Below are 60,216 nucleotides of genomic sequence, written 5' to 3'. Positions count from 1 at the left end.
GAGTTTCTGCCACCCCCGGGGGGGTGGGGTGCAGTGTGTAGCTGACAGAGCCTGGTGGTGCCCGGGCTCAGTGGGTTACTCTCTGTTTAGCCGCAGGTTCTTCTTCTACAAACTGGCGGGGGAAAGCATCCACCTGCCACAGCTGCTGTCGTGATAAGTGAATTGATGTGCACACAGGCGCTGGCACGCAGACGGCACTCACGAAAGGCGGCTTCCCCTCCCTCTGCACTTCTAGGGGCTGGCCTGGCGTGGAGACTGAGCCCGCCACTGCCTCACTGTGGCAGAGCTGGAAGAGAACGTATCCAGCTCCAATCACCTTGCCTGAGACCGAAGTGATACGCAAATGAAATGGAATAAACTCGAATACATAAAGCCGAGTACCATTTTCTGATCTGCGCTCTCCCTCAAAGGATCCTGCTGAAATACTGAAAAAAAAAAGGTCATTCTTGTGGCGTACCTAATCTGATGGGGAGAGGCTGTCAGGACCGGGATCTGGGGTCATTCTTCTCAGATTCCGAGCAGATTGGATGGGTTGCAGATAAGCCTCCACACTGAGCCAAGCCCCGGAACCTTCTAAGACTCATCCCCAACCCTTTGCTATAAAAACTCAAAATCACTCTTTATGTCTGTTCACCTGACATACCTCCCAGGCTCCCCAAATCCCCCTATTAAGCCTTGTGAAATCAGCCAAACCACCCGCTCGGGGCATGGAAATGAGATATGACAAAACGTTGCCACACAAGGTCATTATTTCTGGAGGACAAAGGGGGAGAACCAAGCTTTTGATAAAGGCTTTTGGAGCCGCTGCTGCAGCACAATGACCGAGCGCCCCAAGCCAGCCAAGGGCGGCTCCCTTCCTGCTCCCCTTCCTCTGCCTGTGACCACAAAGGCAGCCTCCCCACGGCTTTGATATGCATCTTACGGGGTGGGAGCCGGCTAATACTGTATTCCTCTCCCACAGCCGCTGCCCGCTGCGTCACCCTGCAGTTGGGATTGTCAGACGGTTCTGAGCTCATTGAAGCTTTGTCTCCACAGCCAAAGTAAAAAGCCAAGAATTGTGGGAACTACCCAAGTGATCTGCTGAGGGGGAAGGAAACCACTTTGTTTTGAAAAAGACAGCTTTGGAGGGCCGGTCTAAATACCTCCACCTTCTCAGCTGTCCAGAGAGGTAAAAATGTGTATGATGATTTGTCCCCTCCCCCCAACAGGAAAACGCATCCTGAGCGGCCCCCTGGGGGAAGAAGCCGAGCATCCAGCCTCTCCGGAACAAGAGCGGTCCAGAGCCTCCTCCAGAGACAGCGAAGGGCACATCCCCCCTCAGCTCTGGAAATGTCACCCGGGAGAAACTCCAGGGACCTCAGGTGGGAGTTACATACTGCCATTTAGAGCTCTCTAACACGGCGCAGCAGAAATCCCAGATTTAAATCGTGCTCACCCAGGCATGATGAATGGTCTCAGACGGTCTTGAGTTGGTTCTAAGTCCCCTCGCTGGCGGCCAGGTCCTTCTGTGACTCCACACCCTCACTACCTCAGGATGAGGCATGCTTGCAGCTGGGGGTCCACAGATAGAAAAGCAAACCACCAAGCTCCCGTTGGAGTCCCCTCCCCTCTAGTGAATTAACAGGTAAAAATAACACAGTCAAGCAACACTCAGCAAGAACAAAGAGTCCGTTCAGTGTCCTTGGAAAACTCTGGCCTTAAGGTCATCGGGGTCTGAGCTGGGATCTTTCAAGGTGTGAGACCTTGAGGAAGTTACCCTCTAGGGGATGTATATTACATTTTCTGTTATTCTCACTATTACCCCCCTTACAACACCTCAGGAATCCGAGGCACAGAGAAGTAATTTGCTTGGTGGTCTCCAAAGAAAGGTAGAAAAGGGAACATCTACTGCTCATTCCATGAAGGGTTGCTAAGTGGATGCGGTGTGCAAGGCTACTTTATTTGACCCTTAAAACAATTCTGGAAGGGGGGCTGGAGACCTGTCTTTCTCCCCATTGGTGCTGGCTTGTCCAAGATCACCTTGCTAGTTAGTCGTGGAACCAGCACGACACTGCGACTGTCTTGGCTCCGAGCTGGGCGCTTTTTCAACCCTCCCACACCCTCCTCTGAGAACGGCGGGGTGGGAGCTGGTCTAACACTGCTCCGATGAACAGGGTTCTGCCTCCGTGGGACCAACCCAAAGGTCGCTTGTTTGGAGGCGGACCCCATCATCCAGATGTCACCTCTCCGACCTTAGGGGAGATCGAGGGAAGCTACTCGCCCCACTCCCCCACTCCCACAGATCAGATCAGCTTCTCTCGAAGTCCCCGAGGAAGGCTGCAAGCAGAACAGAAGGGAGGGCTTGTCCCCGAGTGACTCAGGGGCTGACTTAGGGTGTCAGTTTTCACACCATGTTTCATGGAAGCCTAGGTCCACAGGGGTGTTTTGGGGGCTGCAGGGGATGGTGTGAGGGGTGGGTACAGGTACCTTGGGTCCCCCATTCAACCAGAGCAACTCCAGCTATCGCCTACAGGGCTAACTGGTGTGAGACCTGGCTTGTTTACAGTGGGCTTCTGTTTAAGATTTAATTTGAAGCAAAGATTTGCTGCTTTTTTTAAAAAAAAGAAGAGAAAGAAGAAGAAGAAAAGAGAAGCTTGAGATCCACCTTTCTGGGAGCTTCTGAGAACAGAACCCAGAATTTATCCTTGTGGATATTAGGGGCAGAGGTAGGCAGCCCTGTTCTGGGCCAGAGCGAGTGGTCTCACACCTGGTGCACACCTTCAGGCACACGCTGGGTACCTGCTGTGTGCAGACCCCGGGACCAGGTGGTGGGTGGGTGACAGTGAAATACACATGATGGCTCTTGTCCTTTGAGACTTGGAAGAAGCAGAACAAACACCCCAAAGGCAGAAGAAGGGGCCAACAAGTGCTAATTAATGCAGCTATACTATCTTGGAATTTCCCCCCTCTTATTTACAGGCTCTATTTTCCCCAATCAGACTACCATTTCCCAGGGGGCCAAGAAACACTGCTCACTCAGCAAATGTTTCTTAAACACTTCTCATATATGTCAGGTATGGGAAAGGCTCACAATCTCATGGAAGAGAGACCAGTAATTCCAGCATGGGGTAATTAACTTTCTTTGGGTAGTAGGGGCCACGGAAAGTGCCAAAAGGAGGTGAAATTTGCATCTTGCATGAAGAAAGCAGCTCTCCGTAGACCTCCTTTCCTGGGGTCCAGGGCTGCATCCCGCAAGACACCCGTCAGTGATGCCAACGATGTGAGCTTTGGGAGGGGATGAAGTAAAGGCACGCTGGACATCCAGGTGCTGGTCTCTGAGAGCCTCCTAGAGGGAAGAGTTTGGAGCTGGATTTTAAAGCAGGAGGAGCCCGGGTTGGCTCTGGAGAAGGGAGCGTGTCCAGGCTGGGATCGTGCCAGCAGCAGAGGCAATTAAGTGAAGCCAGCAGGGCCTGAGGCAGAGTCTGGCAATAAAGGGAGGAGGTGAGGGAAAGCTAGTTAAGCTCGAGTAGAGTGAGAGGGGAAAAGAAATAAAGGTATTGAAGAGGGAGCCGGGAGAGAGAGGGAACGAGCTGGGGGTGGAGGCGCTTGAATCCAGTACAAGTGGGGTGTTCCTGACTGGCAGACATGGACCATCCGAAGTGTAATGGGGGAGGAGCGTCGCAGCTTCCACCACAGTTTCCCCGTCCGTCCATAAAACAGGGATGAGGTGTTCTTCCCGAAGGGCCGCTGGCTGACACCTCCCTTCGGCCTCAACTGTAAAGTCTGGGTCCTCCAGCCCCTGCTGGCGGATCTGCAGGAGCTGGTGGCCCGGAGCCACCTAGGTGGGGGGAGGGAAGTGGCTGGGGCCTGGCCTGTCTCCCAGCTGTGACCCACATCTGGGGCTTCTGGAAATCTGACCTGAACACTCCCACTCCCACACTCACGCCTATTCATTCGTCACCAGGTAAAGGCGCGGATAGGGCACGGGGAAGGAGGGACACACACACGCACACCACATATTAAAGAGCCCCCAGGGCCATGTAAGGAAGGCGGGGTGTCCTGGGCTGGGAAAGCGGGGAGGCTGGCCACGCCGTTTCCCCTCGATCCCCCTGGGGAACCCGTGCCCCGGCTCCCTTCGCTCTGATAATGTGAACGAACCGGAGAGGAGAGCGGAGCGCGCGCGAGCGCGGGCAGCGGAGAGGCGCGGAGGGAGAGAAAATCCGGGCCGGGCGAGAGGGAAGAGCGGCGAGCGCACACCCGGCGGGGGCCGAGGCTCGAGGGGCGGCGCCGAGAGGAGCGGGGCGCGGCGGCGGCGGCGGCGACGCGGAGGGCGCGGGGCGGAGGCGCGGGCCGAGCGGGGAGGGCGGGCCGAGAGGGAGGAGCCCCGGTCGCCGCCGCCTGCCGCCCGGCGGCCCGCGCAGCCCGCACTCGCCGCCGCGCCTCGGAGTTTGAGCCCCGGCGCGGCGCCGCCCCCCGGCCCTCGGCCCCCCCCGGCCCCGGCGCCCCCGGAGCGGCGCGCGGAGGGAGGAGGGCGGGCGGGCGCGGCGGGCCGGGCCGGCGGGCGGCGGACTATGAGGCGCCCACCATGGTGCGATGCGACCGCGGGCTGCAGATGCTGCTGACCACGGCCGGAGCCTTCGCCGCCTTCTCGCTCATGGCCATCGCCATCGGCACCGACTACTGGCTCTACTCCAGCGCGTACATCTGCAACGGCACCAACCTGACCATGGACGACGGGCCCCCGCCCCGCCGCACCCGCGGCGACCTCACCCACTCGGGGCTGTGGCGGGTATGCTGCATCGAAGGTACGGCCGGCCCCGGCACCCCTCGCCACGCGCGCGCGCCCAGGCGCACGCACACACACACACGCGCGCGCGCGCGCACACGCACACGCCCTGCTCGGGGCGCCGGCCGGGAAGGGGTGGGCGCGGCCCTGGCTCCGCGCGAGACACAAAGGAGCCGGGGCGAGCGGGCGGGTCCCCTCGCGGCCAGCTGTGCAGCACCTCGCGGTCCCTCCCAACTGGGGACGCCCCCCCCAACACACCGGCCCTACAAACTCTCCGCTGGCACACGCACACTCCCTCGCACACAGACACAATGAAACACACCGAAACTCACGCGCGCGCGCGCAGCCCGAGACCAGAGCGATCCCGAGGGGCCGCGCCAGCGCCCCCGGGGGAGGCGGAGGCTGGCGAGGGGGCGGGAGGAAGCTAGGGTGGGGGGGAGCGGACGGCCGAGGAGGGAGGGAGCAGGGGGAGAGGTTGCTTGGCAACCGGTGTCTGCGCGATTGCTATGGGAACTGGCCATCCTGGGGCGGGGCCGGCCGGGGGCGGGGAGCGCCGGGGCCGCTCCGCGCTCGCTCGAAGCCTGGCCGAGGGGTGGGAGGGGGCGCTGGGCTCCGAGCGGGTCTGGGGACCCGGGTCGCCCGAGCCTGGCGCCTGCCGAGACCTTGCTCCGCCACGTACTCCTCCAGGGGGCCACCGGCCCACTCCTCCCCGCTCGGTGGGGAGGGGAGGGGAGCGTCACCAAGTCTCCCCCCCACCCACCCCGAGTAGGGCAGCGAGCCCGCCGCCGTCGTCCCAAGGCCGGGAATGTGCAGTAGAACTGGGGCGCGCAGGGGCGACCCGCGGACCGCGAACTGCCTGGGAGGGGCGTGGCCGCCGGGTCCCGGCAGGAGGGACGCGGCGTTGCGCCCTCCAGGTGCGCGGCCGGGCCCTGTAGTAGGTGGTGTACGGATGCAGTGCCTCTGGGGGCCGGGACTGGGTGTCCCCGGACTGCGGGGACCGCTCCCTCCGGGGGAGGGACCCGGACTCCTCCAGCGGCGACGTGCGCCAGACTTCAGCGCCTCCCGCCCGCCCCGCTGCGGAACTTGAACTAACAGGTGGCTTTGTCCGGGCGGTCTGTTCCCCTCCAGGTTGTGCACGGGTTCGCCGCTTGGTCTTGGCTTTCAGATTGGAAAAGGGGTGGGGGACGTTGGTGGAGGGTTCCTCTCAAAAATCCTTGGACAGAGTTTCCTCCTCCTTTTTCTGTAACCTTTCCGCGTGTGTCAACTCCGCGTTCCGTGGTCGGGGAGGTTCTCCCGCACCCCCAGCCTTCCTTCCTGCAGTTCCAGCCCCTGCGAAGAGTTCGGCGGGGTGGCGTCTTCCTGGAGGTTGGTAGGGAGCTCTGGAAGAGATGGCCCTTCTTCTGGCCGTATTTGGGGTCGGGTAAAAGGAGGCTTTGTAAAGCAGGGTCGCCAGGTGAGGTGGCGCTTGCTCCCTTTCTCCCCACCCCCGTGATGCCTATTCTCATCCGGAATCCTGCCCACCCCTGCCCCCCACTTTCTCTCCCAAACGGAGGTGCTTTGACCTTTGAATTTGGAGCTTATTGCCCGGGCTGAGTGCAGTCTTCCAGGAGCAGGCATGTGCAATCAGTAGTTTGGGAAACACAGCCACACAAAGGGCCGGCGGGCCCACCATCACACCCCCCTCTTTTCTTTGGGAAAAACATCATTTTTGGTTGCAGATGCTCAGATCACGAACACCTACTCCTCTCCTCTGGAGGATGTGCCCACGTCACTGCCTGCCAGGGCACCTGAGTTAGACACAGAGCAAGGGCGGCTGGGCCCCCGTGTTCTACCTCGCAGGCCCCACTGGGTGCTGCGTATGTGGTCCAGTAAGTCGAGCCCCTGTCATGACCCAAGCCCACGCATGTGGGCCCCAGGCCTTCCAGGTTCCCGGTCGAAATTGGAAGTCACTCCTCCATGCCGGCGAGCCTGGCCTCTGCAGAGTGGCTCGAATGCCTCCTTTATTAATTTCTCATCCTAATTAGGATTGATGCCGCACTTAGCATCTTGCCAGCTGCCTTGAGCCGTTTGCACTCGATGTTCATCAAGAGAGCCCCAAGCTGATCTGGGCAGCTGGCTCTGCTGGCGGAGGGAGGGTGGGGAGCTGCCATCTGGGGACTTCACCCAAAGAACTGGGCCGCCTCTGTCATCCCCCAGGAGCTCAGGGGTTCTGGGGGCCAAACCAGGCCACTTCCAAGGGCCAGGACATCCTTGGACCAAGCCAGGGCTGGGAGAGCTGGCTCCGGATCCCTCGGGGTGCGCTAGAATCATCCTGGCAGTCCTTCAGCCTCGGTGGAAACTGCCAGCTTATCTCACAAAAGCACATCGCAGAGTCCGACGGCCGTCTGCCATCTATGACGTCTCCACCTGCCAGCGAGGGTCCAGGCTGAGACCCGGACGACACATTAACCCCGGGCCGCTCCCTGGGGACATGGTCACCTCAGTATTGGCTTCTGTGTGTACAATGCATTATTTCCACCTGCTCTCTAGCAAAGTACCCCAAAGCATTTCATGGGAAAAAATGAAAAGCTCAAACCTCTAAGCTGAAACTGAAGAAACACTGCAGCGGGCAGCTAATAAAACACCAGTTGTGACAGTGGGACTCTGAAGGGTTTGCTGGCATCTCACAAACAGCAGATTCAGTTCCCTGGCTGTTTCACAGGAATGATGTTGTGAGGTCAGGAGAGCCCAGCCCTCTGTGTACTTAAGGTGTCCGTGCAGGCTGGCAGGGCTGCGTGCAGAAGACTGCCGCTCCCAGACTCACCACGGCTGACATCACCCTTTTCCGCCCCCAAACCCGGGTCTCCCCGCTGCCCCTCTATAGGACAAGTGTCAAAATCCTCCAGCGCACAGAGCCTTGTACACGTTACCTCATGGCACGCTCACAACAGCCCTGAGAGGGTGCCCTCTTCACCTCCACCTGCAGCGTGGGGAACAGAGGCTCAGAGAGGGCAAGGCACTTGCCCAGAGGCACCCAGGTAGGAGGCTGCAGGGCCAGCATCGAGCCTTTGTCTCACTACAAAGCTCTCCCCACTGTGTTGTCCTGCCCTTTCCCAAACATCTTCTGGGTTACCATTAAAAATAGAACCAAGTACTTGACTATCCAGTGGAGGAGCCCGGCTCTGAGGCTGGCTTGCGGCAGCGTGAAGGCATTTGGAAGTGAGAATGTACAACTGATACACAAATTGCATAACACACACTCTCTTCTCGCTTCTCTCTGTTTCTGTCTTTGTCTCTGTGTGTCTGTCTCTGTCTCTCTTCCTACCACGTTCTGGACTAGCCTGTTCCCACCACAAACAGCCATCTGCTTACTCCGTCCCCTAGACCCCCACCTCCTTCTTTCTTTGCATCTTTGGTGACATTCAGCCCAAGGCTGGGGACACAGGAAAGGAGTAACAAATCTTTGTGGACTTCTCCACCAAAGCTACCACCCACCAACATTTGTTCAGTCTCTAACGCATTCTGGAATCAGGCAAGGTGTAGAAGGTAAACAGGCATTCCGGAGCATGCACTATGTGCCAGGGACCGGAGACCTCGTGTAGACACGGGGAGGGAAGGGGAGACTCTGGGCCCCAAGGGCAGCAGCTTATGCGGCAAAGCCCCCGTGCCCACTGGGAGCTCGAGATGTTCACGGGGGCTGCCAGACACCAGGGTCCCCGAGCGAGCCGGTCACTGTGCTGTCATCGGGAGAGCTCTGGGCCCAGAATACAGGGTCCTGGCAAAGTTCAGCCTCAGCAGTACCACCCGCCCAGGTCCCCCATAGACGGAGCTGCCGTCAGCACACTCGCAGCTCGGTCAGAGCCTTGAGATGGCAGTCTCAGTGCCAGGGGTGGCCCCGGGCCTGCTGCTTTGTGTCAGCTCTGTCCTGGGCACCTACTGGGGAGGGGGTAGGGAGACCCTGGCCCCTGCGAGTGAGAGGCTCCTTTGCCCCATCATGCTCACTCCACCCCCGCCCCCCCCACGGGCAGCATCTCTCACCAATGAGAGTACCCAAACTTCATTCACACCACGGCCCCCAGAGGAAGAGAAGGTATTTGCACTGCACCCCGGGGGCGGGGGAGGAGAGGACAGCCATCGGTGACTACCCCGGGGCACCAGCCACCCCAGGCCCTGCCCAGTTCCTGGGGGGCACACTTTTCTGGCACATCTGGAACCCTTTCACGGCCGGTCAGCTGGGAAGCTCTGCCTTATACCACATTCCGGACACAGGCCCGTTCAGGGAGGTTTGGATCTGAATACCGTCCTTTCCCCTCCTGCCCCAGGCCAGGCACTGGGCTGGGCGCTCTTCCTGTCTTTCATTTTCTCTTGCAGTAACTCACAGGCAGCCTGTCCAGTCAGGCCCGGGGGGTGTGCGAGCAGGGAGCAGGCTCCCCTCCCGCAGCACCCAGCCCATCAGCTGGTCCCCTCGTCCGCAGGCCCTCCTTTGCCCTTCAGGGTTGCTCGTAACGGCCATCACATCAACCTCCGTGCAGGATTTAACATTAGTTCGTATAATTGCCAGCAACTCTGCAAGGTAAATCTTAATTATCTGCCTTTTATAGGTGGAGAAAATGAAGCTTAAGATAGCCACGGCTCCTGGGTGTCAGGGATGCCTGCCTCTGTCTGGATCATGGTTGAGGCTGAGCAGATGAGCCCAGCTTTCCCGCAGCCAGGGGATGCCCTTTGTTTGAACCACACAGATTTGGGAAGGGACAGGTAAGGGGGCTGCCTTAGTCAGCTCGGCTGCCATAACAAAATGTGAAAGACTCAATGGCTTAAACCACAGACATTATTTCTTACAGTTCTGGAGGCTGGAAGTCCAAGATCAAGGTGCTGGGCAATTCGGTTGGTTCCTGGTGAGAGCTGCTTCCTGGCAAACGGCCACCTTATCCCTGTGTCCTCATGTGACGGAGAGAGCTCTCTGTTCTCTCCTTGTAAGGGCACTAATCCCATCATGAGGACCCCACCCTCATGACCTCATCTCTCTAGTCACCTCCCAAAGCCCCACCTCTGAATACCGTTGGGGGTTAGAGCTTCAACATATGGATTTGGGGAGGACGCAAACATTCAGTCTGTGACAGGCCTGCTCTTCCTCTGTCCCTGCTTTGTAGCTGGTGCCCAGTCTCTCGTCATTCAGGAAGGGGCCCTGGCAGTCCCTTCTCATGTCTACCTTCCCTTAATGTCCTGCTCTGTCTCTTCACCCTCCTCTGTTCTTCACTCTTTTCTCTCTTCTGACAAGAAAAACCCAGCTGGAGCTAGCTGACATAGTGAAGAGAAGCTGGGGATCTTGGTGGACCCCAGCCTGACTTAATGGTCTCGCAGCAGAGCCGGCTTTGGAGGAGCCCCGTGTCCGGGGCTTCAGAAAGGCTCAGTAGGAAACCAGCAGCTCTTTAAAGTAAATCTCCTGGTGTCAGTCTGCTCAGACGACCAAGACTCTGGGGATATCTAGGACGTAGTAACAGACGCAGAGAGTAGGAAGGGGCCTCAGGTCATCAGATCCAGGGTGTCAGAGAGCCTGGTGGGCCCCTGTCTCCTCATCTGAAAGTGGGGCCTGGCTGATCTGGAACATTCCTCCCACCTTTGTCTTTCAGCCACACAAGCCCCAGAGAGCCCTGCCCACAGCCTCCAGGTAGAACCAGGTTCACCGTGGCCTTGATGTGGCCCACAGGAAGCCAGGTTCTCCAGCTGGAAGAGCCTTTGAGATTAGTTCAGTGCCTCTCAACCTTATTTCTGCTAAGACACACGTGTAAAGGATATGTCACCTGCCTGCTGGGCATGCCTCATCCATCCATCCATCCACCCCTTCATTTATTCATGCTCACGGAGCACTGCTCTGTGTCAGACGTGTGGGGCTCTGAGTCACAGGGGGGGACAGGACAGACGTGGCCCCTGCTCTCTTGGAGCCGAACTTCTAATGGGGTCGCTGACGCTTCCAGGTACTGATGAGTGTTTTGACGAAAACAGAGCCGGGTCGGGGGCGCTGGGAGAGGCCGGGGAGGGTGGCCATTGGTCAGAGGGACATGAAGGAACTGTCAGAGAGGGATTGGAGGGAGCACTTCCAGGAAGAGGAAGAAGCAGGCAAGGCCCCGAGGCAGGAAAGAACCTGGTGCGGGTGGCGGAGCGCGAGGAGGGGGGCGGGGGCGGACGGGGCTCCATCCCTGCGGAGGGGCTGGGAGAGGCCTCGAGGTCAGGGTCAGCACCCTGCTTTATCTGCTTTTTATGACAAGGGATCTGTGCTTGGGGTGGGGAGGGGATGGCGTTGGGATCTGATTTACGTTTTCAGAAAGTCCGCTGGCTACCTGTGGAGAACAGAGATTCTAGGAGGCAGGGAGGCCGCCAGGAGGCCAGTGTGGGCGTTGCTGCAGGTGCCCGGACTGGAAGCCTGGGGCCAAGTGGCAGCAGCAGAGATGGGGGACGTGGGGGGATGGCTGGGGCGGGGGCAGGGATCAAGCACAGCTGCCTGGACGGGGGGCTCGGTAGCTGGCGAGCAGCGGTGCTCTGTCCACATGGGGAAGATGGAAGAAGGAGCGCGGCTGGGAGAGGAAATCAAGTGTGAGCCCGCGGGGGTCCCAGGTTTTCACACTACTGCCCAGCCCCCCACAGCCAAAAGCGTGCCGGAAAGTTCCGTAGAGCACAGCTCAGGGGAGCCACAGTAGCTCGTACCCGTCCAGGTGTTGTGGGTTCACCACCGCTGCCCTCACGACAGGGCGGGATTTCTCACCCTCGGTACCTTGGAAATTTTGAAAGGGATGGTTTTTTCTGCGGGGCTGCCCTGTGTGTTGTAGAAGGTTAGCAGCGTCCCTGGCCTCTACCCACTAGATGCCAGCTACAGCCCCGCCTCACCAAGTTGTGACAACCACAGACGTCTCCAGACTTTGCCAAAAGTCTCCTGGATGGTGGAGGGGGCCCAGGCAAGATTGCCCCCCCATGGAGAACCGCTGCTCTAAGGGAAGTGTCATTTCGGTTGAGGGCAAGGGCTGATCTGATTCCCGGCAACTAAAAGGAACTCCACTTATTTCTCTTTCCTTCGAGAAAACACACAGAACCTTGGGGGGTGGGGGGAAGGGGGTGTCGAGGAGCATCTCTATTAAGGGGATGACCTGGCATCTGCTTTAGGTGACCGCAGATGTAACTGGTACCCGGCTCCATTCCTTTCTTAAGAGTCGTGAATTGCAGGTGACCCAGCTCACCCTGCCTGTCACGCCCCAGCAGGTGTCTACACGGGTGGGCACTGCAGATGTGGCTGGATCCTTCCACTCTGCAAGCAAAGGAAACCAAGGCTGGAGAGGCAGAGGGACTTTCTCAAGGTCACACAGCTGGTTAGTACAGAGCCGGGGGCAGAAGGAGGTTTGGGGTCGTCTGGTTAGGGCTCTGTCGGCCCAGCCTCCCTGTGGGCCGGCACCTGGGTGAAGACCAGGCAACTAGCAACCACCGTAGCACGAGGTGAGCAGCAAGAAATACAGAAGGACGAAGGGGACTCCCTCCGCCTGGGCCTTTCTCTGCCATCCTTGCCCCATGGCATCTCGAGGGCTCCCTGAGCATCGGGACGGGGCTGGGGTCCAGACAACCCTCCAAATGAAGCTCCAGGGTCTTTGCAAAGCAGACGGCACCTCCCCTGAGACCCACGGCTCCCTGCTGGCCCGAGGATGTGGGGTGTGACCTCACACTTAGCCATGCCTGGCCTTGGCATCAGGCCACCTCCTCCGCCCCTCCCCCTTCCCCGGAGCCAGGATGGAGGCAGGGGAGCCGCCCTGTTGGGATGCTGGAACCAGAGCTGTGCTTGGGTCAGAAGAACCCTCTGACTGTTTCTGCTCCCCAGAACATCAGGACCTCTCCATCACCCCCACGTCTACCCACCCCAAACTTCTATCTGTCCTTCAAGTCAGCGTCCTCCGTAAAGTTAACCCCAGCTCTTTCTTCGGGCCCCTTGAGCATTCTGTCCCCCAGCTGCAAAGGGCCTCACTGCCCACGGGCTTGAAAGGGCTTTGGATTCTAACTGGAGCTGCTCTCGCCCCTCCCCCGCTCGTCACTCCCCTCCCCCACCTCCGCGATTGCAGACCTAACGCAGGGTCCCCACTGTCACAGCATCCAGCCCTCTGTGCCTCGTACCTCACCAAGCCCACGGAGGCAGAGGTGCCCAGCAAGTGCCGTTTATGTGTCCTCCCCCCACCCCACTATAACCCCCTGCCCCGCCATTGCCCCATTTACAAAAGAGTGTGCAGAGGCCCAGGGGAGTTTCTGGACTCAAGCCCAGCTCCAGAGCCTGGAAGGAAAACAAATGATTAAAAATTGTTCACCTCCCTAGCTCCCCCGCCATCAGCCTGTCACCTCCTGGCCCTGGGGAGACAGACAGGGGCTGCGCGCTTGTCTCAGCTCACTTTCCCCCACCTGCGTTGGTCCACGTGGAAGTGGCAGTGTCAGGTGGCTCGCACTGAAGTCGCATGGGCCTCGGTTTGAGTCCAGGCTCTGCCATTAGTCAGCTGTGTGTCTTCAGATAAATTAGCTAACCTCTCTGAACTGCGGTTCCTTCACTGTAAAATAGAGGCATCATTGAATCAACCCCTGGGATTGTTGTAAAGATTTTATGGGAAAATGCATGCAAAATAACCCTCATGGTGCCTGGCATCTTGTAGATATTCAAGGTGTGATTGCCTTCCCCTTATTTCCATATTTCCTGAAACTTGGAAGTTTTTCCAGAAAAAATAAGTCACCCAACCTTTGCAGCTCAGCTGAGTGGGGCCCCAGGTCAGCTCACGGGCCTCCAGGGTCTGGGAATGGAGGAAGCTGAGTGTCCCCAGGGATGTTCAGGCCACGGTAGAACATGGTGTTCTTTCATCACCTCTCAGAGGCAAAACCACGCTGAATGGCTTCTGTGAGCCACAAAATCAGAACCAGAGGGCTCTCAATTAACAGTTGAAATAGGGTCTAGCACCAAGGCAGCGCCCAGAGCGCTGATGGCGGCCACCCAGACCGCGCTTCCCCCATCCCACTTCCTGGCAGGCACCGGGGCTACAGCTGTGACCTCCAGTGTTGCGGGATCAGGGCTGTGATAAAGGAGGAGAGGGTGCCGGGTGTGGAAACATTGGGGCAGGAGTCAGGAGACCTATGCCTGGTTCTGGTTCTGTCACTAACATCCGGACAGTCTTCTGGGTATCCCTTAACCTCCTAGAGCCTCTGATTGCTTGGCTGTCAAATGGGCAAATGACACCTGTCTTTCCCTTCATCCGTCTCTCATCCCTCCCTCCATCCTCCGTTCTCCTTCCATCCTTCCCTCCATCCTCCCTCCTCTCTACCTCTGTCTCCCTCTTTCCCCCTCTTCCCTCCGTCCTCCTGTCTCCTTGCATCTTTTCCCCCCTCTTCCCTCTGTCCTCCTCTCTCCTTGCATCTGTTCTTCCCCCTCTTCCCTCCATCCTCCCGTGCCCTCCCAGGGTTGTGCGAATACCCAATGAGAGGGTACTTGGGAAAGTGTCGTGAAAAGCACGGTGGCTGGGCTCCCACAGAGGCGCTGCAGAGGGTACGGGATTTCGGGCTCATTTTCTTGGAAACACTCGGCTTGGCCTCTTTTCACCCTGACACCTCAGTGAGGACCCGCATGCTGGTGGCAGCCTCACCCATCGGATGCACTGCTGCTGACTACTTTGTTCTCACCTCCAGAGAGTCAGCCGTTCCCCTCTCCCACCCACTTGATCATTCGTGCTCAGGACACACTGATGACCTGCTTTGTGCTCAGCCCAGAGCTGGCCACCGCAGAGATGAGAAAAAAACCCTTTCCTGCGACATCCCCTTGGGACTCCTTATAGACCGCCCAGACCCACCCACAGCTTTCCCTCTACCTGGCTCCCAGCTGCTGTCATGTCTTGCCTGGATGCCCCAAGGAGTGTCCTGACCCGTCTTCCAGCCCCTCCCTCCCACCCGCCCCCATGCTAGCCCTTCTTCACACACAGCCAGAAAGAGCTTGGAAAAATGGAAATCAGATCATGTCATTCCCTAGCTCGATGGCCGTCAATGGGGCCACATCCCACTTGGGATAAAGTCAGGCTCCTTCCCTGATCTGCGAAGCTCCGCAGATCTAGCCCCACACACCTCTGACACCTCCCACCAGGGGCTTCACTGTACTGAAGAGTCAGGTCAGGTGATCTCTGAACCAAGTCTGCGGGATGGTTAATGGGACAGGGGCTGGGTGTGTGGCAGGGGAGTCACCGAGACCTGCGTTTGAATCCTGCTCTGCCCTGTGTTAGCTCTGTGACCTTGGGCAGATTCCTTGGCTTCTCTGAGCCTCTGTTTTCTCATCTGTAAAACGGAGATACAGCGGTAGACACCCCCAGCCGATGGAGCCACTCCCCAAGACACAACCAAAGAGGAGTGCCCTGAGAGACTCCTCGGCTTCAGATGGGCTGAGGGCCCCCCCCTCTGCAGGGTGGAGGCGGGGCTGGCCTGGACACCGGGACATGGCAGTCACCTGCTTGATGGATGGAAACAGCTCCCCTTGTGACGGGATGTCAGGCTGTGCCTGTTGACCCCAGTGTCTCGGTTCCCTGATGGGACCAATGGCACTGGGGCCTTTGTATTGTCTGAACCAAAGTTCTAGACAAAAGAGCAGAGGACAAATTCTCTCATGTTGTTGTATATGGTGTAGGAAGTGTTACTGAGATCCTGAAATGTTGGCATTCTTAGATTTGGTGGGGAGATGGTGGCGTAGAAGGGAAAACGATCCAGAAAATTTTAAATCAAGACTGCCCTAGAGAAACCCAGACCCTAGGACGGGAATAAAGATGCAGACGTAGAGAATGGACTTGAGGACACAGGGAGGGGGAAGGGGAAGCTGGGACGAAGTGAGAGAGTGGCATGGACATACATACACTACCAAATGTAAAATAGCTAGCTAGTGGGAAGCAGCCACATAGCACAGGGAGATCAGCTCGGTGCTTTGTGACCACCTAGAGGGGTGGGATGGGGAGGGTGGGAGGGAGACGCAAGAGGGAAGAGATATGGGGATGTATGTATACGTACAGCTGATTCACTTTGTTATAAAGCAGAAACTAACACACCATTGTAAAGCAATTATACTCCAATAAAGATGTTAAAAAACAAGCAAACAAACAAAAAAACCCAGACCCTAATAATGGGTCACGTGCAAAGGATATAGAATGATTGGTGTCACCAGGGCTGTATTCATGCACCCTTGCGTCATTCCACGCTCTGCTGTCGCCATCTTGAAATTCTTAATGATTTTTGAATGAGAGGACCCCCATTTTCATTTTGCACTGGACCCCCCCCAAAATTCCATAGCCAGGCCTGGGTGTCCTGTTCTGTCCCCAGAGAAGACTTTGATTGGAGGAAGGGTGGGCCGGGTAAGCTGGGACTGGAGGGGGTGATGCTGGAGGGTCCTGAGTTTGCACGGAAGTTGGCGGCTGGGGGGGTGGGGGAGCAGGGGTTGTTACTGGAACCACCTCTCTCTTGTTTCCTCCAAGGGCCCCCGCAAACAGCACGCAGGGCCGGGGCTGCCTTGGAGATTGGATAGCGCCTTGTTAGCGTTTATGGGGCACCTGCTGAGTGCCTGGCCTCGTGCTGGACCCTGTGGGTACAGAAAGGCCTTGGGGAGCTTACTGTCCGGTGCTGGGGAAGCCACGGGAGAAGAGGTGGCAAAGTGAGGACAGAGCCTCAGAACACATCCGGATGTCAGGGCCTCCTCCCAGGGGTTCCGCTAAGGCCTGTCTCTTAGGGTCGCCTGGAGGATCAAGTGGAAAACACTCACGGCGCTCTGCGTACACCTGCTTCGCCGTAGGCGCGAAATACACAGCAGCGCTTATGAGTGGTGTCTTGGAGGACGTCTGGTGGACGTGGGGCGGAGGGCCCGGAGCCCGGGTGCGTCGGGCTTTGAGTCCAGGCTCTACCTCCCAATGGCCTCCGACCGGCCGTTGCACCGTCTCTGAGCCTCAGTTGCTTTCTCGGCAAAATGGGTACGTGAGCAACACCTCCTGTGCAGATTTGCTGGGGGGACCGAGGTGAGCTGTCGGCGGTCGGCCTGGGGCTGGAACACAAGCCCGACGCCCCGGAGGCTGCCCTGTGCCTGGGGCTACGGGAGGGCCCACCGTGAGGGTGGGGCTCGAGGGGCGCGTCCAGCCCATCCGCAGCGCGCAGACCACACTGCGAGCTGGGAGGGGAACGGGACTCCCCGAGGACATCTCAGGACACCCAGGCTTCCTTCCAGGGGCGGGACAGTCCAGCCAAGGCCGTGTCACCAGCTCGTCCGGCCGCGCAGTGGGGGGAGGGTGCCCCAGGCTTGCTTCCGCCGATAACAAGCGCACATTGACGCCGGCTCCCCGGGGCCAGCGTGCCGTTCCGGCTCGCATCTGAGCCCTCGCCCGAGACATTTGCTCGCTTCAGAAGTTTGGCATGTCATACAAAGGGGCTCTGATTTCCCCTGATGTCCAACTCCTCTTGCATGAAAAATAGCTTTTGTTATCTTTCTGCCCACGGATTCCTGCGTGTGAGTCAAGGCCAGACGCCTGGGGGGTGGAGAGGCCGCACCGGCTTAACCACTGGGAGGGTCTTCCTTCTCCCGCCAGGCCGCCCCTGTGGCCGGTGGCCGCGGCCCTGGCGATCCGGCTCCCGGGGCGTTGCCTGCGGGCCCCTGGCCTGTCCCCCACCTTCACGCTGGTCAGCTCCTCTTCCCACTCAGCGGCTGTTTGTGATGTGTCCCCAGGGTCCTTGTTTGGGTTGCCTCCATCCCCACTGTCCCCACCATCACCCCCTCCTCCGAAACCCAGCTCCTTTGTTCCCGCCCATCCCCCAGTTCTCCCCGCCCCGCCTTCTGTTTCTTTCTCTCTAACTTGTGTTTCTGATTATTTCTTCCCCTTTTCCTTTCGAGTCTGCCATACTTAAAGCACAGACGCCGTCTCCTCCTTCCTGTTCAAGGCAGTTTTTTGAAAGTTCTTGAGACATTTACTAGATAAAAATGTATTCTTTTAACTCTGCGATGATTAGGAGGGTTATTAAACATGAGGAGAATTCTATTAAATAGCAAATTGAGTGAGTCAGACACCCACAGATGTGAAACCTCTAAAGGTTATCTGGTACAAAATAGATGTGAATATGGCTATGGCTGTTCTCCGAGGCCTGAAAAAAATATTGGGAAAAAATTCACCAAAATGGTTTTTCTTAATGATGGTCATGGGAACTCTGAGTGATTTATCTTATCTCCTTCTGTCTTTTTCTCATTTTCTACCCTGTTTGGGGGGGGAGGGCAATACATGAACCTGATATTTAATTTTAAAAAGCACCAGGGCCAGTCTCCAGCCCGCAGACAGGTGAATGGCTCAGTATGTTCATTCAGCATCCATGGTGTCTGCTCCCTCTCTCCTTAACCGCATCCAGGAACATGCCCCAGGCATCACGCCCAGTCACCTTTTGTCAGTGTTTTATTTCGGGTTGCCCCTGACTTATAACCAAATTGATTGCTGGATGAAAGCCTTTTCGAGCCATCCACCATCAAATCTTTATTTCCTGTAAGCACAATTTACACATTGGGTTTCCATTCTTAGACATCCATCTCACGTAATAAAAGTGCCCAAAGTGACTGCAACAGTAAGTGAAAAGCAAATAAAACCCAGATATATGCTCTCACAAACTTTTATCACATATGTAAAACCAAGTACTTAATATAAAAGCCTGGCCATGAAATCTTCCTTTGGGGGAATTTTTCTGCCTGAGCCAGACTGGCCAAGGTTTCTTAAAATACGAATCCAATGGAGTTTGAACAGAAGATGCTTGCTTTTTTTTTTTTTCCCTGAAAAATCACCCTGTGGCAAATTTAAGCACGCTCCGTTGCACCAAAAAATCCTCAAATGCTTTAAAATAAAGGATTCTTCTGTCTCAAAATTTTTCCATTGCCAATTCCATTTGTGTAAATTCTTTAGAAAAGGTCTTTGCCTGGTGGATATTGGAGGAAAGGCAGTTTCCACTGTGACCTGTACCGCCGCTGCTGTAACCACACCCTGCTCTTTGTGTCAGTGAGTCAGGTGACAGGTCAAATGCCAGTGGATGCTGGGGTATCAGCTTCCAGGGGTCCTCGTTGCCAGGTTAATGGTCCTGGTTGCTCATTAATGCTGCTTTTAGCCATTAGCGGCAGTTGTGGTTAAGATAAAAGCACCAGCGAGGTCCACATCTGGCGTCTGTGGCTGAGACGGCCAATACTTGAACTAGAAAGTTGTTTCTCGAATCTCATCAGAATCTCTGTGCCTCTAATGGTGACGTCTGTTCCTTCTTGTTCAATCTTTCCTGGAGCTGAAAACAAAACACTCATCTTCAGCCTTGAAAGCCCTTCACCTTCTCGGAAGTGGTGTTTATGCCCGCCTTTGGTCTCCCCATCTCCGGAGGATCGGGAAGGAAATCTACCTGGTTTTCTTGCTTTTTGCTTTTAAACCTGGGTGCTTTCTCTAGCTCATTTCTGGCTTTCAGTCAGCAAGCCTTTGGGGCGTGCCTGCCGGTGCAAAGGGCTCTGGGAGGGGCTGGGGTCCAGAGACCCGGAGGAGACCCTCTCCTTATCAGAGGTGGGGCGTCGAGTTGCCCACGAGCAGGAGGTGGCCGGGCCAGCCCTGCTCAGCCCTCACGGCGCCCTGTTCCCCCGACCCGGTTACCTGTTTATCCATCCCACACCCTCCCGCCCACTTCTCCGTGTAGGACCCAAAGCACGAAGGGTTATCTGGTGAGCACTCATCGTGTACCAAGCATGACATGTATTATCTCAGGAACTTTCCACATGTTATGTCATCCTAATAACAGCCATGATTTAATACTACTTAATTATTTGTCAAACTATTCGTTATAGTTTGAGCTGTTACCTACATGGCCTTTACTATGTGCCAGGAACTGTCCCAGGCACCAGGTAGCTAGATAGACGGCTAGATAGCTAGATGGACTGACTTAGTTAATCCTCAGCCCCCCGTGAGTGAGGTGCTATCACTACTTCCGTTGTATACGTGGGGAAACTGAGGCACGGAGAGGTTAAGCAACCTGCCCGAGGCCCCAGAGCCCGCATGTGTTGAGATCAGGATTCAGACCCACGCAGTCTAGCTCCAGGTTCACCCTCCTCGTCCCTGGGCTGTGACAGCGGCAGCTATGACATCTGAATATCTCTTATGTGCACAGTTTGTTTCATCTGTGCACCGTAGCGAGGGTAACACTTCCTGTGTGGGCAGTGGGGAGGCTGGGGCAGGCTTACCCGCCTGGGACACAGCCAGCAGTTGAGCCCCAGTCTCTGACTCCAAAACCCGCCCCCAGCTTTTTCTGCAGCCCGCTGCTGACACCTCCCGTGCCCGCTGCACGCTGGGGATAGAAGCAGCCTCAGGCTCCCTGAGGAGAGGCTGTGGGTGGCGCAGGGTCCGGAACCCAGGGGCCACACGGACGCTGGGGGCGGGGGTGACGGGGGCGGAGGGCTGGATGTGAAGACAGAGCAATACCCACCCCACAGGCGCAGCCCAGGGGTTGCCAGATGCTGGCTGTGGGCCGGGCTGGCACGGCAGGCTTCTCGGAAGAGGTGGGCACAGCATCGTGACCAGAACAGAGCATGATGCCGGGCCCTGGGGCTGACTCATGCAGCCTGGAAAGGAAAGATTCAGCTGTCAGACTGAGGGCGGCTCTTAAGACTGGGTGCTCTCAGCAAAGAAGGTGAAAATTGTTCTGCTCAAGACAGCTCCTTTACGGAGGCAGTAAGTGTGCACTTCAAGCCCCCGGAACCCACGTCTTGCAGGGGATGCCACCTGTCAGCAGGCTTTCACACCCAGACTGCGATTGTTGGCACTCACGTGGTGACTCCCGGCTCACAAAAGGCAGATAGAAAAGCAGAGTCTGATCCTACTGTATGCTTCCATTCATATCAAGTTCAAATGCAGGCAGAACTAATCTGGGATGATGGAGGTCAGCCGTGTGGCTCCCCGTGTGAGGGCTGGCTGCCGGGGCGTGGGGCGAGAGGGAACCTCCAGGAGGGCGAACACGGTGTCTGTACCTTGATCTGGGTGGTAGTTGCATGGATGTGGACATACAACCATCAAGCCGCACTCTTAGTATTCCTCTCTGTATATTAGCCTCAACAAAAATTGAAAACAGACAAATACAGGTCTGGGGTGACAAAGACCCCTCACGTGGCCTGCCACCAGCCCTCACCTGCCCCCATGGCTCCTCACCTACTGGCCTGTGTTTTCTTCAGTTCTTGTCAATCCAGCAAATACTCGTTGGGAATGTGTGCGCTTACCCGTGCTAAGTTCTGAGGACTCAAGGATTCATTGATTCATTCATTCATTCATTCATTCAGCTATTATTTTGGTGCCTGACCTCTTGGAAATGCTGCGTGACCTGCTAAAGAAAAAAGTCTTCCTGTTTCAGCGAGTTCTGTGGTTCAGAGCTGCTCAGAATGACAAGACCTCCCACTTGGACCTGTCATGATCTATAGCCTCTCCGGGAACCTTCAAGACCCCTAGGGAGACCTTCTCTCTTGGCCCAGCCGCTGTGATTTTGAGAGACTGTTTGGTACCCTGCCCTGGGGGACTCGGCCACCAGCCCTCGTCCTGCCCCATCGGCCCCCAGAGCTCCACCAGTATATGTTTTAAGTTTCTATTCAAATCCAGCAAATAGTCATTGGGAATTTAAAAACCATACCCCAGACTGAGTCATGGGCACCCAAAGATTCATTCATTTATTCACTCAGCAAACATTTATTGAGTGCCTGCTACTTACCAGGCAGCCTTTCAGGTGGTGGGGAAATTTTCTTTCACAGCAGTAAATAAATAAAGCAGACAACAATACACGGAATGATTGTATCGTCACAGGAGAGACACACAGTAATCGAGAAAAACCAGGAGCGTCAGGGTGAAGGTCGTGATGACAGAGTGGCTAGGGGGGCCTCGGAGGGAGAGCCCTCGGGGACCATCGTGTCCGGCAGAGGGACAGCAGGTGTCATGGCCCTTCCAGAGCCTGTCCCAGGCCTGAGCGGCTGAGCAGGGAGCAGGAGATGTGGGTCAGAGAGGGGACTGCGGCCACTGGCAAGGACTTGGCCATTTACTCTGAGGGAGGAGCCATGGAGGGCTTGGAGCAGAGGCCTGAGGGGCTTCCACCCAGATTCCAAAAGGATCCCTCTGGCTATCATGTTGAATAGGGTGGGGCCTGCCCTTGGGAGGCTCTTAAGTGGGTGGGGCTCTTCTGGGATCCTTAATTAAGAGAAACTTGTCATGGTGCTCTCAGATTCCACAGAGAAGTCAGGGAAGACTTCCCAGAGGCGGTGACATTTGGTCTGTGTCTTGCAGAACATGCACGAGTCTGCAGGCAGGGGGAGCTGAACATGCAGAGTCACGCGTCTTCGTTCGTTCACAAGTTCATTCACTCATCTATTCATCCTTTATTCATTCAGAGGACATTTTATTGAGCACCTGGGTAAAAAGTAGAATCCAGCCCTGTTCCTCAAAGAAGTCAGCGTCCAGTAAGGAGTGGGAAGACAGAGGGACAGCCAGATCCATAACACATCCATGAGGAAACGCGGCAGGGAGCTGCAGCCGCACAGAGCGGGCGGGGGGCGGCCTCCGTGGCCCGGGGTGCGGTCACAGGAGTCTTTCTGGACAACGGGTCATCTGAGCCAGTGTTGAAAGATGAGCATGAATCCACTGAGAAACAGGAAGGAGGAGAATTTCCAGGCAGAGCACCAGAATGGGCACAGGCCTCCCACATCCCAGGTCCCAAGTGGGCACTGCAGAGGCGCGGGACACAGTGTGTTCTAGAAAGCCAAAGAACTTTGGGTCTGCTGAAGCCAAAGGCCAATATGGGAAGAGGCCCAGGAGCCAGTGTTAGGAGGAAGGCGGGGCCCAAAGCTGGAGTCCTTTGCACATGTCAGGGGCCTGCATTCGGCCCTCGGGCACCCAGATTCTGTGGCTCTACGACAGAAGACGGGGAGGAGGGACCCAGGCTGGAGGCAGGGAGACCTGTTAGGAAAATGCGGGGAGAGTCCAGACCAGGGGTGATGAGCCCTGAAGGAGGACAACGGCATGGGGAAGAGGATGCATGTGAGTTGCATCTTGGAGATGGACGGGTGAGCGGGGGGAGAGCCCATCACAGGGTGACCGTGGACGGTGTGTCACCAAGCAAGACGGAACACCTGGGAGGAAAGAGGACCTAATGAGCTGGACCTTATGAAAAGTCCAGCTCCAGGGCAAAAGCACGGGGCACACGAGGGGAACAGCGGGGCCCCTTACAGCAGCTGGTCTATACAAGACCATACAAGGCTCTCGTGTCTTAACTAATTTCTCCACTATTTAACTATCCCCATTTCACCGATGGGGAAACTGAGGCACAGCGGCTGACCATAACTCTCCCAAGTGGCAGAGTGTGTAAACGGCAGGGCTGGCCCTGGGCTTTGAGCCCAAGCTCCTGACCACCAATCACACTGCGAGGCAACCCTGGGGAGGCCCCCAGCCCCGGGATGCAGGGTGAGAGCTGGAAACTTCTCTGGGGCAGTGAGAGGAGCTGTGCGGGCTGGGAGCTGTGTCTCAGCAGCACAGGGGTAGCTCCGCCCCCCAGGCCCCTGTAGGCGTGGCTTCTCTCGGAGGCCTCCAGCCGGCCTCCCCGCACTGGTCACGCCTCCGTCCCGCAGTGCTCGCTGGGACGGACTGAAGTGCTCAACACTCGAGAACGAAGCCCCAGAGGACCCGGAACCCAGTGACGAGAAACGCTGCAGCACCCAGGAGCGCGTAAACAGCATCCTGAGTGAAAGAGGCCAGACGCAGAAGCTGGGGCTGCTGTAACAAAGTGCCACACCTCGTGGCTTGAACGACAGAAACGTATTGTCTCGGTTCTGGAGGCCACAAGCCCAAGATCAAGGTGTCGGCAGGCTTGGTTCCTTCTGAGGCTGGGAGGGAGCATCTCTCTGTGTCTCTGCCTGAGCTCCAGTGGCCGCCAGCGATCGTAGGTGTCCCCTGGCTTTTCGACCTCCGCCTTCATCTTCACAGGACATTCGCCCTGTGTGCGCGTGTCTGTGTATAAATGCGCCCTTTTAATAAAGACATCAGTCATGTGGATTAGGGCCCATCCGAATGGCCTTCTTAACTGTCTTGGCAACGACCCTATGTCCAGATAAGGCCACATTCTGAGGTCCTGGGAGTTAGGACTCCAACAGGAATTTGGGAGGAAAGGGACACAATCCAATCCTCAACACTCACATATCGTGTTATTCCTGTTATACAAAATGTCCGACATATTCGTAGAAACAGGAAGCAGATTAGTGGTTTGCCAGGGGCTGGGAGGAGAGGGGAGTGGCAGTAACTGTTTAATGGGTGCGGGGTTTCTATTTGGGGTGATGGACGCGTTCTGAAACTAGGAAACAGGGGCTTGGAAAGATTAGGTAGCTTGCCTGCAGACAGACAGTTGCTAAGTGGGTAAGATGGGATTTGCCCCGTGTTCTCTCCACTACAACTGGGTTCAGGCGGACGTTTCTTTCGGGCAAGTTATTTAACTCCTGCGAGCCTCATCTTCCTCATCTGCAAAATGGAGTCCATATATCAACCCCAGCCTCTACCCACGTGCCAGTGCAAGGAGACCGTGCACGTAAAAGCCGCTGGTACGGCCTAAGTGCTTCGCCGTTTTCACTCCTCCATCAGTCGAGCTCCATCCAGGACCACAGAAGCCGCTCTGTGAGTTTAGACAGAGGAACTGTAACGGAGGGAGAGACGACCCAGGTGATGCAAGAGCTGAGAAGCGGACGCGGGAGCCGTGGGGCGCCCGGACGTGAGTCACTACAGGAAGCCCTGCCGGCCGGACAGTGGCGAGACGGCAGGAGGAGGTGGCTTCGCCAGAGGCCAGGCCACTCAGCAAGCGGCTGGGTCTTGGGGGAAGCAGGGCCCACGGAGGGAGGGACTTCCCGGGAGGGGCTGGACCCCCAGAAGTGGCGCAGCGGCTGCCGCAGACCCTGCCCAAGTCAGCGGGGAGGGACGCGCCGACCCCCCACTTCCTTCCCTCACGTCCGAGGCCCCCGCCCCGGGCAGAGCTGCCCGGAGTCACAGGGCGAGGGGCCTGGGCGCGCGGTTCCCAGGCGCGCGGGCCTGCGGAGGGTAGACTCGCGCCTGGCGAGCGCGCGCACGGCTGTGCCGCGGGGAAGCGGCCGGCAGCGCCCCCAGCCGCCAGCGCGCAGCCGGAGCGCACGAGTGCCGCGGGCCAGGCCCGGGCGCCGCGTGCCGGCGAGGACGGCGCCCGCCTGCAGCCCGCCCGCGCCGTCGGGAGGAGCCGGCTGGGGCACGAGCACCAGGGCGCAGGGCGCCGCGACTCCGCCGGGCTGCTCAGCTGAGCCACCGGCCGGACGCGTGCGTCTTCCCGCTGTAACCCCCGGGCGCGAGAGAGGGCGGAGCCGGCCCGAACCTGCGGCGCTCGCTCTCCTCTGAAGAGAGGAAGCAGCTTTCCTGTTGCCCTCCGAGCTCCAGCTCCACCCCTGGAGGTTTTGCCGCATCTGCCTGTGACTTTGCAGCTCGGCCGGGCCTCCCTCGGGGCCTGCCGCCCGGCACCTGGGCCCGCGTCTCCCGTGGCCTCCGCGATTGGTTTGGCCCCGGCAGCTGTCGGGCAGCGGCAGACAGATCACGGTCTCCACCGCTCCTCAGAGGGTCGCCAGCGATACGGGACCTCAGCGGGGCTCCCCACGGCTCCAGGACAGTGTCCTACGGAGGCCTGGGTGCAGGCCCCCCATTTCTGGGTCTGTCACGTGAAAGGCACTGAAGAGGCAGGAGACGAAAGAGAAAAGGAGGATGCTGAGGGACTTTTCCTCCCAGCATCTTTAGCACTGGGGTGCGATATGAGTTGAATTGTGTCCCCAAAAAGACAGATTGAAGTCCTAACCCTGGCAGCTGTAAATGAGACCTTATTTGGAAACAGGGTCCTTTCGGATGTGATCAGGTTAAGATGAGGTCATAACCAGGATGGGCTATAGTGCCATAGACTGGATCCTTAGTGGAGGAGGAGGGGCACACAGAGGGAGAAGGCCCGAGAAGACCGAGGCAGAGATGGGAGTGATGCAGCTTACAAGGCCAGGGGCACCGAAGATGGCTGGCAAACGCCAGGAGCTAGGGAAGGGCATGAAGCAGGTTCTTCCCTGGGTCTTTCAGAGAGGGCAGGGCCCCGCCCACACTTTGATTTTGGACCTCTAGCCTGGGAAAGTAAGAGAATGCGTTTCTGTCGTTTTAACCCCGGTTTGTGGTGCTTTGTTACGCAGCCCTAGGAAGCGAATACAGGGAAGTTAGTTCAACCCCGCCAATGGCTACCCAATCAACCAGCCTCCCAAAGTGTTGCCCAGGTCACTCTCCAGGAGTGGGGAACCGTGAGCAAAAGAAATGCAGTTTTGTGAGCAATGGTGTGTTGAGAACTTGCGGGGTGGGCTGAGAAGGGATATGGGTTGTCTCGTTGAACCTTCCCACCAGCCCTGCGATGTAGGTACCACCAGTATTATCCCTGTTGACAGCTGAGGAAACTGAGTCTCCGAGAGACGAAATACTTCTCCCAAGGCGACATGAATATTTTTATTCCTTTCTGGCTCTGTGGCTATTTTGAAGGCTGCACTGGGCAAAATGGACTTGTTTGGATGAGAGAGATGTTTGTATCCTGTGCTTCTTAACGAATTACCACGAGCTTAGTGGCTTAAAACAACAGGTGGATTGTCTCACGGTGTCCACAGACTGGGAGCCTGTGCCAGCTTGGCTGGGTCCTCTGCTTGCGTCCCCCAAGGTTGTAATCAAGGTGTCTGCGGGCCGCGTTCCTTCCTGGGCTGGGCTCCTCTCCCCAGCTCACTGGCTGCTGGCAGAATTCGTTTCTTGTGCCTGTATGACTGAGGCCCCGTTCTCTTGCTAGCCGTCAGCCAGGGGCCTCTCGGCTCCTAGGGGTGCCCAGAGCTCATTGTCACACGGCCCCCTGGCAGCTCACAACCTGACAATCTGCTTTCTTCCAGGCCACCAGGAGTGTCCCCCTGACTTCTTCTCCCCTCCAGCCTGCCCGGGTGGAGCCTTACGTAACAGCACCCAATCATCCTATTCACAGAGGCTGCCCACACTCGAGGGGAGCGCACTGAGGGGTGGGGTTCCGGGAGCTATGTTAGGATTCTGCCTACCAAGCTCAGATGAACTTGACTTGGAGACCAAGGCGAACTTGAGCCCTGGCTCTGCCCCTGACTTGGGGTGTGACCTTGGAGAATTTTCCCCACACCCTTTAAGTCTGACTCTCCTTGTTTACAACAGCGGGATGACAATACTAGACTCCAGGGGGTGTCATGAGGATGAGATCAGTGAAACCATCAAGCGCTGGAAGTTGCTAGGAGCTCGGTAAATGGCAGCTCCCTCCCCTCCCTTTGCAAGGGTGTCTCCTTCACAAAGGAAAGCATGGGCTGGGCAGAGCACGTGGAAGGCACCTGGCCCTGGAGCCAGAAGGCCTGGCCGGGCTCCAGCCTGATCTCAGGCCCGAGTGTCTCTCAGTTTCTGCTGCCCCTTCCCCTGCTCCCAAACAGTAAGAATCACTGCAGCTTTGTCTGGAAAAGTGAAGCTGAAATGAGATCCCCAGACAGAACAGACACTTTGGAGAGGCTTTCCTCCCTGTGCAGTGTGAAGCCTGGTTCCCCTCTTCCCAGAGGCCAGATCCCACAGGGGGAGGGGCGCTGTCCCCTCCAGGCGCCGAGCCAGGCAATGGCAGCAGGGAAGTGGCAGGTGTCTTTCCTCCTGCGTGATCACTCATTGTGCATTTGGCCCCTTCAGCCAAATTTATTTATTTATGGCTGTGTTGGGTCTTTTTTTTTTTTATAAATTTATTTATTTATTCTTGGCTGTGTTGGGTCTTCGTTTCTGTGCGGGGGCTTTCTCTAGTTGTGGCAAGCGGGGGCCACTCTTCATCGCGGTGCGCGGGTCTCTGTCGTGACCCTCAGGAGAGTCTTGTACGGACCAGAGATTTCCCACCTGGACAGGGCATGGACCTCCCTGGGCAGCCCCCAGGCATTAGCCCCGGAGAGGACCTGACAGCTCCTGACCTCATGTTCATTGATGATTCTTGGGCAAGTGGGCAACCAGCAAGGCGTCTTGCCATCCGAGGGCCAGAAACCTTCTATGTTTAGGGCATGACATGGCCCTGAGGTTTTTTTTTTGTTTTTACTATGTCCTGGGGAACCTGTTCTTTTTTTTAATTAATTAATTAACTAATTAATTTTTGGCTGTGTTGGGTCTTCACTTCTGTGCGAGGGCTTTCTCTAGTTGTGGCAAGCGGGGGCCACTCTTCATCGCGGTGCGCGGGCCTCTTCACTATCGCGGCCTCTCTTGTTGCGGAGCACAGGCTCCAGACACGCAGGCTCAGTAATTGTGGCTCACGGGCCTAGTTGCTCCGCGGCATGTGGGATCTTCCCAGACCAGGGCTCGAACCCGTGTCCCCTGCATTGGCAGGCAGATTCTCAACCACTGCGCCACCAGGGAAGCCCGGCCCTGAGATTTTGAAGCGAAGAGAAATCAGAGGTACCAAGACACAGTCTGCAGGCCGAGCTTTCTGGGTCACCTCAGAGGAGAGTTCCAGGCTGAGATCCCTCTGTCTGCTCACATCTCCAGCCTCACGTCCCTCCACGCCTGCTAGAATGCCATGGGGCCCTCCCCGAGGGAGCTGCCTGCCCACCCAACTCTGTCCTCAAGGCTCACCTAGAGGCGGCCTTCCGCACGAAGCCTTAACCACATTCATTCATTCATTCATTCGTGCATTCAACCTAGCACTGATTCCCCCAAGCACAGGGTCTATATCAAGTAAGAAAGTCCTCCCAGCTGCACAGAACGGACCCAGCCCTGCCACCATGCCCATCTTTTTCAGACTGAGGGGTCTGTGTTCAGAAGCCAGCTAAAAGCAGCCCTGCCACGGGTGGGTTGGGAGAGGGTCAGACAGGAACCGCCTGTGTGCACCCCTCTGAGGCCCCCCAAGGCTCCCAGAGCCTGACGTAGAGACCACCGGTCTAGTGGGGGCTTCCTGAACAGGTGACAGCTGGGAGGGGGGTGTTTGCATTGCTTTCTCTCGACAAGATCAGCACGAAGTGGGCTTACCCTGAGGCTTCAGAAGCCAAAGCTTCAGGTCCTGCCTTGCAGGGGCCCTTCCTAGTCCCGGATTCTAACTGTGTATGTGTAATTGTGTGTTCTTTTTCTTTAAGAGGGCCTGTCTAATTACACAAACTTCAGGGCCCAACGAAATCTGGTTCTGTCTCAGTTGGGCCGTAGGTGGAAATGTGACCCATGCAGGACCCTCTGGAAGATGGGGTCCTTGTCTGTGGCGACACCAGGAGGCCGTTTATGGAAGAAGGTTCAGGGGCCCAGAAAGTACATGCACCCCTCTGGGGGGAGCCCGCTGTCCCCCAGAAGGTCTTCCTAAATCCTGTTATATGGGGACAGGGATGGGGGCTTCTGGCACTGAAACAGGGCCGGGCTCTCTGGATGGAATCGGGGGCGCCTCCTGGCCGAAGCCAGCCCGCTGGCCCTGTAACCTCACTGCCCCCAGACCCCAGACCAGGCAGGGTCTCCCAACAAGGACTGTGGGTCTTCCCTCTCCTTTCTCTGTTCTGCGGCTCCCCAGACATCTGGAAAACACCTGGCTGACCTTTCCGACTGCAGCCGCCGTCCTGATCCCCATCAGCAGATGGAGCCCTCGGAACCTGGCTGCCTCCGACTCCCGCAGGGAGACCCCCGAGGGGACGCCCAGCCCCGCGCCCAGCAGCCGCACGTGTCAGCAGCTGGCCTGGGGTCGCCGGCCTGGGCGTGGACGGGTCAGGAGAGATCTCGGGCCGGCCTCGCAGCCCAGAGGCTGCCTGGCTGGGTTCATGGGGGCCGCACTGCACCGCTTCCGGGCTCGGCATTTGCTGAGTGGTTTCCCATCATTTATGAATGAGCGTTGGCAGCAGCCTGTGAGTTAGGGCTCGTGGGAGTCGTGGCTCTGACAGGCTGGGCAGGCCGGGCCGCCTGCTGCCGGGGCCTTGTCATCTGCCCCGTCTGCTCCTGCCTGCAGGTCACACCCGAAGTGCCTGTCCGCTCAGAGCAAAGCGCGTGCACTTGGGGAAGAAGGCAGCTTCTCAGCCCCGCTGGGGCTGGGCTGGGCCCTGGGCAGGTGCACGTCTGTCTATCCACCACCCTGCATGGTCCTCCAGCTGGAGCTTCCGGGCACCCACTCACCCACACACCTGTCCACACACAGGCAGCTGGGCACGTCCTGTCCGTCGAGGACAGAAGCCTTTTAAGGTTGGGGCTAATGTTACAGAGTGCTTTCCCTCTCGGTGCAGGCGCACGTGGAGAAGCCACATCAGGCCCTGTGCCGAGGTCCTCCCGAGGACCTCATCCGCACCCGCGGAGGTGGGGCCTGGGTTTATCCAGGCCGTTTGGAGCAGGAAAACAAGGCACAGAGGAGTTAAGCCACTTGCTGAGTATGAACAGTAATAGACTCAGCTGACTGCCAAATTGGCTCCTCCAGTGGCCGGGTCCTGGTGAGCCCTGAGCTGGGTGTCATGTCAGTAGAAAGCATGCACTTTGGAACCAGATATTTGAGTTGAAGTCCTGGCTCTCTCCACTTGCTCTTCATAGCACTTCCTGGGGCCTCAGTTTCCTCCTCTGTAAAATGGGGACAGGCAGTAAGTAGAACAGCAGCGTGGCCGGGGCCGCACGCCCAGCTCTCGGCTTCCCTTCCTTCTCAGAGGCCGACAGGGGGCAGAGGGTGAGTGAAGAAGTGATATTTCCAGTACAGGGGGGAGGTGTTGAGGAATGGGGGAGTCAGGGCATCGATACGAGGAGGGCGGGAATAGTCTCCCCCCCGCAGATTATCCAGAGATTCATGGCCTCGTGAGCGCCGGTGGCGAGAGCGACTTTGCAAAGTACCTTAGACTCCATCTGACATCTTTATTTCTCTTTAACGAATTTCCCCTGAGGGCGATTTCAAATCAAGTTTATTCTGGTATCTAAAGGTATAAAGGCCATAACTCAGAGGCATTAGATCTAAAATATTCAGGCCTCCACGGCTGTGCTGCCCTGGGTCGAGGCACCTGAACGAGCTTCATTTTCCGGCCGTTACTTGAAGCCTGGAAGTGGGTATCGCGGGCTTCTGTCCACAGACGGGAGCGGTCCTGCCAGGCGCCGAGGGATGTGCCTGCCGTTCCTGTTTCTGGATCTGGGTCTCACTGTGGGGGGAAATGGCTCACTGAGTGACCCGCGCCCTGCCATCCCGGGGCGGCTTCTCACGGTGCCGGCTGAGAAAGGGGAGGCATGGGGAGGGCAGGGTGGGAGGACCAGACCCTTCCAGAACTGCCAGGGTCGGGATTTGTGAGTCCGCGCCTCTCCGTGGGGGCCAGTGTTTCTTCTGAAACATCAAGACTCTAGGATTTAGGACAGTGTGTGTTGTGTTGAAAATGGGATCCAGACAGACCTCGGAGTTTTTCCTTTTTCCTGCGGCTCTCACTTCAACCTTTGGTTTCGGAGTGGATTAAAATGGAGCTTGTCTGACAGCCGGTCACGCTGGATCACAACGGTGGTTCTCAGAGGGTGGATCTCCCGGGGATCCTCCTCTAGAACAGTCACATTCACCATGTTACCCTCGGTCTCGCTTCCTGCAGTGAAGTCTTGGCCCAGGAGGGTCGATGACAGCAGCGCTTTGACTGGCGTCTCATGAGCAGACACTGCACACGTCCTCCCACGGCTTCTCAGGACTTGTTGTGGGGGCATTCTGGGGGCTTCGCTGGAGGGGAAGACAGGGCAGTGCAGCGTGGGTGCTCTCTCCACCCTCCCACGTGGGCCTGGAGCCAGGGGACCAGGAGACAGCTGTGCTCCCCGACTTCCCCGGCCCCATGGAAGCCCCCTTGGGCGGCAGAAGTTCAGTGCAGTTTCGCCGACATGAATCAGGCACCTGGGAACAGGAGCTGGAGGTCCAAGGACAGGTGAGTCTCAGACCTGTTGACCTTCTGGCTCGGGGGAGACACAATTTCAATACAGTGCAGAACGCAGCAGTGATGGGGGAGTGCGCGGAGCATTATGGCTGCGCAAAAGGGAAGGGAAGCAGGTCCAGGAGGGCTTCTGGGAAGGGGCGGTGCTGGCCCTGATGACCCGGGGAGTGTACAAGGTGGAAGGGGCGGGGGAAACTCCAGGCCAGGGAGAGCCGGAAGCGGAGCATGGCTCGGCAGAGCGTGACGGGAGCGAGGACCCCTGTGAGGTTGCTGGAGGGTGCGGCCAGCAGGGGACGCAGGGTCCAGAGGGAGCAGCCCGAGGTGGCCGCCGTGCCCGAACTCCATCCCGGGGGCCCCGAAAGTCGCCGACAGCGCTGTGGTCAGAGTCCCCGCGGCAGGAAGTTTCAAGGGAGGCTGTACAAGGGTGCCCGTTAGGGGAAGGCCGTGCAAGCCCAGCCCCGGCGAGGTCATGGGGGTGCAGGCGGGGAGGGGTCAGAGGCATCTTCAGGAGGTGAAACTGCTGCAAGACTGGCTGGTGGATGAAACGCAGGCAGGAAGGAGAGCGCCCCCCAGCGGCCGGGGGCAGGAAGACAGGGAGGAGGACGAGGGTCGCCCAGGGCAGGGCGATGGTCTGGTCCCTGTTGGACATCTGGGTGGCAGTGTCCACCTGCTGCTGCAGGCTGGGTCTGAAGTCAGAGAAGCTGTGGATGGATGGGGGACCGGAGCCCCCAGGGTGGTGGAAGGTCACCTGGGGGCTGTGAGCACGGGAAGTGAGGGCAGCAGAGAAACTCTGACCGCTGCCCCCCGCCAAGGGAGGAGCCCGAGAAAGGGCCCGAGAAGGACCATCTGGAAGAAGTCGAGAGAGTGCGGCAGAGAAGGGCCATGGAAGCCAGGAAGGGAGCCACACCCGGGAGGAGCTGCCAGGGTCAGGGGTGTTGAGCCCCTCGCTTGACTGGTCAGGGACCAGGACACTCGAGGGCTCCTCTGGACAGAGTGTCCCGGGGGGCGGGGGGCGCGTCCATCCGGAGGCCCCTGTGTTGGGCGTCCCCAGGGTCAGGTCTCAGAGGCATGCTCACGTGTGCTTTCCTGAGCCCCGATCGGTTCTGGTCCTTCCGGTCTGTGCCTCCTGAGTGTCTCCCCAGGCAGGCAGCTCCTTGCCAGCAGCAGCGTGGGGTTGGGCTCACCTGGGGCCCGGCCTGGGGACCTGCCCAGTCCCCTCCGTGCCTCCTGCTCCAAGTCTCCAGGTCCCTTTCGTGTGCGTCCTTCTCCCTCTGGGGCTTTGCTTCCCCCAGAACCCTCCTGCACACATTCCCAAGAGACACACCCATCACCTCGGTCCACTTGGTGCCTGCCTGAAACGGAAGCCAGTGAGAGGCAGCCCTCCTGAGATGGCCCGGGGCTGGCAGGACATTCCACCATACGGCTGGGCCTCCCTCGGCCCCTGCCGGGCCAGCGGGTGCCCGTGCGTAAGTATTACCTAGCACAGCGGTCCCCAGCCTTTTTGGCACCAGGGACCAGTTTCATGGAAGACAGTTTTTCCAGGGACGGGGGAAGGGGATGGTTTTGATATGAGTCTGCAAGCAATTGATTTATTACGGTCTCTGTGCAGTCAAACCTCTCAGCTATTGATAATCTGTATTTGCAGCCGCTCCCCAGCGCTAGCGTCACCGCCTCAGCTCCGCCTCTGATCATCAGGCATCAGATTCTCACAAGGAGCGCGCAGCCTAGGTCCCTCGCATGCGCAGTTCACAGTAGGGTTCGCACTCCTATGAGAATCTAATGCCGCCACTGATCTGACAGGAGACGAGCTCAGGCGGTAATGTGAGCGATGGGGAGCGGCTGCAAATGCAGATGAAGCTTCCCTCGCTCGCTGCTCACCTCCTGCTGTGCGGCCCGGTTCCTAACAGGCCACAGACCGGTACTGGGGGGTTGGGGACCCCTGATATAGAGTGTGTGTGGATGGCGGTAGGGCTGAGTAGTTTCAGGCTTTGAGAGGTGGCTGCCTGCGTCCTAATGCCAGCTCTGGGCAGCCCTGGGCAAGTCACTTAACCTCTTGGGGTCTCAGTTTTTTCATCTGTAAAATGGAGTCGATGATAATTGCAGCCGGCACAGGAGAGGGTTGTGGTGAGGACCAAGCTGCTGGGGATGGTGGTAGTTGTCCTAGTAATGGGGGTAGTTAGCATGGGAGCAGCTGCTTGACCCCCGAGGGTCCCCTCTGCAGACTTTTGTCCTGTGTCCCTTGTGCGTCTGGTAAGAAACCAGAGCACCTGCAAACTGTTAGGCTGGGGGAGGCTCCAGGTTCAGGCTCTCTGAAGGGCGCCCTCTGGGGAGCAGGGCTTTCCATAGATGATGGAAGGAGAGGGCCGACTCTGCCCCCCGACTTTCAGTGGGCCTGGGACGGAGTGGTGAGTAATAGATTAAGAAGCCCCAGGAGATGAGATATAATTGAGTTATGTCCAAACACTGACTGCTTCCTAATGAGGTGATGGCTGGGACTCCTCCCCACCCTGACCCCGGGCTCCCTCTGAGCAGAATCCCGATGCATTCCCAGCCTCTTCGCCTTTTCTTTGTGTCTCCCGACAGCATTTCTCTTGCTTAATGCTGAGGAGCTGCACTACGGCTTCCTGTTAACTTGTATCCTCCCCGTAAATGGACTACTTGACTCACACAATTGTTCTGCTCTGTTTCCGGGGGTTTCTCTGTCATCCTCTCGCTCCCAACCAGCCTGGACCTGCTGTGTCCCGGCCCACCAACGCCCCACGCCAGCCCTGCTGGGCCCTGGAGGGAGGGAAGCTGGCTTTTGCAGTTTGTTTGCTTTCATGCAAGCAAAAGCCCCAGGCCTCAGCTCCAAGCCTCCTGGAGGAATGGGAGGGAAGGTAAGCTGTGCCTGGGAAAGAAAGGGCCTGGGGCTGGGGCAGGGCACCTGCCCTGGAACCCGAGCCAGCAGCAGAGACAGAGTGCGGGTGTGGCCTCTGGGACCCGCTGGGAGGGGCACAGGGCAAGTGAGGGCTGGTGGCCAAGTCCTCCAGGCCCTGAGTCTGGGCACAGCCAGGAGGAACAGGGCACAGCAGCCTGGGAAGGCCACTGCGAGGGGGCCAAGGCTGCTTTCCCCGGGGGCAGGGTGGGGGGTGACTCTGAAGATGGGTGGGGCATCCCCCCTCTCTGCCCCAGACCAGCGGGTGACCTTGGGTGAGACTTTGTCCCAGAGCCTGGATTCCAGCTGCCGCCCTGTCCCCCTCCCTGGGGAGGGACAGACCTTCTGAGGATCCCACCTGATGGCTGGTCTGACACTCTCCAAGGCTCCCTCTGACCCCGAGGACCCGCCACCTCCCATCTCCTCCCCGGCCTTCGCCTCCAGACACTGCTTGGCCTCCTCTCACCTCCCCAGACGCAGCCCGACCTCCTGACCTCTCGCCTCTGGGCCTTGGCAGTGCCGTTCCCTCTGCCTGGAGCGTCCGCGCTGCCTTCGCGGTGCCGACTCCTGCTCGCCCTTCAGGGCTCAGCTCAAGTGCCAGCTCCTTGGGCAGCTTTCCTGACCCCGTTACAGGCTCCCCAGCACGCTGGTGCCAAGTCAGAGATTCTGGCCGACGCCCCGCCGTAGCCCAGCGCTGCCAGGGGCCTGGCACGTGCAGGCCCCAGAGTGTGGGTGCAGACTTGAATTGAGGGGGGCTGGGCGTCCACAGCTGCTCTGCCAGCATCGGGGGTCCTCGTGGGGGGCGGGAATGGGATGGACACGCTCTCTCTGGCTGCAAAGAGAACGGAAGGAACAGGGTCCAAAATCGTGACGCCTTCCCTGGAAAGTTGCCGACAGTGGGCGGGGCACAGGCCAGACGTTGGGCGCTCTGGGGGTTGGCGACAATGGATGGGGCACGGGGTGTGGCTCATTAGCCCAGGTGCTCCGAGTCTGGTCTCAGCCCACGACTTGGTGTCTCCTGACCGAGTGCCCTGGCAGCCCCGGTTCCACCAGGTGAGGGAGGATTTGAACCTGGCACCCTGGACTGCAGGTGCCGGTCTTGAAAACTGGGTTTGAACCCAGTCTCTGGCTGCCCAGGAGGAGCTCTTCCCAACCTGGGGAGACTCAGGAAGCGGATCTGCAGCCCCTGCAGCCCCCAGCCCCGCCCAGACTGTCAGAAAATGCTGGTGGTCGGTGGGCAGGTGTGTGCCTTCAGGACACTGGCGCTGGGTCCCCGGTTCCGGAGTCAGCCCGGGGCAGGTGAGAATCCGGCTCAGCTGCTTGGGGCTCTGCTACCTTGGGGAAGTTACCTGCCCTCTCAGAGCCTCAGCTTTCTTGTGTGTAAAATAGGTTCCTAGCAGCTCCTATTTCATAGGTTATTTTGAGGCGTAAATGAGAAAATGGAAAGAGCTTAGCACAGGGCTTTGCAGGGAGTCGGTGCCCAGGGGGAGCCAGCCCTTGTCTGTCAGTCCATTGGCCATGGGCCTAGGGGGCAGCAGTCATCTTGCTGGGCCTTCTAAGGGTTGGGGGGCTTTGCACATTCTGAGCTGCAACGTCACGGGCATATGAGGACAAGGAAGAGTCCATATCAGTCCTACAGGGTACAGAACTGGCCTGCTCCCCTGTGATAGGACCAGCTGCCTCTTTGTCACTAGAGCAGGGCTGATTATCATAATAACAGCTTACATGTTGTCCCAGGCACGGTGACATTTACAGACTGCATGAACTTGTTTAATCCGCCAAACAGCCCTCTGAAGTTTTTCCCGTGGATGATCCCCATTTCACAGATGGGGAAAATGAGGCACAGAGAGATTAGTTAGGACCCAAGATGACACAGCTAGAAGGTGACGTTAGAGCCAGGACTCAACCCAGCCGAATGACTTCAGAACCTGCCATCTCCGTGGTCTCTAGCGCTGGGATGATGGAAAGGTATCATCTCGACTCGTAGCCCCTGCATGGAGCACCGCATTGAGAAGCCTTTAGACCGTGATTAAGGAGAAGACTGCTGTTATGGATTCGCAGAGTCTGCCGTGGGCTTGGGAAGGGAGGACTCAGCTCTGTGCAGGCCACTTGCACGTCATGAACCACAGCACTGCTGACACCTTGGGCGGCATCATTCCCTGTGGGCTGGGGGTGGCCGTCCTGTGTGCACGGTGGGATGTTTACCAGCATCCCTGGCCTCCGCCCACTAGCTGCCAATAGCACCACTCCTCCCTCCCCGCCAAGTTCTGACAATCAAAACTGTCTCCAGACATTGTCTCCTCCTGAAAGGCAAAGTCTTCCCTGGTTGTGAACCCTTGCACCAGAGCAGGCAGTGAGGACAATGGGCCAAACAGCATTGAACTTGGAGTCCAGAGACCAGGGTTCTAGCCTTGACTCTGGCACCAACCAGCCTGTCGCCATAGAAATGGCCCTTCGTCTCTCCAGGCATCAGGTTCTTTATGTGTAAAGTGAACAAGATGAAGTAGATGGTCCCAAGGGTTCCTTCTAGAAGTTTGTAATTCCACACTATGATCCTCCTTCCCTCACCCAAGCCCTTCAGTTAAAACTCTCAGGTTATTGGAACATAACTTTCCAGAGATCCACAGAGCCAAACCAGCAGAAAAGCCTGCAATCTGCAGCGAGCTGCTTTGCCCCTTGGAGCTTCATATTTGCTCATTAAAGGGAAGAAACAAGAAGAAAAAACCCTGAACCTTGGTATTGAGATTTCATCCAAGCAGCAGTTATCAAGCAGATTCAAGTAGAAAAATCACAGAGACAATAAGCGCACACCCACTTCCCTGTGTTAGGAGAGAGAACGAGCTCTCGGGGAAATCTCCCCGGCTCCGTTCAATTATGAATCTCGGCAGGAAGCCTGGAAAATCCTGGCAGCCCCGGAGCGAAGGGTTGAAGGAGGTGTGAGGCTGGAGAGTGAGACAAGGGACACGGATGATGAGAGAGGGAGGCCGGGGTCCCGCCTGCAGCCAAGCACCAGGGAGCTGGGCTGTGAGGTGGGGCTCTGGGGTCCTCACAGCAGGCGTTCCTTGAAACAGCAGCACGTATATGGGAGGAGACTTGGGTCCAGGGCTTGGTTCGTGGGCCACCAGCAGGTAGGAAGGCTCTTTTTTTTTTTTTTAAATTTTATTTATTTATTTATTTATTTTTGGCTGTGTTGGGTCTTCGTTCCTGTGCGAGGGCTTTCTCTAGTTGCGGCAAGCGGGGGCCACTCTTCATCTCGGTGCGCGGGCCTCTCACTATCGTGGCCTCTCTTGTTGCGGAGCACAGGCTCCAGACGCGCAGGCTCAGTAGTTGTGGCTCACGGGCCCAGCCGCTCCGTGGCATGTGGGATCTTCCCAGACCAGGGCTTGAACCCGTGTCCCCTGCATTGGCAGGCAGACTCTCAACCACTGCGCCACCAGGGAAGTTCAGAAGGCTCTGTTTTATGGAGATGGAGGAGAAGCCACCACGAATGGGAACATTGTCCATGCTGGTCACACACTCTCCCCTTATTCCTCAAGGCAACGGCACCAGGTCTGTGGGGATCCCACTTTATAGACGAGGAGAAAGGAAACGACCAACCGACCAGCCCAGCGAGCGTTTTCCCAGGTGACGGTGATCTCAAGAGGCTGAAGTTCACAGGCCACGTGCTTCCACGTGGGAACCTGGGGGCTGACGCTCGGCATTGCCGTCCCCCGGTATCCTGTACCCTCTCTCCCCGGGGTTCCGTGGTCGCCCAGAAACCTGCAGTCATTTTCACGTCTCGTAAAAGCATCACAGACCTGCCCTGAGGAATGAAGTATGACCTGGGCCCTCGAGAACCGGGTTGGAATCTCTGATGAAGGTGCGGCTCGTTGTGGGTCAAGCTCTCCTGCAGGCAAAAAACCAACTTCTTCTGACTTAATCCCAAAGGAAGACTTTACTGGGAGTGTGCGGAGGGTCCCAAGGGATTAAACGAGATTAACAGCCAAGACTGAAAAAGGGGAGAATCTTCCGTAGCTGGCCTCGTGGACCACCTAGAACTCCCCATTCATGAGCACCCCCAAAGTCTCTCTGCCCTTGGGTCTCCTCTGCTTCTGATCCAAACTCCAAACTCCTGAGAGTACCTCTGATTGGTCCAGCTCGGGCTGGATGTGTGCCCAGGCTCCCTGGCTGGGGCAGGGCCATGTGATGCAGCCGCTGGGAAGTGCGGGGGGCACTCTGTGAGAGACCCATTCCCAGAGCAAGGGGCTCCACGGGCATACCCCAGGGGGCCATCAGAGCCTCAGGATGGGCTGAGCACCGGCAATGGCCCGCCCTTCTCTCCCCATCTCCTGCCCCAGCCCACCTGTCTCAGCACAAGATCCTTAGAGTCTAGGACCTCGAGAGATGCCTCCATTTACCAGACTGTGATCTCTAGGTTCCAGGTTTACAGAGACAGAATTTGGGGACAGAAATCGTCTCTCTGTGAATCCCACCGCCTGGGGGCAGGAGCTTGCACCACAGACCCCAGTCCCCTGGTGGACACTGAACCAGAGTCCAGCCCCGTTGAAACGGGTGCCATCTTTCTCCTGTTGCCGGTGACAAGGGTGACTTCTTTCCCAAATCCTCCACTAGCCCCACTCCGACCGTCCCGTTGGGGGAAACGCCCTTTGGACCTAGTGGCTCCCCTAGACTGTTGGGGAAGTTAGGAAGGATCTCGGAGTGGGAGCCCCTGTCTGCCACCTGCTTACAGCCCGGAGCTGAGGGTGGGTCCAGGTGTCTGCGGAATCCATTCTCCCCTGCTGGGCCTGACACGATGCAAGTTGAGACGTTCTCTCCTCATGACTGAGGTGAGCGAGGGGTGAGGCGGGCTGCCCCGAGGTCCCCCCCCCCCCCCGGCCCACGCTCCTGCCCCCGTGGGCCCTGAGGCTGCCACAGTCTGTCTGGCAGCTGCAGGAAGCTGCCGGCTCTGAGCCAAGGTCTAAATGCGTCCCGCCTCCCTCAACCCACCCACCCTGCGCCCACGCTCTCTTCCGGAAGCTCACTCCCCAAACATGCCTCTGGGCTCCCCCCTCGCTGCCACCCCCAGCTGCCACGCTCACTCCTCAGGTCTGTGTGAACGCAGCCCGTCCCCCGAGCTGCCCAGACACCCGTCCAGCACCAGCCCTCATTCCTGAAGCCCCCTGAACCTGCGGCTTCCCCCGTAGCACGTGTCACTAGCTCCCTGTTCTGAGGTGATGTGGGCACTTCACCTCCCCAACCAGGCGATGCGTTCTTGCCGGCCGGACCCGCGCCTCTGGGCCCCCGCAGGGCCTGGCATCGGTAGATGGCTACTGAATTAAAGGAAAGAGTGGGCAAAGGGTTGAATGGATAAACGACATCTACATCAAAAAAAAGACCCCAAACAGATCCTATAGGGACAGCAAGGCCCTTCAGTGACCTATGAGCTCATTTTAGAAAGGAGAAAAGAGCGCGAGGGAAACCTGTCCTGGGCGCTGGGGCTCAGAGCAACTGCGCAGGCTGTGAAGCCCAAGCACCTGGCCGCGGAGGGGACACGGGGGCTCCTCCCCAAACTCCACAGTCTGGTCTGAAGGCAGCTCCGAGAAACGAGAAGTTTCAAACTATAGACTTACCCTCCACATCATCACAATCGATCTTCTCAAAGTGCTCTGACCAGCATGGGCTAGGGTTAGGGTTAGGCCCCGCTTCCGCTCTGGAAGGTGGTAAAGACATTTTCCACCTTCCCGACGAGGAGAAGCTCCCCTGACCGCTCCTCTGTAGCCGCGGATGGCGTGCTCTCTGGAACTCTGGCCTCCGCCTTCAGACCCCGTCCTCAGACGTCACTGGATCACTGTGTACCTGGAAAGCTCCAGGACGGCAGAGACCACGCCTGTCTTGTCTCTTCTTGTCTTCTTAATTACTGATGAAACAGAAACACGCCAAAACGTAGACTGTCTGAGACGAAATCGAAGTGGACTTACTGCCCTTGATGCAAGGTGGGTCGTCCTCTTTGGGGATGGCTCTCCTCCACAAAGGATTCAGGGACCCAGGCTGTGCCCGTCCTGTGGCTCTACCACCCCCCGGGCTGGCGGGGGAGGCCGTGCAGAGGGAGAGGTGCACCCACCTCTCCAGGAAGGACGCCTATCACTTCTGCCCACTCCCCATTGGCCAGCTGGGTCCCATGGCCCCTCTACCTGCAAAGGAAGCTGAGAGATCCAGTGTAGCCCTGAGCCCAGGAAGAAGGACTGAGCAGATACTCTGCCACATCTGAGTCCCCAGCATCTAGCACGTAGCAGGTGCTCAAAAATGTAAGTTGGATGAAGGAACTTCATAATGCATAAGGCCGTAATGCTTAACAGGGTCTCACAGGGTCACTTACAAGCCAGGGAGCTAAGGCTCCCCCAGGAAAGTCCAGCCCAGCCCTCGCTGCCACTCCAAGCCTGGCAGTTCTCTGCAGGAGCCCGGGGGAGAGGCTTCCCACAGCCTGCCGCCTTACAGCTGGAGAGAGGCCAGCCCTCAGGAGAACACCAGCGTGTGCCAGCCGGGAAATCACAGTTATTAGGAGGTTCTTTGGAGATAAGCATGGAAGCGGAGCGATGATGAGGGGGCGTTCAGAGGGGGAATTACAGGGAGCTGGAGATGGGGCGGGGCCAGGGAGGCCTGGAGCCTGGCTTTGCGGCGGCAGCCGGGAGCACGGACGCCTGGCCAGTCGCGTCTGCCCCTAACCCGGTGTCACGGGCTGAGTTGCGTCCCTCCAAATTCGTATGCGGCAGTCCTAACCCCAGTACCTCAGGGTGTGACCATGTTTGGAAATAGGGTCTTTATAGAGGCTAATCAAGTTAAAATGAGGTCGTGAGCATGGGCCCTGGTCATATATGAGCGGTGTCCTTGTGAAAAGGGGGAATTTGGAGACAGACAGGCGTACAGGGAGAACACTGTGTGAAGGTGAAGGCAGAGATCGAGGTGATGCTTCTACGAGCCCAGGGATGCCAGTGGTGGACAGCACGCCACTAGGCGCTGGGGACGGGGAGCGGTGCGGGGGATGCTTCCCGAGCCCCGGGAGGGACCACCTCTGCCCGCACCGTCTTCTAGGACTTCTGGCCTCCAGAACCGCGAGACCGTGAATGCGTGTGTGATGCTTTGTATCGGCAGCCCCCCGCCTCCCTGTGCTGGAATGGTCGAGGTCACTTCCACCCTGGGCTCCGGTCCCTCATCTGCAGACAAGTCTAAGACCAGGAGCCAGGGTCTCCCCCAAACAGGCGCGCCGCTCACCGTCGTCCTGGGCTGCCCTTTCCATTCGCACCTGCCTGCCGCCCTCACCCAGGCAGCTCCCTTCAGGGGAGGCTGCCGCTCAAGCCTTCCAACCCCGTCGCCCTCCTGGCGGCTGTGCGGTTAGGCCCCATCTCCTCAGCCTCCCTGCGGGACCTCCACTGCACCCCCATGGCCGCTTTCCCCCCAGGCCAGGCCACCCGGGGCTCCAGAACACGAGGCCGGCCTGCCTGTCCACTTCTGCCCTTTCGCGTATACGGACCCCTGTAGCGCCCCTGTATACACATCAGCACCTCTGGAAAACCCTAAGCTGCCACCGTAGCCAAGCTCTGCCCTCGCGCCCTCCTCCACCTCTCCCTGACCTCTCTGTCCTGACTGGAGGGGGCCCACTCTTGAAAACCTCCACTTCCAGTGCAAGGTTCACCCAGCCTCGAACCTGAGCCAGTGCCCTCGGCCCAAGACCCTGGAAGAACAGGTTTCCTACCAATAGATAGTGTTGAGGACCCATGTTTCCCCATCACGCTGCAGCCAATCAGAACTACCCATAGCCCTGAGGCCACGCCATGCCATTCTGCCTCCCGAGTGTGGGAGGGAGGGTTAGGGCCCGGACTCTGGAGCTGGGCGGCCCCGGTTCGAATCCCGGCTAGGGCGCTTTGTAGCAAATGGTGTCAGGAATCGTCTCTGCGTCACAGGGTTAGTATGAAGATGAAGTAAGTTAACAGATGTCAGGTGCTTAAATAGTGCCTGGCCATGCAGGTGCTAAGTGAACCCTTGATGTTATTCTTATCCTGAGGATAACACTGTCTCCTCCCCTCCACACCCATCAGCCCAGCCCCGTACCCCTCAGCCCCCCCCACCTCCTCCACAAAGCCCTGGGTCCTTTCTGGCAAGGCCTGTACCCTCCTGGAAACATACAGTCCTCCAGGCCTGCCGGGCTGTTCCCGCCCTTCCCATGGGGGGTTGGGGTCAGGGGCCGGGCAGCTTTGGGGAAACACAGGAGCAGCGGAGGCTCAGGCGGGCTCTGAGCTCCTCCCACTGCCCACCTGAGACACGGACTTGGTCCATCTGGCCCTTGGACCAGGGCTGCGGCTGGTACGGACAGTCTGACTCAGGTCCAGTGAGACCTCCCTGATCTGGACTAGTTAGGACACGGCCACCTCGAATTATTATAAAGTCCAAATTGATAGCTATTTAGAACACTTAATGTAGTTTGATTATTTTCCCACACATAAGATGATTCGAACAAGGCTGCTGGAATGTTTGGTCCACATGGGGTTCTCTCCCTCACCTCCTCTCCGGTCTGGGTGGCCTTCGCCAGCAGCCGGGCCTCGTCTGGCCTTTCCCATTCCTCTGGTGACCAGGGATGTTCTGAAGTCACGAGTCTGAGCACTCCCCACAGCCCACACTGCAGAAGCACCTGTTCCCTGATGCGGGCCTCCCACCGGAGCCCCGACCTCGGCTCGGAGCTCAGCCTCAACTCGGGGATGAGAGCCCAGGACTGAAACCGCCTCACATCCCTCCCCTGCTGTCTGACCGTATCTCCCCCTGAAACGGCACACCTGCAAACCCATACAGAGGGCCAACTCGACTCACGTTCACCCGTCCTGGAGCCCAAAGGGGCCTTGCTGACCGGGCCTCCCCGGCCCTGCCGCCCGGAGCTGCCTCTTCCAAAGCCTGGAGACGCCAGTTTCCTCCTGCTTCACTGTCAGGAAACCGTTGTCTTAAAGCTAACCCGGCACTCGCGGTTGTTAGCTGGCTTCACTCCCTGATGTGTCTGGGGAGGACCCACCCTGCATCAGAGCCCTTTCCCTGCATCAGAGCCCTTTCCCTGCATCAGAGCCCTTTCCCGCACTCGCGAGGATTCCTGGAAGGGCGTTGACGTCGGGCGCTTGGGAAGAACGCGTGGTGAGACGTCAGGAGCTGGACTCCAGCAGCTGCTGTGCCATGGGCGCCCCGAGCCTCCTCTTCTCTAAAACGAGGCAGAGACGTCTTTCCTCTGCGGCCCAAGGTAGGGCCTAGCTCTCCGAGCTGGGCCTCTGCCCTGGGACTTGGGAAAGCAGGGCTTGTGACACCTCTACGCCTCTTTCTTGCATCTTCAAAGGTGTGTTTTCACAAAGATGAGATGGGCTGATGCGCCAGCTTTCATCTGAGCCCAAGCCAGGGCCTGTGTGCAGGCGGGGTGTCCCGGGTGGCCGTCCTGGGGAGCGGGCCTGGGGGAGGGTGGGAGAGGGAACCCAGGTAGAGGGAAAGGCGGTGCGAGGGGCGGCCCTGAGCTGACCATCACTGGTCTGGTCCTGCCGGGACGCGCCCCCAGAAGCAGGTAGAATGGGTGGAGGATGGGAACGCCTGTCCGCCGGCTGCCGCCCTCCTGCTCCAAGGTCACCCCGGGGCTGGGGGGCCCTTGCCCCCCAAACCTCCAGCTCCACAAGCGAGTGAGTGTGTGTGCAGCTCCCCCCGGGCGACCTACCCGGTACTGCGGGCAAAAAAGCAAGACGCAACTGGAGCAGCTGAGTCGAGGTTCGGGCAGGTGACGCCACAGGGAGCTGGTCGCGACTTTGAGGAGCGGCTGGGATAAAGGTGGGCAGGGAAGTGAGAGGTGGGCCCGGGGCGCCTGTGCGCTCAGCCGGCACCGATGCTGCTTCCGTGCTTGGGAGGAGCGGGTGACGCCGTGCCTGTGGGAACGCTTTGCAAGCAGCCGTAGGGATGACACGAAGATCACCATTATTATCAAGTCACCGTCCAACATCCTTTTCTCCAGCGCTCCCCTAACTGCGACCGACCTCTGAGTCGACCTGTTATGGAGGCTTATGTCACACCCTGAAATGACTCACAGGGTAACCAACTCGTCCTGGTTTGCCTGCGACTTTCCTGGGTTTAGCACTGAAAGTCCTACGTGCCCGTCACCGCCTGAGTCCTGGGGGTTGGTCACCCTCGCGGTCTATCAGGGCGTAACCCCAGGGCACGACCGTCACCGCCCAGAGGCAAGCAATGGAGATATTCACCCACGGGGGCAAACGTCACCCACACACACGTCCCCCCGGCGGGTCACCCGCCACTCACCAGCCTCCACATCTGGGCGGCCCTGCAGTCACTTCAGACACAGCCCCACGTTTTCCCTGGAGTCAAAGATCCAGTTTCTTTTCTTTCTTTCAATAAACCTCATTGGTTCATTTTCAGACACTGTAGAAAATTTAGAAAATACAGAGAAAATGTAAAGAGGAAAATCTGAATTCACCGAGAAATGAAACAGTGGACACCTTTCAGGATATTTCTTTCCAGATGTTTCCTGGGCTTAGAGAAATACCTCTAGTATGATGTATGTAGATGAATGGATATGTTAACATCGGCACACAAAATAGTCCTAGAATCTTAGAGCAGGGGGGACTCCTTTGGGCCCAGTTCCCGAGCTTTAACAGATGAAGAAGTAACTCGTCTGGGGCCACGTGTCTCAAGAAGTCTCTTCACGCAGTGGTTCCCTGTCCCGCAAAAGGAGAGGACCCCCGTGTCCCCGGGAGCACAGGCCACGACCCCGGGAGCGCTGCGGCATTCCCGCTGTGTGGTCCATCTGGGATCTCCAAATTAGCCGCCCCCCCCCCCCCCCGCTCATCACTTAGCAGATAACGCAGCACATGGCCCAATTACCGAGAGAGCACGTGTGAAACGGTTGGGAAATGGCGTTCTCTCTTCTCACACCAGCCATTAATTTTCTCCCCTATTAAATGCCTTGAGGCCGACACTCACAAAATTCAATTTGACAGGGATAGATGTGAAGTCCTTCAGACTAAAGGACTTTAGTCCAACTAAACAGGTTGGGGGAGGTGAGGCCACTCATGAAAACATCCTGGGAGGCCGAGTCCAGGAAGAGCGGGTCCCAAGAACAGAAGCCAGGATCCCGAGAAGAGGAGGGGCAGGGCTGCGCTCCGGGGCTGACCCAGAGCAGCAGGCGGGGCTGGGCGAGGGTCTTGGAGGCATCAGTAAAGAAACGGCTGAAGTAAATGGGGATAGTGGACCTAGAGAGGATGCTCGTTTAGGGGAGGTACCCACGTTCTCTGCTCGAGGCGCCCTCCTCCTCCTCAGACCCCCACTTCTTTCGACTGGGGCCGGGGGACGCGGCTGGTCCCGACTGCTGGCAGCTTGCCAGCCTCCTCTCGTCCTCGACCTCGGGCCTCACTTTTTGCGCAAACCCTGGACGGCTGGAAAACTAGCTTGTCCTTCATCCTGTTGGATACAATTCCTCTCTTCGGTGGCTTGAAGGGTTGACGCACGATAGAGGATGGTTCTTTTATTCCCAGGGATTATAAGTAATACCGGTGGATAGGGTCTTGTGGAGGCGGACAACCTCTCAGGAACCGGAAGTTAAAGCTGTTTGGAAACAGAAGGCCTTGGGAGGTGGCGAGGTCCCTGTCACTAGCTGGAGGGTACAGGGAGAGGATTCGAGTCCCTGGTGGGGAACCTCCTCCAGGCGCTTTGGAAGCGTGAGCCTGAGAGTCTGCGCGAGTCTTGTTGCAACAGGAAGATGCTTTTGCGGACGCAGTGCACGCAGCTTCCTGAACATCGCGTGGGGGCCGCTGCCGCTGACAGAGGAGCAGGCAGGGCCAGCACGTCTGCTTGCCTTCCTGCAAGGCTGGCCCCCAGTGAGTGAACGAGGCGTGTTGCATTTCCTCCCACCCAGCAGTGCTCCCGTGTTAGTGTCCTGGGGCTGCTGGAACAGACCATCACGAACCAGGAGGTTTGGAACAACGGAATACAGTGGTCGCACAGTTCTGGAGGCCCGAAGTCCGAAATCAGGGTGTCGGCAGGGCCCTGCCCTCTCTGAGACTCTGGGTACGTTCCTTCCTTGCCTCTTCCTAGCTTTGGCTGGTTGCCTGCGATCCCTGCCATCCCCCGGCGTGTAGACGCATCACTCCAACCCCTGCCTCTGTCTTCACACGGCCTTTTCCCTTGGGTCCAGGTTTCCCTCTTCCTATAGGGACACCAGTCATTGGATTTAGGGCCACCCTAAGTTAGTGTGACCTCACCTTAACTTGATTCCATCTTCAAGATCCTGTTCCCAAATAAGGTCCCATTCACAGGGACCAGGGGTTAGGACTCCAACATGAGTTTTCCGGGGGGTGGGGGTGGGGTGCAGGGGGGACACAGTTTAACCCAAGGCAATGCTCGCTCCTTCAGTCTGTGCACAAGAGCTTGGTGTGGAAGGAGGAATGGAGAGGAGTTAGGAAAGCAGAGGAGGGGCGGGGGCGGGGACGCGGGAGAGCGGGCTGTCAGCACGCTCTGAGCGGAATCCCCTGCGGTGGGATCCGCAGTGTGTACACACGGCCCCGAGAAAGGAAGTGTCTCTTCCTATCGTATAGTCGGATCGATGAGACATAACTACGCATGGTTACGCAGCCACTAAGAAGAATGTGTCAGAAAAATCTGCTAATGTGCTGGGCAGTGTGATCCCTACTTACAGTTTCTATCAAATAGAAAATAGCACCCTAAATGCGGAGTGGAGGTTCGCGAAATACATTGGAAGGGCATTTGGAACTAACGTGTCTACATGCAAGCCAGTTTCAAAACCTGCTTTGTTTTCCGATCGAATATGTAAATATGTGGTTTCCTGGCAAAGCATGGTTTTAGCATGGTCAGTGGTGGAGCAAAAGCTTTACTTCCCTAGTCCCTGTGCTATTTCCTTCTAAGATTGCCAGCAACTTTTGGATTAGTATCAACTTATTACTTTTTATTAAAAACAAACAAGTTTTTTAAATCTAGAGGTATTGACCTAGAGAAGTGTGTATACATTATTACATGAAAAAAGTAGGTTACAGAGTAAAGTGTATTGTATTATTCCTTTTTCAAAATAAGGGCTATAACCGTCGTGGAAACCAGCTTGGCAGTCCCTTATAACAAACACGCAGCCGTCACGTCACCCAGCAATTACTCTCCTGGGCATTTAGCCCAGAGAAATGAAGAGTTAGGTTCATCCCCAAACCTGTTCATAGCAGCGTTATTGGAAATAGCTGGAAACCACAGGTGTAATCGCTGGACACAATCCAGAGGTCATGAACTCTAGTACATCCGTGCTGTGGAATATTGCTCAGCAGTCAGAAGGAGCAAACTATTGATACTTACCACAACTTGGTGACTCTCGAGAGAATTATGCTGAGTGGAAGAGACCGGCCCAACAGGTTACATGCTGTAAGATTCCATGTATAGAACCTTCTTGAAATGACAAAACTGTGCAAATGGAGATCATCTTAGGGGTTGCCCCGGGTCAGGGTCAGAGGCTGGGGACCGGGAGGAGGTGGGTGTGGCTATAAAAGGGCAACACGAGAGATCCTCCAGGTGGCAGAATGTTCCTGACTGTAGCATGTCAGGATCCTGGTTGGGATGTTCTCATCCGGGAAACCGGGTGAAAGGTACACGGGATCGCCCTGCAGTGTTTCTCACAACTGCGTGTGAATCTACAATCATCTCCAAGTAAAAAGATTAATTTTTAAAAAACGGGGGGAGCCTCACGCACTTGCACACGTGGGAAGACGCACAGCCGACTGTCGACCCTGGAGATCAACTCTGAAGAGAGATTATTTACTTCTTTTTCAGCCTCTTAATGTTTGACTGTTCCCACAAGCGCGGGGGACTTGGTGATTTTGTTTAGACCCGTAAAGTAGCCCCAAAAGTGTGCAGGGGGAGAGGGAAGAAGGGCAGAGGGCGCCACCTCGCCCGGCCACGCCTGGAAGACGCTTGCTCGGCATCTCCACGAACGTCCTGAATCTGGGGTGCGGCCCGCTCTGGCCATCCTGACACCAGCCTGCCCTGGGCTCCTTCCTCTGGCTCACAGGTACTCAGGGCTCTCCACCAGAGTAAGAGCCACGGAGCAAAGGGTGGGTGACGTCTGCGTCCCAAAGCGGCAAATCTCCCCTGAGCCGTCAGCGCCGGCCAAGAATCATTGAAGTGCCTTTCAGTAGCGTCTCACATGACTCTCCCGAGATCCCTAGAGGGGTCCTGTGGTTGTCCCCATTCTCCAGAGCAGGAGACTGAGGCAGGTAGCTAAAACGCTCACGCTTGACCCGGCTCAGACGACACTGTGGAAGCATATCCCACTCAAGGCGCCACCTCTGACACCCTCAGACTGTCCCCCACTGTCCCTGACCAAACCCAGCCTGCCCAGCAGTGGCCTGGAGAACAGCCCCCTAGCTCTCTGAAGTCAGCAGCTCATGGGCCCAGCTGAGGGGAGGCTGGGGGGCAGCTGACTGGTAAACGGGAGGCACTGCAGGTGCCCCCAGCTCGTCGAGGCCCTTCTCCCTGGGAAGGACGGGGACGGAGCCTGGCCTGGCGCGGGCCCTGCTCCCTGCACCGTGCGCCCGACCAGGAGGTCCAGCCGGGACATGGGAGGGTCAGCGAGTCGCTCAGCAGCAGCTGCAGAACGAGAACGGCCTCCAGCTGAAAGCAGGCGGGCCCGTGCGGGGCTCAGCACGAGCTCCTTGTAGGGCCGGGGGGCCGGCCTGGGCGTGAGGGGTGGGTTGGCAGGACAGAGCCCGGCACCCTGTGCCCCCCGACCTGCGTCTGCTTCTGCCCCGGGCACTCCCACACTGCAGGGGTAGCAGGCGCTGGGAGAGCTGGCGGAAGATTCCAGAAAGGAGGGCTGGGCAGTCCTCCTGCCGTCACTAAGCTACTCAGGGTGTCCCGCGAAGGCTACTTCTCCGAGTGGGGAGGGGAAACCAGGCAGGAGAGGGTCTGGGCCTTTCCGGGAGTTTCTCTTCCTTCTATCACACCGAGTGAGGGGATTACAGTCACGTTGCCGACCATGTGCAGATTCGGCCTGTAACTTAGGAGAGATTCACCATAACTGTGTGCTCGCGGGAGAAGGGGAGACAGACAGACAGACGGACACTGCCGCAGGGAGGTGGGCGGCAGATCTCATCCTGGCCCATGGCCCCTCTCCCTGCGCGGGTCCTTCTCACCTCTGGCCGCACTGGACTTCCCACCCTCCCCAGATACACGGCCGGCCCCAGCCCTGCCTCTTCACAGCCCCGCCTCTGCCTGGCTGGCCCCTCCGCCATCCCGCTGGGAAGGTCTTTGTCACTTTTTGAGCCTTGGCTCCGCAGTCCCCTTGGGTCCTGCTGGCCCAGGATGTTCTGCTTGAGGCCTCTTGTCCCCGTGTCCTGGTGCCCCTCACTCTCGCGGGTGTCCAGACGCGGACCGTAACAGTGCGGTCAGCCTGGGGCGCGTCCCCCGCTGAGCGGTCCTCCTCTGCGCCCCACGCCCCATCGGAGCGGCCCTTCTGCGCCCTCCACGCCCAGAGCCAGGCACACCCGGCCGGCGAGTCTGGGGCGCAAGGACGTGGAGCCCGCGGAACACTTACGCCGTTCTTTCCCTCGCTCCCCGCAGGGGTCTATAAGGGGCACTGCTTCCGCATCAACCACTTCCCGGAGGACAACGACTACGACCACGACAGCTCGGAGTATCTCCTGCGTGAGTGCCGGCGACCCCCCGCTTCCTCCGTGGGTGCAGCGGGAGCCGGTGGCGGGGAGGCCGATGGGCCCCATGGCGGTGGAGGGGGCCGGTCCCTGGGTGCTCCCCTCCCTCCCTTTCTGATTCCGAATTGTTAGTCCAGAGGATGGAGTGTTGTTCACGGTTGCCGCGATGTGCTGGGTGTCCCGGTGGAGTTACTTGGCTGATAGGACCACGCCCGGCTGCAGCCCGGGAAGATGGAGTGAGGGTGGGGAATCCCTGCTCCCCAGGGCCACTGTCTTCAGAGGAACTGATTGCTGTGGCTGGTCCAGAGGTCAGGACGTAGGCTTGCCCGGGCCCGGCATCCTGGGGGCTGTGACACCCCAAGCACACGGCCCGGCCAGCCCTGGACCTGCCCACCCCTCCCCACCCCCACCCAGCATTCTAGTCTTGAAAAATCAGATTAAGTCACGCGCTGAAACAGCCACTGGGTGCCAGGCAGCCTGTGGGAGAAAGTGAGGAAGGTGGCAGGATCGGCCTCGGGTATGTGGCCCTAAGTGTCTCCGGCACAGACTGGTAGAGCCCATGAGCTGCCCCTGCCCGGGTCCTGCAGTGGGGCTGGCCCCCAGACTGGAATCCGGAACTCAAAGGACAAACCCAGCCCCACACCCGAAATCCAGATCTCATTCGTGGGCACCTCCCTGGGAGAAAGGATGGAGCCTCAGCCTGGGGAGGAACCTGGAAATGGAAAAAACGGCACCGTTTTGAAGTCATTTTCCCCTTTTGCATTAGCCAAGACGCACGCAGAGCTGCTCCCAGCAGCTCCCCCAGGGGCTCAGGCCAGCTTCATTTATGGAGAGTCGATACCAGTGTCCTCAGAGGGAGCAGAGTTCACTCTGCACCTGCTTATGGATCGTTCTTTTCTAAGAGAAAGGATTTTGGTTCTGAGTCATCTAGTGAAGTAGAACAGCGTGTGGTTCCCCTGGAGCCTGGGGCAGCGTCAGGCTGCTCTGGCCAGGCCCCTCACCTGAAATAATTTAGCCAGATCTGCCCCCATTCCTCCTCCCTCACCTTCTCCTCTTCCTCACACCTGCACTCTCTTTCTGCTTTCTGCGGGCCACCACTGAACCCAGCAAATGATAGTCCATAGGGCCGCCACAGATGGTTATGCAGGCCGCACACTGCACAACTCAAGGGATGTCATTTGCATAGACTAATGTATACATAACACTCTGTGAGTTGCATGGTGCGTGGCCTGCACAGCCATCTGGGGCGGCGGCTGGTGAAAGCCAGCCCTGACACGGGACCTCCCTTTGTTTGCCAGGCCAGGGCAGTCAGATGGTCCCCGAGGCTCTGAGGGCAGATTTGCTTCCCTGGCCACCTTGGGACTGCGCAGAAGCAGCTCCTGGAGAAACACGCCATTCCCTCCCCACTTCCCACGTGAACTTGCCTGAGGTTAATCGGCACGGGCTCTGCCTCTTTGCTCCCCTGCCCTTCCCCTTCATGGTCCCCAGAGTGCTGGGATCTCTCTGGGTGGGCCTCGTGGCACATCGGCCCAGAGGTCAGACGATGTGGCTTCCTGGGGTCCAGCAGGAAGCAGAGGGGGTGCTCGGATGGGACGAAGGAAGGGCATTTAGTGAAGGACTAATTACAGAGGTGTGGGTGGGGCTAAGGGAAACCTACAAGGGACGGTGAACACACCGCGGCTAGCAACAGAAGGACCCCGTACAGCCCTCGGCCGGAACAGGTGGGAGAGGCAGGTGTGGACACTTGCGCCAGGGGAGCTGCAAGGACAGGCTGCCTGGCAGGGGCTGCGGCCTTTATGACAGAGTGCAGCCGCCTCATCCTCGTCCTCACCTGCAGGAAGGAAGCCGGGGGAGTAACCGTCTCCCCTGCACTCTCCTCCCAAAGCCGGAGTCAAGGGACCCCGATGATGCGGCCCCTGGCCTCAGCCTCCCAGGGCCCAGAGCAGGATGGAGAGAGGTGGTCCGAGGTCCGGGAGGGGCAAACCCAGCATGTGCTGCACGCTCGCCAATCCAGCTTCAGGCTTCTGCTGTCCTCAGACCCCACCGGCGGTGCCCCGGGCAGGGCGTGAGGGCTGGGAGGGCCCCAGCAGCGATTTCCCCAAATAAAATGATGGCAGCTGCACAGCAGCAATCAAAGCTCATTTGGGAAGGAAATGTCTCCTCAGTTGTGCACTGCGGGGGGCCAGCGGGGTTCATTAAGGAGCCCAAGGAAGAGAAGGGGTGACGGCTTTGGGGCCTGTGATCTCGGCTGCCGGTGGAGGTGGTGGGGAGGGCAGAGCTGACTCTCCATCAGGGAGGTTGTTTTCCGCCCAGGGGCTGCAGAAACAGTGAGAATTGGCCCTGAAATCGAGCCCCGGAGTGCAGGCACCTGTGAGCTTGGAGCCAGAGGTGGTGGGCAACATTCCAGGACAGAGCAAGGTCGCGGTCACTGCGGCCATCCGGCCTGAGTTTCCCTGATTCCCTGCCATTTCTCTCTGTTGACCCCGCTGGCCTCAGGGGTTCCCGTCCCTCTTGCCCTGGGCCTGGTCCCCCTTCTCCAGGCGCCGCATTTTGGGTTTGGTGGGTGGTTTCTGTGCTGACCCCAGAGTGCTGGTGTCAGGGCTGCTGGGAGCCCACGGCGAGCCTGAGGGCGAGTGAGAAGGAGATGCCCCCCCTCTGGGCAAACACAGATCCTTGCCAGGGCTTGATGTAGCCACAGGGCCGTGGGCTGGACCTCAGCCCCGCTCTGTGCAAGGCCCAGCCTGCACCGCGGTTGGTGCCTGCATGTCTAGAGCTCCGGGTGAGCCCACGTGACAAAGGATGGTGCTCACGTGACTTACGCGGGCAGGACGGACGGCTCTGGGCCAGGCCCGACCTCAGAGATGTTAGAGGCTCCAGGCTTCCCTCCCTGCAACCCCTCTGACCCACCTGCAGAACGAGGGCACCGAGGGGGACCCGGTCCCCCTTTGCCGGCCCGCACGGATCAGAGGCGCATTTCAAAAGCCCACAGGAAACCTCCGCCCAAAACCTGCGGCTGTGAGAAGGCAGAGGGAGGAGGAGGGGGAGGCGGAGAGAAGAGCTTCATTCAATGCCCCGGACAAGCCCCTCTCTGTGTAGCAGGGCACACACTGGTGGGCTTACAAACAGGGAGACAAACGCTGCCTTCAGAGGCTGAAAGGCCGCAAACGAGCTCAGCTGGCTCTGGAGGGGGGTATGCCAGTGCCCCCAGGGTCCACGGAGCCAGGATTTCTCCTGGGCTGGGAGGCCGAGCTCGGGGCTCTGCTCGCGTGCCCCTTCCCTTCCTCCTGCCTCCTCTCCCAGCCAGACGCTCAGGAAGGGGGACCCGCATCCCCTAGGGCCTTGCTAAGCACCTGATGTACCTTATTCCACCAGATTCTCATCACAACACTTGCAGGTAGTGTATTCTTTTCCTAAGGCCGCTGTAATAAATCACCACAAACTGGGGGGCTTAGAACAACAGAAATTTACCCTCACACGGAGTGGAGGCCAGACGTCTTCACTCAGGCGTTGCCAGGGCTGTGCTCCCTCCAAAGCCTCTAGGGGAGAATCTTTCCCGCCTTTTCCAGCTCTGGCAGCCCCGGCATCCTTGTCTTGAGCTGTATCATTCCTTCCTCTGCCTCCGTCCTCACATGGCTTCCCCCCATGGGCTCTTCTGCTGTGTCACTTCCTCTTCATATTAGGGTGCTTGTCACTAGACTTAGGGCCCACCGTAATCTAGGACGGTGTCACCTCAAGATCCTTAACTTACTCACAGCTGCAAAGACTTTTCTCCAAATCTGGTCACACCCATAGGTACCAGCAGTTAGAATGTGGACATAGATTTTGGGAGGCCACAGTTCAACCCCTACAGGTAGGTATTACTACTCTCCCCAGGTTATAAAAGAGGGGAGTGAAGTGGTCTGAAGCTAGCTGCCCTGGTCGCCCCGCTGGGCAGTGCACAGCTGCAGATCTGGCTCTGGGGGACCCCGCAGTCCGTGGACGTGCTCCTCGGTCCAGCCACCTCCTCCTCGGTGACCTCACGAGGTCCGGAGCTTCCTGGGGTGATAACGCTGGTGTTGATGGAGATGGGAGATCAAGGCGTCACTTAAGGAGTGTGTGTTGTGAGCAGGGCCTTTGCTAAACAAGCCTGTTAGGTGTGCAGAACCCACCCTAGACGTAGGCCTGTTATGAACTGCATTCCACTACAAGGGAAACCCAGTGTTAGGGAGGCCCCACCTTGGCCAAGGCCACACAGCCAGCGTGTCACAAAGCAGGGTACCCAGGCCCACCGAAGGCAAAGCCCGTGCCCTCGGCCGCCCATCCGAGCTGCCTCTCTCGGATCCGCTCCCAGCATCCCAGAGGCTTCACGGAGGCGGGGTCCACGAGCTGTGACGGGCCGTCTGACAGTGTTTTCGTGCCTGTTGCTGTGGCCTCCCTGGTGACGCTGAGGGGGTCTCCCCCAGTCCGGCTGGCGGAAGCGGGGCCCACGTCCAGGGAGAGCCTGAGATGTGGGCAGATGTGCTTCCAGGCCACGTGGCGCCCAGGGGGAGTGACCAGCAGGCCGGGGCCATCACTTGGTGGTCCACCCTGCCCCACCCCAGCTCCCTACCCGCCTCGGGCCTCCAGGGCGGGATGGGAATCTTCAAAGTCAGCGGAAGGGCCTTGAGAGCTTCGGGGCCGATGCCCACGGCCAGGCCGGGAGGATGGCCAGCCCCACGGCCCTCTCTCTGTGTCTCCCGCCGGCCAGGCCTCGTGCGCGCCTCCAGCGTCTTCCCCATCCTCAGCACCGTCCTCCTCCTGCTCGGTGGGCTCTGCATCGGCGCCGGGAGACTCCACAGCCGCAAGAACAACATCGTCCTCAGCGCCGGCATCCTCTTCGTGGCCGCAGGTGAGCCGTCCGCTCTGGTCCCCGCTGCACAGACCGCTCGCCTGCGGCGCGGGGCGGGGATGATGGGGGGCAGATCGCAACGTCGCCGCGGGTGACGCAGGTCAGAAGTCCAGGGCGCCGGGCAGGGAGTGGGGAGCAGCTGCTTAACAGGTACGGGGTCTCCTCCTGGGTGATGAAAATGTTCTGGAACACGCGGAGGTGGTGGTTGCACAACACTGTGAATGAACTAAATGCCACTAAATTGTGCACTTTAAAGGGTTAATTTTACGTTGCGGGAATCTCACCTCAATTAAAAATAAGAATAACTAGCCCCGGTGCGCGGAAGGCCACAGAGGGGCAGCGCTGGTGCCTCACAAGCCCCCGTCGGGGAGCTGGCTGAGCTGGGGGTCGGGCGGCCCTCGGAGGGACGCTCAGGGGCCAAGGCCTGAAGGAGTTGACCCGGTGAAGACAAGGGGGGGCACAGGGCCGGCGCGGGTGCAGGAGCAGCGGAGCCCGCGCGCCCGGGGCAGGGTGAGCGAGGGGGCAGCCCCACCTGCCCACCCTGACCGCCCGAGTCTCCTGGCTCCGAGGCAGGCAACAGCACCTCTGCGCCCCCCAGAGCTGTGGGTGAGAGTAACCCGCTCCCTGCCCAGTGGGTCCGAAAGGGCCTGACACGGTCGCTCCTCTGAGCCTAGCCGCACACACCGCGCTGCAGGCCGGAGGCGGGTCAGAGCTCACGCCTGGTCCAGGGGAGAACCCAGTGGCCTGAGTCGCTGGGGCTGGGGGCGTGGAGGGGCGTCTGAGGGGCCAAGCTCGGCCAGTGGCGTCCTCAAGACTCCAGGTGGCCCGGCGGGATGAAGATGGTGCAGCAGGGCTGGCCGTGCTGCGGGGGGAGCCGCTGACTTCGTAGGCCTCGTCCCCGTGAATCAGCGTGAGCAATGTCACAGAGGTCCGCCCGCAGCTCTTTCCTGAACTGTCATCAAAGCTCCTTGCACTGTCCTAACGGCGTTCTCGCTTTCCAAGAGCCTTGTTCTCACACCGGACCCATGAGGCAGAGCGGCGCGAGGGTCCCTGTGCCCGGTCTCTGAACCCTAAGTCAGCCCAGTGGCACCATGGGGGTGACAGTGAGACTCCCAGCCACCGGGCCGGGCGTCCTTCACTGGCCCAGGAAGGGGCCTGCGTGGTGCGCGGCCCACGTAAGTCCCCAGAGGTCATCTCATCCCCGTCTCTTCTCATGGCTTCTCTTGGAGAAGGAAGGTGACTGCCGTTTGCATCGCAGAACTGCGGGCCACAGCAACTCAGGGACCGGCTCAGAATCTCAGGGCCAGGGCTCCTGGCTGCCATTCCTGTGCTTTTTCTCCCGGCCCACTTCAGTCTTTGTCTCCTTCCAGGGCAGTAAATATATGTGTGTGTTGTGTGCATCTGTGGGGTGTGTGTGTGTGTGTGTGTGTGTACGTGAGTGTGCGTGTGTGTGTGAGCGTGTGTGTGTGTGTGTGTGTGCGTGTGTTGGGAAGGAGGAGCTCCTTAGGAAGAAGCAGGACGCTCCTTCCTGGCCGGGTCCCCGTCTTGTCCCTTCTCCTCACCTTAGCCCAGAACGGGCGCCACGGCAGGAAGGCAGGGACACACCCCATTCTCTCTCCTCCTTCAAGCAGGCAGATCGCTCAAGGTGTGGACTTGAATCCTGCTGTGCTGTTTGAATCCTGTCCCCTTTCCTTTCTCGAGAAAGTGCACCCCCATCACCCCAGCTCCTGAGGAGGTGGTCACATGCCCCAGGTGGTTTCCCTGAAGTCACCCGGCGGCAAAGACAGGCTGAGCCCAGGGCTGTCAGCCTCTAAAGCGCGCTGTCCCCTGCACTGCCTGTTCCCCCCGGAGGAACCTTCTCAAAGGCATCTCCAGATGCCCTGGGTCTCCAGAGGGGCTGTGGCGCCCGGGGCGCAGAGACACTCAGCTGAAAGCACAGGTCTAGCCACAGAGGAGAGGACGTGGCAGCGAGGAAACACAATGGCCATGCGGGCAAGCAAGGGGCTGTTTGATGGTTCCCGTTTATTCCCTGGATCACGGAGCCCTGATCGTGGGCCAAGGCAGCGCAGACCCAGAGTCACGCGCAGGGCCCGGCGGTGAGGTGAGACAGGCCGTGGATAATTCTAGGTGGGAAATGATCGGAGCCTCAGGAGAAGTGTGGTCTAAAGGCTGGGAGAGTCAGAAGAGGACGCCGGTAACTTCTTTGGGAACATGGAATCAGTTGGGATGTGATTTACAGAGCATTCTTATGACTTGTGCAGAATAGGGGAAGGAGAGGAGACAAAGCTAGCAGGCAGGGAGAGGAGGGACGGAAGGAAGCAAACCGTGATTGTGAAAACCCGTGTCAGTGGGGGCTCTTCTAGAGGACAGCGGAAGGGGCAAGGAGTCCAGACCTACAGCTGGATCGCTGAGCCCTTAGCAGGAAATACTCTAACCCATCCACGCTGGGATTGGTGCAGTAGGAAGATGGACAGAGGACCTGGGCAGGGCACAGATGATACAACACATTACGATAAAACACAATAGACTGTAATAGAACTCAAAGCATGCTCTCTGTGTGCTGGGCGCGGTGCTTTGTATGCATTAGCTCATTGAATCCACACACCCATCCAGTGTAGTGCGTGCCACTGGCATTCTCACTTTGCACGTGAGGACCCTGAGAGGTAAGTAATTTGCACAAAGTGCCAGAGATGAGAGTTGGTAGAACCAGGATTCAAACCCAGGCAGCTCGGCTCTGCTCAACCTCACTTATAATGAGAGAAAATCACATAAACACACTAACGGGTTTCACCTCCCAGACTGGCAAAGATCCAGAAGTTTGATACTATGAATTATAGGCTGATGAGACATTTTGTGCCACTATGGAGGGTGCTTGGGCTGGGACTCTGAATTCAAACACAACTAAGCACAACTCAAGATCGTGGGACAGAAAAAGGACATTAGTGGAGACCCCAGTGAGATCCGAGGAAAGTCTGGAAGGTAAATGGATAGTAGCACACCAGGTGGGCTTCCTGGTTGTAACAAATGTACATGGTAACGTAGGAAGTTAATGGGGGAAAATGGAACCGGGAGTTGGAAAGGGGCTCTCTCTGTACTGACTTCACACCTTTTCAATAAATCTAAAATTATCCCCAAATAAAAGTTTGGTTTTAAATGCACACACCGGGTGAGGCAGCAGTTTCACTTCAAGAATTCATCACATTTTTACTCACGTGTGTGTGGAGTGGTGTAGACATAAGGCTGTCTCATAGCCGAGGGCTGGAAGCCGCCTGCATGTCCGGAGCAGAGGCCTGGGTAGATGCCCCTGCGGCGGGGTTGGTGCCACAGCAGTTAGAAAGACAGAGATGGCTCTTCCTGTCCTGATAGGGAACTGTCTCTCCGGTGGAGACAGTTGAGTGAAAAGGCAAGGGGCCAAAGAGCATTGTGCAAAGAAAAAAATGGAAGAGAGAGAGAGAGATGGAGGGAGGGAGAGAGACTGGATATGGATATGAGAAGGATATACGAGAGAAGATAACAGTAGCTGCCTTAGGAGGGGAACTGGGTAGTAAGAGCCGGTGTTTTATTATATACTCACTCAAACTCTGTACTTCATTACCCATTCAAAATCAACTACTTTTACTTAAAATTAGCAACCAGAACAAAGACATACCCACCAAAAAGGGGAGTGGCCACCATCCCCTGCTCCACCCATCTGACCCTGCTCTGCCAACTGCCTTCTACTCCGCCCACCAGCCCCTGCTCCGCCCACCTGCCCCGCCCCGCCCAGCAGCCCCTGCGCCACCCACCTGCCCCTGCCCAGCTATGGGTCTAACCTCTCTCTGCCTTTGTTCCCACCCCCACCCCCACCCCGCTCCTGCTTCCCTTTCAGGCCTCAGTAACATCATCGGCATCATCGTCTACATTTCCAGCAACACGGGAGACCCCAGCGACAAGCGCGACGAAGACAAAAAAAACCATTACAACTACGGCTGGTCTTTTTACTTCGGAGCCCTGTCTTTCATTGTGGCTGAGACCGTGGGCGTCCTGGCCGTAAACATTTACATTGAGAAAAACAAAGAGCTGAGATTTAAGACCAAACGGGAGTTCCTTAAGGCTCCCTCCTCGTCGCCCTACGCCAGGATGCCGAGCTACCGGTACCGGCGACGGCACTCGCGGTCCAGCTCCAGGTCCACCGAGGCCTCCCCGTCCAGGGACGCGTCTCCGGTGGGGCTCAAGATCGCCGGGGCCATTCCCATGGGCGAGCTGGCCATGTACACGCTGTCCAGGGAGCCCCTCAAGGTGACCACGGCCGCCAGCTACAGCCCCGACCAGGAGGCCGGCTTCCTGCAGGTGCACGACTTCTTCCAGCAGGACCTGAAGGGAGACGTGCACATCAGCATGCTCAACCGGCGGACCACCCCGGTGTGAGCCACCCTGTCCTCTCGGCACCGGCCTCTCCCCAGGTGGGCGGCTGGGACCCCACAGGGGGCATCTGACCCGTATGACGGACCAACAACAGACTGAGGCCAAACCCCACCCTCCCGGGTCTCCAGAATGGGTCGCGGGCTGGCTTGGAGCGAAGCCCCGGAGATGGGAATCAGAAGCAAGAAGGCTGATTTTATCCCCAAAAAGGGTGTTTTGATGCCCCGGGGTTCCAAAATCTCCCAGGAGGCCCCAGAGCTCTCCTGAGGCTGCACAGCCTTGCCCCACCCGGGAAAACAAAATCGAGCCATTATCTCCTCTTGGAAACAAATCTTCTGCCAGAAGAACAGGCTTTCGGGGCCTTCCCTCCCTGCCCGGGCTTCACCAGGCCCGCAGGGGCCTTTGGATGCTGGTCAGCTGCTTTTGAACCCAAGGTTCTGGCGTCTGTGAGCCGCAGGCAAGGAAGCCGAAGCTTGCCCCCTTTCCCTCTGTCTGTCTGTCTGTCTGTCTCTGGCAGCGGCCGCTTGTTGAGGTAACACTGACACTGAGGAGAGAGCCTGTGACCACCTGGTGCTCTGGCCTTTGTGCTGTCCGGGGCCG

General features: G+C 58.2%; 1 protein-coding gene across 1 annotated transcript; it reads left to right on the top strand.

Moving 5' to 3' along the window:
- The first annotated feature begins 4,564 nt into the window (after positions 1-4,564).
- CACNG4 (calcium voltage-gated channel auxiliary subunit gamma 4) lies at positions 4,565-59,791 on the top strand. Its single transcript, XM_068530881.1, has 4 exons — positions 4,565-4,784; positions 50,260-50,343; positions 55,075-55,215; positions 59,084-59,791. The coding sequence occupies exons 1-4, from the start codon at positions 4,565-4,567 to the stop codon at positions 59,620-59,622; spliced, it is 984 nt and encodes a 327-aa protein (XP_068386982.1). The 3' UTR covers positions 59,623-59,791.
- Positions 59,792-60,216: the final 425 nt, after the last annotated feature.

This window comes from Eschrichtius robustus, chromosome 20 (assembly GCF_028021215.1).
Source record: "Eschrichtius robustus isolate mEscRob2 chromosome 20, mEscRob2.pri, whole genome shotgun sequence".
NCBI classification, from domain to species: domain Eukaryota; kingdom Metazoa; phylum Chordata; class Mammalia; order Artiodactyla; family Eschrichtiidae; genus Eschrichtius; species Eschrichtius robustus.
Note: the sequence above shows the minus strand (reverse complement) of the source record. Positions and strands in the feature narration are given on the sequence as shown.

Coding starts and splice junctions, on each gene's coding strand:
- CACNG4 (XM_068530881.1), top strand. CDS start 4,565: ATGGTGCGATGCGACCGCGGGCTGCAGATGCTGCTGACCACGGCCGGA. Junction 50,344..55,074: donor CAGCTCGGAGTATCTCCTGC/GTGAGTGCCGGC, acceptor CCCGCCGGCCAG/GCCTCGTGCGCGCCTCCAGC. Junction 55,216..59,083: donor CATCCTCTTCGTGGCCGCAG/GTGAGCCGTCCG, acceptor CTTCCCTTTCAG/GCCTCAGTAACATCATCGGC.